At 34.6% G+C, this 60,948-nt stretch overlaps 2 protein-coding genes, 1 long non-coding RNA gene and 1 other non-coding gene across 6 annotated transcripts; 3 read left to right on the top strand and 1 right to left on the bottom strand.

Moving 5' to 3' along the window:
* Nucleotides 1–6,177: 6,177 nt before the first annotated feature.
* Nucleotides 6,178–11,678, top strand: LOC141453611 (uncharacterized). Of its 2 annotated transcripts, none has more exons than XM_074127037.1 (2): nucleotides 6,178–6,441; nucleotides 9,752–11,678. In XM_074127037.1, the coding sequence occupies exon 2, from the start codon at nucleotides 9,829–9,831 to the stop codon at nucleotides 10,630–10,632; it is 804 nt and encodes a 267-aa protein (XP_073983138.1). In that variant the 5' UTR covers nucleotides 6,178–6,441; nucleotides 9,752–9,828; the 3' UTR covers nucleotides 10,633–11,678. The 2 variants fall into 2 exon arrangements, with proteins under 2 accessions (XP_073983138.1, XP_073983137.1); XM_074127036.1 differs by having other exon boundaries at nucleotides 9,703–11,674.
* Nucleotides 11,679–17,712: 6,034 nt separating this feature from the next.
* On the top strand, nucleotides 17,713–22,481 carry LOC141453157 (uncharacterized). Its single transcript, XM_074125980.1, has 2 exons — nucleotides 17,713–18,531; nucleotides 20,233–22,481. The coding sequence occupies exons 1-2, from the start codon at nucleotides 18,472–18,474 to the stop codon at nucleotides 21,832–21,834; spliced, it is 1,662 nt and encodes a 553-aa protein (XP_073982081.1). The 5' UTR covers nucleotides 17,713–18,471; the 3' UTR covers nucleotides 21,835–22,481.
* A 464-nt stretch (nucleotides 22,482–22,945) lies between these two features.
* Nucleotides 22,946–30,381, bottom strand: LOC141453633 (uncharacterized). 2 transcript variants are annotated; one of them, XR_012458103.1, is made up of 4 exons: nucleotides 30,019–30,381; nucleotides 26,686–26,742; nucleotides 24,496–24,645; nucleotides 22,946–23,050 (listed from the first exon to the last, which is right to left on the bottom strand). It is a non-coding gene; the product is annotated as an uncharacterized lncRNA (long non-coding RNA). The 2 variants fall into 2 exon arrangements; XR_012458102.1 differs by lacking the exon at nucleotides 22,946–23,050 and having other exon boundaries at nucleotides 24,470–24,645; nucleotides 30,019–30,366.
* Nucleotides 24,138–24,244, top strand: LOC141453876 (U6 spliceosomal RNA). The gene has a single exon (XR_012458271.1). It is a non-coding gene; the product is annotated as a U6 spliceosomal RNA (small nuclear RNA).
* Nucleotides 30,382–60,948: the final 30,567 nt, after the last annotated feature.

The following is a 60,948-nucleotide window of genomic DNA, read 5'->3' as shown; positions in this document are numbered from 1 at the left end:
TTGATTCGATTAATTGTTCCCTGACAGTTTATGAAAATAATTAAAACTAATAATCTTTCCCCAAAATATGATAAAACAAAAAATAAACGCTTTTTTCAAAGTGCGCCACTTTTTTTGTGGAGCAGTTTGTGTTTTTTATTTTTTCGAAATTTCCCGCCGTTAAAAAAAAAAGTGGGTGGAGCATATAACTCTGGTCACACTGTATACGAGGGGTACCCAAAAAAAACGGGAATTATTTTTTAAAAGCTATTTATTTACAAATTTTTTACAGAACAACCTTATCCCCTTCAAAATACTCTCCATTACAACTAATACATTTGTCCCACCGGTGCTTCCACTGTTCGAAACATTTTTTGTAGTCATCTTTAGAAATGGCTGACAGCTCCTTCTTCGTTTTTTTCTTGACCTCTTCAATGTTGTCAAATCGGTGACCTTTCATGCCCTTTTTCATGCGTGGAAATAAGAAAAAGTCGCACGGAGCCAGGTCAGGCGAGTAAGGTTCGTGGGGCAGCGGAACCATGCCATTTTTAGCCAAAAACTGTGTAACAGAGATGGCTGTGTGTGCAGGTGCATTGTCGTGGTGGAAGAACCAGTCTCCTGTTTGCCACAAATCGGGTCTTTTTTGGCGAACACTATTGCGCAATCTTTTCAAAACTTCCAAATACAAGGTTTGATTGACGGTCTGACCTGGGGAGACAAACTCTGAATGGACTACGCCTTTGGCATCAAAAAAGCAAATCAGCATTGTTTTGATGTTTGACTTGACTTGACGACATTTTTTTGGTCGGGGTGAAGATGACGTCTTCCATTGGCTCGACTGTTGCTTTGTTTCTGGGTCATAACCATAGCACCATGACTCATCACCAGTAATGATCTTTGACAGAAAGTCTGGATCAGTTTCAAGCTGTTGTTTCAAAGCACGACATGTTTCAACTCGATGTTCTTTTTGATTGTCAGTCAGAACTCGAGGAACAAACTTGGCAGCAACCCTTTTAATCCCCAAATCTTCCGTTAAAATTCGCTGAACCGAGCTCCAAGATAACCCACTACTCTCTGACAGTTGATCAATTGTCTGTCGACGGTCTGTGAACACCAGCTCTCGAATTTTTTCAACATTTTCGTCGATTCGGGCAGTTGATGGACGTCCAGAACGAGGTTTGTCATCAATCGACATGTCACCATTTTTAAACCGAGTAAACCACTCGTATACTTGAGTTTTTCCCATAGCGTCATCTTTGTAAGCTGTTTTCAACATTAAAACACTTTCAGCAGCATTTTTGCCGAGTAGAAAACAAAATTTCAGAGCTGCACGTTGTTCAATTAAACTTGCCATCATAAAAAACGAAAAAGAACAAAACAGCGCTGGTAAAAACAATCACTTCAGATGAACAGAACAAGCCAGGCAGACAACACAGGCAGGACTGAACTGGCAAGGAATTGCGCTATACACGTCTAGCGGCAGAAATGCGTACTACATAAGCTCCATGCGCGGCAACGCAATTCCGGTTATTTTTGGGTACCCCCTCGTATAAAACATCTCAGTATTTTCGCAATTTATTGTATACTGTTGAGTAGTTTTTAGCAGTTTGTAATTTAATAGGTCGAAGTACCACCCTTTTCATCACAATTTTTTTTGTTTTAATTAACTAAGAGTTTGGAACGTCCACGGTCCATCTTCAATAAAAACTGCAATGAATGCTAAAACCATCATAATGATATGAGACACTTATGTTAATCGTATTTATTTAATTTATAACTATACTGTTCTATTAAATTGTGTTAGTATTCTGTAAATTTTCTTTAAGATATTTTATCACCTTGTGGATCCCTCCTTTCTTTAAAATTCTTTTACTTATCTCTCTCTCTAACTAAATTATTGTTTATTTATTTTTCTCTTCAAATAACAGGCAGTTACAGGTTACAGCTGAGTTTTGTGTTGGGAGGTTTCTTTCTAGCACCGAGAGAAGTGCCCGTGGTTCGAACAAGGCAAATATTTATTTATTGTGTTGATTTATTTTACATTTACACATATCAGCATTAGCTTGCTTTTTTTGTGCATGAAAGTTTTTTTTTTTTTTGGATAGTCTTTCTAAATCTGAGGGATCAGCTTCTCCGCAGCCTGCGAATTCTGATTGATTGGTCGAATTATTTCATAGAAAAATATCAATACGGATCATCAATTCGGATTTCGGAGACATCACTCAACTTCTCACCAGGTGCTTCGCGTTGTAGACACTATCGCTACCTCCCTCGAGCGAAAGCAGTATTGCCCGAGTGTTTTCCTTGACGTCGTTCAGGCGTTAGATAGGGTGTGGCACGAGGGACTACTGTTTAAGCTGAGGGAGATTCATCCTCATACATACTACCTCATCTTCAAATCCTACCTACAAGATCGATCTTTTAAAGTCAACTGTGGTGCAGCAGACTCTGATATCCATCTAGCTCGAGCTGGTGTTCCTCAGGGCAGTGTCCAAGGTCCTCTTCTTTACTCCTTGTATACAGCAGACATACCTCAACACCCAAATACTATTCTCTCCACCTTTGCTGACGATACTGCAATCTTATCTCCTCATTCCGAACATCTTATCGCTACACGAATTCTACAAACACACATCAACCACTTACAGGACTGGCTTTTCAAATGGAGAATCAAAACTAACGTTACGAAATCAAAGTTTATAGTATTTACTCTCAGACGGAAAATCCTACCTTCCATCTTCATCAGCCAAACTCCTATACCAACTGTGGACAAAGTACATACGTTACCTTGGACTGCACCTAGACAAACGGTTGACGTGGAATCCCCATACTAGACTGAAATGACAAGAAACTAACCAACGCTACAAACTTCTCGCCAGACTACTTGACAAACGTTCGAAACTTAACCTACATAACAATAGACTCTTATATTTACTGTTTCTGCGACCTATTTGGTCATACGACATCGAAGTACGGGGATCGACTAAACGTTCCAATTCTTGACCTATTCAGACTTTACAATCAAAAATTCTACGAAAACTTCTTAAAGCTCCGTTCTATGTATCTAACCTCACTATCCATAATGACCTCAAAATCCCTTTCATTACAGATCTTGCTAAAACTCGTTTTCTCAAATTTCATCCCTCTCTTCAGCAGCTCATCCTAACCCTCTCATAGAACACCTATCTTCCTCCACATTACCAGGTGGTAATCCTCTAAGGAGATTGAAGAGAAGATGGCCTCGTGATCTACTCTTATCGTGAGAGCAAAGCACGTTACTGGAGTGGCACCACTGGGTGCCTACTCCACTCATGATTTTCTTTATTTTTTTTATCAGGTACTATATTTGCTTGTTGCAACAACTGTTGCAGTGGTAAATTACAATAAAAGATTGAAAAAAAAAATATTGCTTTTTACTGATTTTTTCCTCCGTAGGATAAATGATCAGATTATATAATATAAATTCTGTATAAAAATATCTAGGCAATGTTTATCTTAATTTTGGTTAATGGAAAAAAAATTGATTACGTTTGTTGAATTCAAAAAAAAAAAGAAAAAAAGAGTAAAAAAATTCTTGCAGGAACGGGAACAAGATGAGTGGTGCATCGAGATTTCGCAAGGTAGTTAGGCGAAAGTGAATATAGGACCGAATGGGCTATGGTATTGGTCCGCGGGACATACAGATTATGAAAAGTGAAGAAAAATGGTAACGGGATCTCTTCGGGCCAATGCCCTTTACATGTGCCACGACACACCGTAATCAGGCCATCCGGAAGCCGAACGAATAACCGCTCGAATCAAGAAATGGTTTTACTGGTCCGGCCTGGACAAGGATGTAGAGGTGAATGTCAGGGAGTGTCGACTCTGCAACGAAATGATCGAACGGTTCCACAGGACAGTGGTGGATCATATATAATTTTTTGTGCGCAGAGATAGTCTGGATTGGGACACATAAATCCTTTATGCTCTAATGGCGTACCTATCGACTACACATTCGTCCACGAGGTAGTCCTCATTTCCTTTTGTATGGTAAGGAATGGCAACTTCCGTTGAGTTGCTCGCTCTCGCTAGCTAGCTTACCTACCAGGGTGGAAGAACATAAATATAAATGTAGATCATTTGCAAGCATTTCCTCTTGGGAGTATGAATATATCCAACAGACCGATTTTGACGTCTTTTGTGCAAAATTCTGATAAATGGTTAGTTATAAACGCTTTAGGGAGGCTGAAAGGAACCGGATTCGGAGTTCATCAGGACTTTTCTGAGAAAGTTAGGAAAAAGAGAGGCTTATTCTAGAAAATCTGAGGTTTGATTGGTGCGCAACTAAAGGTCTAATGCATGGTGCGGAAAGTGGAGTGAAGAGAATTAATGAGTTGCTTGGTGTACCTCTGACCACTTTCATTGCTGCGATCCAGTGTAATTCTCTACGAAAGGATTATTTTACATCTCAAAGAGTTCAGCCTTCTCCGATGGTATCTACGTTGACCCCTTCTTCACAGCTCCACAGCTGAGGAAACGCTGTCCACCAGCGGAAAGTTACATCAACTAGTTTTACTAATAGCATCACATTTATTTTTCATAATGTAGCTGGCCTTAAATCGAAATTATCTGATTGTAATTCTTTTATAAGTTTCCTTAAAAATTATGTTTTTGTTTTGTTAGAAACTTTCAATACAGAAGATAAATTTAATTATTATAGCAAGTTCTTTGATGGTTATTCTCTGTGTTGGTATGCTGCTGATTTATGGTCGTGCAATTGGTGGTACTTAGTTTGCAATTAATTCTAATCTTTCTCATAATTTTTCTTGGTTAGGGCAGTGGTGGTGTATATGTAACCGATTAACTTGTATGTATGATAATCTGTTGGGATTCCAGGGTTAAACTGAATGAAGCCATTGCGATGAGCGTATTATTGTATGGTGCCCATATATGGGGGCTCAGGTACAGCAACACGTTGGATGCATGTAGTCTAAATTTTTACAAGCGTTTGCTTGGATTACCACGTTGTACGCCCAACTTTGCCGTGCGTTTGGAATTTGGTGCGGTACACATTAGTTATCTTCTTCTCAAGTTTGCTGATAACTGGATTTATAAATTAAAAGCTATGTCGCCCAACAGATACCCGTTGCTGTGTTTTCTAAAGCTGTTGGAATTAAGTCGTAATGCAGTAAATACCAAGTATAATTGGGTTTAACAATTAAATTTCTTGTTCCCTTCTTTAAATCTATCAGATATTTTATTCAATGACAATATTTCCAGTTTGAAGAAGCAGTTGAAACAGTTTTTAGTTAGCTATAAAAAGTCGCTAAAAGAATCTGACCTTTGCAAATTGCACAGCTCCAATTTCAGTTTAATCTATTCTGCGTTAGTTTTTAATGATCAGGAGCCACAGAATTATTTGAATTTTCCTATTTCTTTTAAATTTATACGATTGCTCTCTCAGTTGCGTTTGTCCTCTAAATATGTATTGAAGATTAGTATTGGTAAAATTACATATACATTAAATCCGCCCAATTTGAAGATTTGTCCCATATTTTGTTAAATTGCCCAATATATTTACAATTTCGTTTAAAATATTTAGGTTTTTTACAAGAAGTTGATCAATTTAATTTTCCAATATTATTTCATAATATCAGTGCTGAAAATATAAAAAAATTATACTATTATGTGGAAAATGTGTTAAAACTGAGGGCATTTATTCTAAATGAATAATACAGTGTTTAACTAATAATATGAATTATTGATTTATATGAATATTTAATAACTCATTTATCGCAAGATGATTTTGATTTCTATTAATTATTACTTAAATTATAACCTGGTATTGTTTTCTTTTGTTTGCTATGGAAGTTTTTCTTTTTGTTTTTTGTATATGTACTGTTTTTTGTTTTTTGTAGCAACTCCTTTGTATAGGGCTATGCCCATGTAACAAATAAATAAATAATAATAATAATAACTTGTATGTATGAAGCTAAAGTATTAACTATGAATATTGTAAATAAACCTATTGCCATATAATAAGAAAAGTTGTGTCAAAAGCTCTTGTCTCCGTAACCGCTAGGTCGGTTACAATAAGGATATCTCTTTTTTAGAAATAAATTTAAATTTTCAGTAACTTAACTTAATTATATGAAGGAATCAGCACCAACAATTAATATTATCATTTGAATAGAATTTGTTTTTTTTTGTTCTTGTAACATTTATATTTTCGTTTCTTATGGCTGAAATTTTATTATTTATTGTATGTTATTTTATGTTTATTTTCCATTGTAGTTTTTATTGTCTAGCAGAGGCCAACTCTAGCGCTCTCTAGCTACAGAATGTATTCTCTATAAAGCATTATATTATAAATAAAATAAAAGAATTTTATTAATACTGGTGGCACATAGAAGGTACATTAAAATGATTGCCTACAAGTATTATTTGGTGTTGATAATTATACAATTATTAGAAATTTTTGCAGTAAGTATAAAAATTATTTTTAATAACCTATTTTCCTTTATTCTTGCTGGAGTGTTTCCCAATATTAGCTACATTTTTCTTGAGACTAAAAATGCTGGAAATCTTTCTGGCGTTTTTTCTTTAAATAGCTTCATTTTCTCTTGATCTGATAATCATCACCCACCACTTTTCTCTAATAAGATCCAAGATAAGCTCTCTGGTCTCTAGTAAGAGGTGTCTAACATTTTTTTAAAGGTTAAGAGGTTTAAATGTGATGGCCAAAAGTGTTAAGGACTTCTTTTATTCCATTTCAATCAGTTTATATAAATATATACAGGGTGACCAGAGTTATATGCTCCACCCACTTTTTTTTTAAACGGCGGGAAATTTCGAAAAAATAAAAAACATATCATTTTTAATCAACTTTATTTTTAGTGATTGACCCATTTTTTTAAGCCCCTGTATCTCGAGATACAGCATCCAACTTTGTTTTTTCAAATGGAACGTTATATTTTTGTTGTATATTTTTATAGTATTTGAGCTCCTAAAAAAAAAAAAAAAAAAATTGAAATCGGTTAGGTTTTTCAAAAGTTATGGAAATTTAAAATATGAAAAATAAATTTCAGTTTATTGTCAAAATTACGTTATTTTTTCTAAAGAATCTGTTCAAAATGGGCATGATCAACGGATAGGCAAGCCAAAACTCTTGACTCCCACGCTTTGCTTGTAGCAGCACTTATTGGCGAAGTCATGATCTAGGCAGGCTAGAGTTATTCGATGTTTCAGATCATCGACTGAAGCCACGGGATTAAGGTTACTGTAAACTTTATTTTTTAGATATCCTCACAAAAAAATAGTCCATTGGGGTTAAGTCCAGAGATCGAGGTGGCTACCGGATGGGACAATGAGTCCCTAAGCACTTTTCATGGAAATTTCTGTCCAGTTAACTTCGAACAACTCTCGCATTATGTGCCGGGCAAACATCTTGTTGAAAATACATATCTAGCCGACGTTGTAGAGGAACATCATCAAGCAGAACTGGCAAAATGTCTCTTAAAAAAAGTTAGATACCTTGCACCAGTTAAGTTCTCTCTGTAGAAGTATGAGCCGATTAGTTGATTTCCTAAAACTCCACACCAAACGTTTCTAGAAAAAACAACCTGAACGTCGAATAACTCTAGCCTGCCTAGATCTCGACTTCGCCACCATAAGTGCTGCTACAAGCAATGCGTGGAAATCCAGAGTATTGGCTTGCCTATCCGTTGATTGTGCCCAGTTTGAACAGATTCCATAGAAAAAATAACGTAATTTTGACTATAAACTGAAAGTTTTTCATATTTTAAATTACCATAACTTTTGAAAAACCTAACCGATTTCGATAATTTTTTTTGTTTTTTTTTTTTTTAGGAGCTCAAAAACTATAAAAATATGCAAAAAAAAATATAACGTTCCATTTGAAAAAACAAAGTTGGATGCTGTATCTCGAGTTACAGGGGTTTAAAAAAATGGATCAATCACTAAAAATAAACTAGACTAAAAATGATCAAATACGTGTATTTTATTTTTTCGTAATTTCCCGCCGTTTAAAGAAAAAGTGGGTGGAGCATATAACTCTGGTCACCCTGTATACTAAACTTTAATAGGTACCTAAAAAAACCAAAGTGTCTCTATCAATAACCACCTCTCTGAGACAAATAGGTTTTGAAGTTTCAAGAGTTAGGCGATAATGGTTTCACATGTTAATTCTCCCACAGAGAGAAAGACAAATTTTATTTACAAATGCTTTTTCTGGTTTACATTAATAAGTAGTTGGAAGGTCTAGGATGAAAAAAAAAACTGGTACAAGTAATGGGGGAATGGTGACATGTTGATGGGAAGAACACGGAGAGTAGAGAAATGTTGTGGAATTAAGTGATGAATAATATCACTTAATTACAACACATTAAGAGGGATAAAGAAAGAAAATTGCAATTACCAGTACCTTCCAATTAAAGAAAAAAAGATAAACTTCTAAAGAGGAGAAAGAAAAGTTATTTGCAATTACAGTTCTTCTCCGTAAACGGCAAGAGAATTTAAACTGCAAAAACGGCATAGTTGCAAATGCTTCCCCCTAGTAGGTGGTGTAAGAGCAGGATGATACTTAAATGTCACGTATTCTAAATTCTTCTTCTTGCCTAGTTTGGTCAAAGACGGGCGAAGATTTACGGAATTATTATTAATAACCGTTTAAAAGGGGCTTTATTTACATGGGACAAACTCCCCTCCTAAGTATACACTAACGAGACTCTAAAAAAAACCCGTATCTACCGTATCTAAAACTTCAAATTGAAAGACAATTCATTCATTAAAATCAGTTCTTATTTCGATAATATGAACGTTTGCAGAACTTCCCATTAGTAGGTGTAAGAGCATGATGGCACTTAAGAGTCACATAGGGAAGCTTTAAACACTTCTTCGTGCTACATTTTAGCAAAATCGGATTTAACGTTGTACTAGAAAGATTAGTAATAATATGTTAGTTATAGAGAGGGCCTGACCAGCATGGGGCAAACTCGTCTACTATGTTAAAGATACACAGCGTCGAAACCAATAAAAATGCAAATCTACATGACTTTTTGAACCTAATAACACTTCATTGAAGAAAATAGGTTCACGAAATGATAATTTTTAATATTGCGAAATTTCCCCTTAGTAGGTGTAAGAGCAGAACGTCGTTTTAATGGTACGTAGGGTTCTAAACGCTAACCCTCTCATCCTGCCAAATTTTATCGGGCTAAGATTTACAGAGTTATTAGTAATAACTCTGGAATTTTATCTTTTATAGAAAAAGAGAAAAAAATTATCAAAGTTGGTTGTCTTTCAACGTTACGCTTGTTCGAGCAGTTTTTGATGATCAACCTTTACACAACTGTCCTACCGGACAGTTTTATTATAAAGAAACAATTTAATTGCAGTCATTTTAAAAGAAAGTGAATTGTTGATGGTAATAGTTCAAGAAATTAAAATATTGAATTCCTGTAAACGCAAATTTAAAGCCCTGTGAGAAGTTACTTCTCTAATGCTGATGCAGCCCACTATTAATTATAAAATACAAATATTTAAGTTGCAATAGCCTCCACTCATTGCTAGCCCACTAACATATTGCTTATTTCCTCCAGCAAATAATTAATAGAAAGTAGGACACATACTAAGGGCCACTTCCACCTTGTAAGAACGTTGGGCTGTAGCTCTCGCTTTGTAAATAATTTTATACTTACATTAATTTATAATAAAATGTTTTAGGAAGGAACATTCAAAGAAAACTATAATAATTCGTCCCGCGTACTTACAGATGATTCAAAAAGATGGAATAACTTGCTCAAAACATTTACAGCGAAGGCACAAAAAAATCTCACCAAAAGCTTTAGCATGAAGTGGCCAAATGGTATAAAAGTTACTGTTTCAAATGAAACTTTAAATTTCATAAAAAATAATGGACCGTATAGTCTTCCAGGCATAGATAAATCAAAAATTAATAAAAGAGATTTGGATCAATTTGGTGGTGCACTTTCAAGCTACCCGTTAATCCAATTTTATCCAGATTCACAACTAATAGATACTATAACAAAGTCTCATCCAGAAAACGTAACGTCAGTTTTCTTCTATCCTTACATTGTACCAATTCCATACCAAGCTCCCTGCACAACACCCATAAATATTGGGTGTCAAACACATCCATGTAACCCGGCAATGAATGTTGCGTGTCATGACATTATAACTACAACTGTCCCAATTTCTACTACGCCGACTACTACAACTACGAGACGAGCAGCTACAGAGCAGGTAACTATGAGACCAACGAGTGCAAGGTGGGATAATCGATTGTGGCCATCTATAACTGCGATTCCTACTGCTACGAGTCCGACAATAAAATGGATAGCTACAACCACGATGCCAACTGCAAGGAGGACAAATCTATTAGAGATAACTCTATGGGGGACAAATACAAGGAAGATGCCTTCTCGACGTTTGAGAACTTCAACTACGATGCCAACTGCAAGGAGGACAAATCTAATAGAGACAACTCCATTGGGGACAAATACAAGGAAGATGCCTTCTCGACGGTGGAGAACTTCAACTACGATGCCAACTGCTACGAAGATGACTACAACACGGATAGCTTCACCTACAACTAGACCATGGTGGGATTATACAGAGGAGATATCTAGATAGTCTAGACTTTGATCTCCTAATGGGTACCCTTTAAAGAAATAATAAATAAAATAGTGGGTTGGTTTCAGGTTTTGGCTGGATAGATTTATGTAATAGTAATGGAATTTCTTCTTCTAGTTTAATTAATCAAGAAGTTAAAGAAAATGATGTTTTTAAATTAATACAATCTAATTTAACAGGAAGATTTAAGATGATGACATTAAATAGTCGATATCATGTCTGGTACAAACAGCTTGATTTAAATTCTAATTAACTTACATGAACAGCGATCTAGGTGGTGCAGTTATTAGCTACATACTGATCTAGCAAGGGGTCTCTTAGCAAGGGGTGAACGTCTTCACCTAAATAAACATTCTTTCACAAAAAAAAAAGAAAAATAAGTAAATAAATAAAATAAAATTCTCTTTGCAATAGATCGAAGACGAAAATGTATACCATTTATTGCTTTATGCCCCGTAATAATATATGTAATAATATTATTGCTTGTACTAACACAATAGAATATACAACAATAGAATAGAATTTATTAATTTTGCTGGAATCATTACAACTAAAATTATCTGCTTTCTTATTATTGTTATTATTTTCATATTAAAAAGTCTTTTTATTTTTTGTGTTTTCCTTTTTCTCTTTCTGATTTATAGTTTAATCATGCAACTCCTCAGACTGTCAATGACCATGGAATATTGACTTGTTCATAAGTTTTTAACATGCATAAGTGAAAATATAATTTATTATTGTAATCATGACTATTATTATTATAATATCAACCTATTCAAAGCGCCGTGGTCGGTGTGATTTTGGAGTCATTTTCATTCTACACTGCCGCTATAATTCAATATTTTGATTGACTTAAAAGGGACTTCTTTTCTGTAAAGTTCTCATCATAAACAATAATTCAAATAAGCACGGCCTAGCAAGGACATCGAAGTATATATCACCTTAACTTTGTTTGCCTCGCCTATAATCATTTGGCTATGTGGCGCCTACTTTATTTGATAGCAAATACCATATATTTCTTGTCAAGAAAATGACTAATTATAAAAACAATTAATAATTATAATTAAAGATAATTAAGTTAAAGATACAAGGGGCAAATATAATTGAATGAATATTTGAAATACATTTTTATTATTAAACAAAAAAACATATTCTTATGCTGACTGGCAAACTAATCTCTTGAGACCATCTGAGAGTGTTGTCGTTAATGTAATCAGTACTCTGCTTGATAATGAATTTTTGTATTATCTATTAGTGATCATAAAATATTATTATTATTATTTTTTTTTAAATTTATTTTGTTATTTACAATCTGTATACTGTATACAATAAGTAAATATGAAGACTGAATATGAAACTGGTGCGGGAGGAGAGAAGCTACCCAGTGGTAGCACTCTCTATAGGAGAGAGGAGAATATGAGAGGAGAATGTGAGGAGGAGATACGAGGAGGAGAGAGGAGAGTAATAATCTACGTCTTCAGCCTACAAGGAAGTCGCGTGGCCCTGGCAATTCAGTCGGCGAAGAGTGTTAGAGATGTCAGAAGTAGTGAGAGACAGTACAAGAGGATTAGAGCTAGTCGAGAGAGAAGTATGGAATTTTTGATATTTCGTCTTGGCGAGTTGGTGTGTAAAGGGAATGTTAAGGTCGTAATGAAGAGTACGGTCAGTCACCGTAGAAAGGAGCATCAGTTATCTGTCGGAGGAGTTTTGACTGAAATGTTTATACAGTCCGTATATTTGTTGGTTTGGCTGAACCCCACAGCTCTAATCCGTAGGTCCACATAGGTTGTGATTGCTCGCCCACATGATTGGGGAGGAATGATTTATCTGCTTGGATGATATTATCATCTTCTCGGCTAGTCTGGAGGAGCATTGTTCCCGAATGAGAAAGGTCCAGGAACGCTTGCGGGGTGCCAACTTGAAACTTCGGATGGAAAAATGTCATTTTGTACAGCCGGAAGTAAAGAATCTTAGACAGTTAGTTGCAGCAACCGGCTTAAAGCCTGATCCCGAGAAGGTAGAGGCTATGAAAGGATATAAAATTCCTTGCAATTGTAAAAAAGTTAAGGGATTCCTGTGACTGGCAGGATACTACCGCCGTTTCATTGCTAGCTTTTCGGACCTAGCGAAACAGCCGGAAGTAAAGAATCTTAGTCAGTTAGTTACAGCAACCGGCGTAAAGCCTGATCCCGAGAAGGTAGAGGCTATGAAAGGATATAAAATTCCTTGTAATTGTAAAGAAGTTAAGGGATTCCTGGGACTGGCAGGATACTACCGCCGATTCATTGCTAGCTTTTCGGACCTAGCGAAACCTCTTTGTTAAGAAAGGAAATAACGTTTCAGTGGAGAACAGAGCAGCAAAAAGCCTTTGATGTTTTCGCTCACGTTTCGCTCAGAAATGGTATTGATATATCCGGACTTTACAAACCCCTTCATACTTGCAACAGATGCTTCCAGTGTGGCGTTAAGGGCAGTTTTGGCTCAAAGGCACAATGGCGCAGAAACACCAATAGCCTATGCAAGTCGCCACTGGGTAAAGCTGAGCAAAACTATTCGAATACGGAGAGGGAAGTTCTAGCGGTTATCTGGGCCAACGCACAATTTAGGTGTTATTTATTGGGAAGACGGTTAACCCTGGTAACCAATCATGCGGCCCTGTAGTGGATACCTTCGGCGCGTTTGACTAAGTGGTCTCTACGGTTGATGGAGTATGACTATGAAGTCATCCATCGACCAGGAAATAAACACTTTTATGCGTATGCCCTTAGTCGAACAGTCGGTAGAATTGAGGCCAAACACAAATTTCCGAGCGAAAAAAAATTCTTGCAGGAGCGGGTACAAGATGAGTGGTGCATCGAGATTTCGCAAGGTAGTTAGGCGAAAGTGAAGAAAAGACCGAATGGGCTATGGTATTGGTCCGCGGGACATACAGATTAAGAAAAGTGAAGAAAAATGGTAACGGTATCTCTTCGGGCCAATGCCCTTTACATGTGCCACGACACACCGTAATCAGGCCATCCGGAAGACGAACGAACAACCGCTCGAATCAAGAAATGGTTTTACTGGCCCGGCCTGGACAAGGATGTAGAGGTGAATGTCAGGGAGTGTCGACTCCGCAACGAAATGATCGAACGGTTCCACAGGACAGTGGTGGATCATATATAATTTTTTGTGCGTAGAGATGGTCTGGATTGGGACGCATAGATCCCGTTTGCTCTATCGACTACACCTTCGTCCACGGGGTAGCTCTCATTTCCTTTTGTATGGTAAGGAATGGCAAGTTCCGTTGAGTTGCTCGCTCTCGCTAGCTAGCTTACCTTCCGGGGTGGAAGAACATATTCAGGCATTACAGTTGAAATCGACGGAAGCGCACCAGGGTGCGTGGGAGGCAACTATAAAGGCACGTAGGAAATGGACAGGACCGAGGGAAGAAAGAACGAGAATTTGCGGTGGGCCAACGCGTGCACATGCGCGAATCATCGGTTCCACCGGGGCACGCCCGGAAATTTAGGAGGCCCTGGACCGGTCCGCATATAGTGATGGCCCGGTCTTCTCCGTGGAACTATCAACTTTCCCTGAACAAAGTAGCGGTAGTTCATGCCAATCAGCTCAAAGAAGCCTTTGGTAGGGAAGGAGTCGAAGACGTTTCTGTAGAAAGTGCAAAAGTATAGGAGCCAAATACGAACGGTGCGGACAATTCGTTGATGAGTAGTGAGGAAAACAGTAATGACGAGGCGACCGCAGAACTAACAAGATTCAGAAGCCTTTCCCAAACAAATGCTGAAGCCATTCAGGCAACTGGTGACGAGCAACTGGGGGTCGAAGAACGGCAGAACTCCTCGGAGGAGGAGGAAAGTTGTAAGGATAGCACTTGGAGGCCCGATCCTAAGGAGATCACCGCCTGTCCGCTACAGTCTCGGTCACCCTATGAACTTAGGGGTACAGGAGAATACCGGCGAGGGGTTACTCCAAATTCGGGAGGCAAAAGTAGATAAAATCAAATACCCTGGAAGCGTCACCTTCTAATTTCAGTTTAACGCCACCTTAACCGTCAACATAGCTTATACAACTCTACTCTTGATTGGAAAAAAAGAAAACAAAGGTATTTAAATGAGTAAATCAGTTTCATTTTTAGTTTTATCTGATGTATAAGCAAGTATTATTATGTTTCTTGAATAATTATATTAATAAGTTCTGCTCTAAATATTTAAATAGGTAATTTCTTAACAAATAAATAATTTATAAAGTTATATAATTTTTTTTTTAAGTGATTTTTGTGCTAAGTTAGTAGTAGAAGCAGACGGGCATGCCAAAGACCATGCCAAAAACGCCCGCAGAATGGTGACGTCCTATTCAGCGGAGGAAAATTCGCGAACAATTAGGTTCCACTTCGCTTTAAGGGAGGAGTGATGTAGTGGTTATACGTGTGTAGCAGCAGCGCAGGCGCAGCGAGTGGAGGAATGATGGAGACACGCGCGTCTGGTGAGAGAGTGGGGACAGGTGACTGGTCAGAGAGGTCTAGGCCAGAGAGTTGTGATCACCTATATCAGTCCGTAGAGACTAGTTGATATACTAGAGCTGGTAGATTATCATAAAGTGACATAGTATTGCAATTAAAGGTCAAGTTCAGCTAACATCTGATTTAGGCCTGCATGTCAGCCTATTCCTCACTGAACGTACCTATTTTTCTGACTTCAAGTTACGTTTTGTAACATTCTTTACGTTTTTAAACCTTTATATTTTCAAAGTTTTATATGAACTTTCGTTAATTAAATCACAACTCATGCATACCTCCTAAATTAGTGCACTCTTCTTCTCTTGACTCTCCGCGTGACTTGTCAAGTTCTGGTAGTTTAAAGAGACCTAGAAGCTCTCCTGAAGTTGTTAATAAAATTAAAAAGTTTACTAACGAAATGGCTAGCCGCAAAGAGAGCAGTCAGTTACACATGGATCTCATAATGAAGCAGTTATCTAATTTACTTGATGATAAACTTGCTAATTTGGTCACCAAACAAGACTTTCTTAGCTTACATAATTCTTCATAAAGCTTCATTGAAAAATGAAAACCTACCTTTAAAAAAAGAGATTTGTGCTCTTAAAAATGAGAACGCAAAGACTGAATTGGATGAAATTGATAATAAATCCCGGCGTAATAATCTTATATTCAAGGGTTTATCTTACAATAATCAGGATAACTTTGGAAAAATTATTTCTGAGTTTTGCAATGAAGTTTTAAAAGTAAATATAAATGTAGATCATTTGCAAACATTTCCTCTTGGGAGTATGAATGTATGCAACAGACCGATTTTGACGTCAATTTTGTGCGGAATTCTGATAAATGGTTAGTTATAAACGCTTTAGGGAGGCTGAAAGGAACCGGATTCAGAATTCATCAGGACTTTTCTGAGAAAACTAGGAAAAAGAGAGGCTTATTCTAGAAAATCTGAGGTTTGATTGGTGCGCAACTAAAGGTCTAATGCATGGTGCGGAAAGTGGAGTGAAGAGAATTAATGAGTTGCTTGGTGTACCTCTGTCTATTTTCATTGCTGCGATCCAGTGTAATTCTCTACGAAAGGATTATTTTACATCTCAAAGAGTTTGCCTTCTCCGATGGTATCTACGATGACCCCTTCTACACAGCTCCACAGCTGAGGAAACGCTGTCCACCAGCGGAAAGTTACATCAACTAGTTTTACTAATAGTATCACGTTTATTTTTCATAATCTAGCTGGCCTTAAATCGAAATTATCTGATTCTAATTCTTTTATAAGTTTCCTTAAAAATTATGTTTTTGTTTTGTTAGAAACTTTCAATACAGAAGATAAATTTAATTTTTATAGCAAGTTCTTTGATGGTTATTCTCTGTGTTGGTATGCTGCAGATTTATGGTCGTGCAATTGGTGGTACTTAGTTTGCAATTAATTCTAATCTTTCTCATAATTTAGTTAAATTTATTAATATTGTAACGAAGTTGACCTGGCCAGAGAAGAAAGGCCTAGATTGTTCTAGGGGTTAAGCGACCAAAGTCGGTAACAGGACGACACTGTGTAAACAAAAGTCCGGTCTCTACCTGAGCCAGAGGAGAAAGGGCTAGATTGTTCCAGGAGTTTAGTGACCGTAGCCTGTAACGGACCACCGCTGTGTAAAAGCCAGCTAATAGAAAGGCCCTAGTTGGGGTGGTGGTAGTATGTGTTTTCCTCAGCCAGTGACCGGCCGGTGGGCGTGACACAGACGGAGTGGGGCAGTCGCAGTTAAAAGGAGGCAGACACAGCTGGAGAAATTAGTTTAGAGTTTATAGTCAAGTTTATGAGTTAGTTTTGAGAGAGTCAGTGTTGCGGAGTGCTTCAAAGTTAGCTAGTCAGGTGGTTAGTCAGTTAGTGAGTAGAGCTTTGTTTGTGTAGCAGAGACTAGTGCAATTCGGTGCAGTGCGGACCAGTGGTCAGTCGGGGAACAGTTTTTTGGCGTTACGTAGTGAGTAAGTAACAGTAAACTGTTGTGACTGTTGTAAATGGTAACTGTAATGAATAGCGTTAGTTGCTAGTAAATGTTAATGTTAGTAAAAGTAATGTGTTAATAAATCAGGTTATTACTTACAAATTTAGCGAGTTTTATTATTTAATCAAATCCACATATTAATTAATTAACTAGTGGCAGGCATTAGTTATAGCTAAAGTTATTTTTAGATAAAGATAGAAAAACTTTACAATATTGATGGTGTAGATGTGATATATCTTAAAAGTAAGTTCGAGTTGTTTATCTTGCCAGTATATTTAAACTATAATTCTTGGAATTCAGATTTTCAGAATTTATCTAATTTTCTTTCTGAAAATTCTCATTTAATGACGATCTTAGTCTTATTGTCTTCGAGGCTTGCGTGAATTTCTTTCAAATATATTAATTCCAATAGTATATCAAATTCTTTATATTTTCATTTTTGCCATCTTGTATTTCTCAGTTTTCTCATTTCTATTCTATTTATTTATGTATTTTTCTTTTCTTTTTTCAAAGTATGTCTAATTTTCTTTAGATTAGCAGCTATCAGTTATTCTGTTTTTATTTCCTGTTCATTTTTCATTTTTTTAATTTTTTTTTTTTTTATGCTGTTAATTTTTATTATTATTATTTATTTATTCTGTCTAATTTAATTTTTGTACTGTGTATTATGTAGTGCTTATTTTGCTTTATTAATTTTGCTTTAACCCTCCGGCAGACGGAACTTCCATGCCGTAGAATGTTTTTAATTTATTTATTTTTGAATGTAATTCTATTTACTTTCTTTTTTTTACAAATAAAACATTATTATTATTATTAGTCCGTAGAGCCAAAAAGAAAGATAACAATTAGAAAGAGAGGTCCCGCTCTGACAACCTACTTGAGGAGGCGTTGTTGGCCCGGTGGGTGAGATCTGTGTGGCGGGTTGGCGGAAGAGACTTGGACTTTTCGCGAGTTATTATACAGTTATTGTAGTTATTAGTTATTGTAATCCTCTAAGAGATTGATTAAAAGTATGTTGTGCTATTAAATATATTAGTTGTGTTAGTTAATACATATATTAACTCAATTATATGAAGGAATCAGCACCAACAATTAATATTATCATTTGAATAGAATTTGTTTTTTTTTTGTTCTTGTAACATTTATATGTTCGTTTCTTATGGCTGAAATTTTATTATTTATTGTATGTTATTTTATGTTTATTTTCCATTGTAGTTTTTATTGTCTAGCAGAGGCCAACTCTAGCGCTCTCTAGCTACAGAATGTATTCTCTATAAAGCATTATATTATAAATAAAATAAAAGAATTTTATTAATACTGGTGGCACATAGAAGGTACATTAAAATGATTGCCTACAAGTATTATTTGGTGTTGATAATTATACAATTATTAGAAATTTTTGCAGTAAGTATAAAAATTATTTTTAATAACCGATTTTCCTTTATTCTTGCTGGAGTGTTTCCCAATATTAGCTACATTTTTCTTGAGACCAAAAATGCTGGAAATCTTTCTGGCGTTTTTTCTTTAAATAGCTTCATTTTCTCTTGATCTGATAATCATCACCCACCACTTTTCTCTAATAAGATCCAAGATAAGCTCTCTGGTCTCTAGTAAGAGGTGTCTAACATTTTTTTAAAGGTTAAGAGGTTTAAATGTGATGGCCAAAAGTGTTAAGGACTTCTTTTATTCCATTTCAATCAGTTTATATAAATATATACAGGGTGATCAGAGTTATATGCTCCAACTTTTTTTTTAAACGGCGGGAAATTTCGAAAAAATAAAAAACACATATTTTATCATTTTTAATCTAGTTTATTTTTAGTGATTGTCCCATTTTTTTAAACCTCTGTATCTCGAGATACAGCATCCAACTTTGTTTTTTCAAATGGAACGTTATATTTTTGTAGCATATTTTTGTAGTATTTGAGCTCCTAGAAAAAAAAAAAAAAAAAATTGAAATCGGTTAGGTTTTTCAAAAGTTATGGAAATTTAAAATATGAAAAAGAAAATTCAGTTTATTGTCAAAATTACGTTATTTTTTCTAAAGAATCTGTTCAAAATAGGCATGATCAACGAATAGGCAAGCCAAAACTCTTTACTCCCACGCTTTGCTTGTAGCAGCACTTATTGGCGAAGTCATGATCTAGGCAGGCTAGAGTTATTCGATGTTTCAGGTTACTGTAAGCTTTATTTTTTAGATATCCCCACAAAAAATAGTCCATTGGGGTTAAGTCCAGAGATCGAGGTGGCTACTGGATGGGACAATGAATCCCTAAGCAGTTTTCATGGAAATTTCTGTCCAGTTAACTTCGAACAACTCTCGCATTATGTGCGGGGCAACCATCTTGTTGAAAATACATATCTAGCCTACGTTGTAGAGGAACATCATCAAGCAGAAGTGGCAAAATGTATCCTTAAAAAAGTTAGATACCTAGCACCAGTTAAGTTCTTTCTGTAGAAGTATGGGCCGATTAGTTGATTTCTTAAAACTCCACACCAAAAGTTTGTAGAAAAAACAACCTGAACGTCGAATAACTCTAGCCTGCCTAGATCTCGACTTCGCCACCATAAGTGCTGCTACAAGCAAAGCGTGGAAGTCCAGAGTTTTGGCTTGCCTATCCGTTGATGGAATTTTATCTTTTAATGAAAAAGAGAAAAAAATTATCAAAGTTGGGTGTCTTTCAACCTTACGCTTATTCGAGCAGTTTTTGATGATCAACCTTTATACAACTGTCCTGCCGGACAGTTTTATTATAAAGAAACAATTTAATTGCAGTCATTTTAAAAGAAAGTGAATTGTTGATGGTAATAGTTCAACAAAATAAATATATTGAATTCCTGTAAACGAAAATTTAGAGCCCTATGTGAAGTTACTTCTCTAATGCTGATGCAGCCTACTATTAATTATAAAATACTAATATTTAAGTTGCAATAGCCTCCATTCATTGCTAGCCCACTAACATATTGCTTATTTCCTCCAGCAAATAATTAATAGAAAGTAGGACACATACTAAGGGCCTCTTCCACCTTGTATGAACGTTGGGCTGTAGCTCACGCTTTGTAAATAACTTTATACTTACATTAATTTATAATAAAATGTTTTAGGAAGGAACATTCAAAGAAAACCATAATAATTCGTCCCGCGTACTTACAGATGATTCAAAAAGATGGAATAACTTGCTCAAAACATTTACAGCGAAGACACAAAAAATTCTCACCAAAAGCTTTAGCATGAAGTGGCCAAATGGTATAAAAGTTACTGATTCAAATGAAACTTTAAATTTCATAAAAAATTATGGACCGTATAGTCTTCTAGGCATATATAAATCAAAAATTAATAAAAGAGATTTGGATCAATTTGGTGGTGCACTTTCAAGCTACCCGTTAATCCAATTTTATCCAGATTCACAACTAATAGATACTATAACAATGTCTCATCCAGAAAACGTAACGTCAGTTTTCTTCTATCCTTACTTTGTACCAATTCCATACCAAGCTCCCTGTACTACTTCCATAAACATTGGATGTCCAACACATCCATGTAACCCGGCAATGAATGTTGCATGTCATGACATTATAACTACAACTGTCCCAATTTCTACTACGCCGACTACTACAACTTCGAGACGAGCAGCTACAGAGCAGGTAACTATGAGACCAACGAGTGCAAGGTGGGATAATCGATTGTGGCCATCTATAACTACGATTCCTACTGCTACGAGTCCGACTATAAAATGGATAGCTACAACTACGATGCCAACTGCAAGGAGGAGAAATCAAACAGAGACAACTCCATGGGGGACAAACACAAGGAAGATGCCTTCTCGACGGTGGAGAACTTCAACTACGATGCCAACTGCAAGGAGGACAAATCAAACAGAGACATTTCCATGGGGGACAAATACAAGTAAGATGCCTTCTCGACGGTGTAGAACTTCAACTACGAGGTCTCCTGCTACGAAGACGACCAAAAAATGTATAGCTGTAACTACGATGCCAACTGCAAGGAGGACAAATCAAACAGAGACAACTCCATGGGGGACAAATACAAGGAAGATGCCATCTCGACGTTGGAGAACTTCAACTACGATGCCAACTGCAAGGAGGACAAATCAAACAGAGACATTTCCATGGGGGACAAATACAAGTAAGATGCCTTCTCGACGGTGGAGAACTTCAACTACGAGGTCTCCTGCTACGGAGACGACCACGAAATGGATAGGTACAACTACGATGCCAACTGCAAAGAGGACAAATCAAACAGAGACATTTCCATGGGGGACAAATACAAGTAAGATGCCTTATCGACGGTGGAGAACTTCAACTACGAGGCCTCCTGCTACGGAGACGACCACGAAATGGATAGGTACAACTACGATGCCAACTGCAAGGAGGACAAATCAAACAGAGACAACTCCATGGGGGACAAATACAAGGAAGATGCCATCTCGAAGTTGGAGAACTTCAACTACGATGCCAACTGCAAGGAGGACAAATCAAACAGAGACAACTCCATGGGAGACAACTTCAACTACGATGCCAACTGTAAGGTGGAAAATTTCAACTTCAAGGCCTCTTGCTACGAGTCCGACTATAGAATGGATAGCTACCACTACGATGCCAACTGCTACGAAGATGACTACAAAACGGATAGCTTCAACTACAACTAGACCATGGTGGGAGTATACAGAGGAGATATCTAGATAGTCTAGACTTTGATCTCCTAATGGGTACCCTTTAAAGAAATAATAAATAAAATAGTGGGTTGGTTTCAGGTATTGGCTGGATAGATTTATGTAATAGTAATGGAATTTCTTCTTCTAGTTTAATTAATCAAGAAGTTAAAGAAAATGATGTTTTTAAATTAATACAATCTAATTTAACAGGAAGATTTAAGATGATGACATTAAATAGTCGATATCATGTCTGGTACAAACAGCTTGATTTAAATTCTAATTAACTTACATGAACAGCGATCTAGGTGGTGCAGTTATTAGCTAGATACTGATAACAAGGGGTGAACGTCTTCACCTAAATAAACATTCTTTCAAAAAAAGAAAAAGAAAAATAAGTAAATAAATAAAATAAAATTCTCTTTGCAATAGATGAAGACGAAAATGTATACCATTTATTGCTTTATGCCCCGTAATAATATTATTGCTTGTACTAACACAATAGAATATACAACAATAGAATAGAATTTATTAATTTTGCTGGAATCATTACAACTAAAATTATCTGCTTTCTTATTATTGTTATTATTTTTATATTAAAAAGTCTTTTTATTTTTTGTGTTTTCCTTTTTCTCTTTCTGATTTATAGTTTAATCATGCAACTCCTCAGACTGTCAATGACCATGGAATATTAACTTGTTCATAAGGTTTTAACATGCATAAGTGAAAATATAATTTATTTTTGTAATAATGACTATTATTATTATACCAACCTATTCAAAGCGCCGTGGTCGGTGTGATTTGGAGCCATTTTCATTCTACACTGCCGCTATAATTCAATATTTTGATTGACTTAAAAGGGACTTCTTTTCTATAAAGTTCTCATCATAAACAATAATTCAAATAAGCACGGCCTAGCAAGGACATCGAAGTATATATCACCTTAACTTTGTTTGCCTCGCTTATAATCATTTGGCTATGTGGCGCCTACGTTATTTGATAGCAAATACCATATATTTCTTGTCAAGAAAATGACTAAATATAAAAACAATTACTAATTATAATTAAAGATAATTAAGTTAAAGATACAAGGGGCAAATATAATTGAATGAATATTTGAAATACATTTTTATTATTAAACAAAAAAAACATATTCTTATGCTGACTGGCAAACTAATCTCTTGAGACCATCTGAGAGTGTTGTCGTTAATGTAATCAGTACTCTGCTTGATAATGAATTTTTGTATTATCTATTAGTGATCATAAAATCTTATTATTATAATTTTTTTTTATACAATAAGTAAATATGAAGACTGAATATGAAACTGGCGCGGGAGGAAAGAAGCTACCCAGTGGTAGCACTCTCTATAGGAGAGAGGAGAATATGAGAGGAGAATGTGAGGAGGAGATACGAGGAGGAGAGAGGAGAGTAATAATCTACGTCTTCAGCCTACAAGGAAGTCGCGGGGCCCTGACAATTCAGTCGGCGAGGAGTATTAGGGATGTCAGAGGAAGCGAGAGACTGTACAAGAGGATAGAGCTAGTTGAGAGAGTATTATGGAATTTTTGAAATTTAGTCTTGGCGAGTTGGTCTATAAAGGGAATGTTGAGGTCGTGTTGAAGAGTTAGGTTAGTCACGTAGAAAGGAGCGTCAGCTTTCTGTCGGAGGAGTTTTGACTGAAATGTCTGTACAGTCCGTATATTTGTTGGTTTGTCTGAACCCCACAGCTCTAATCCGTAGGTCCACATAGGCTTGAGGATAGTGTTGTTTGTTTAACGTTTGAGTTCTAAGGGCAATTTGGAGCGTCGTCCAAGTAATCTGAAAAGAAGTTTCGCACGTTTTGTCATTGCTTGTCTTTTAAGTCTAGTGTGTGGGTTCCACGTGAGTCGTTTGTCTATGTAGAGCCCAAGGTAGCGCACCAGATCTGTACAGGGAAGAGGATTGCTGTTGAAGAGGACAGGTGGACAGAAGCCCCGCCGGAGAGTAAACGTGGCATGCTGCAATTTCTGTGAGTTCATTTTAATCCTCCACTTCTTTGCCCAGGATTCTATTTTATGTGTGTCTGTAACTTTTATGAAGCTGATGAAGGATGTGTACTTGTAGCTAGTATGGCTGTGTCGTCTGCATATGTACAGAGTAGTGTAGAGGGTTGTACAGGTATGTCTGATGTGTATACTGTGTAGAGAACGGGGCCAAGTATACTCCCCTGCGGCACTGCCGCCCCCACTGTGGAGATAGAAGAGATTGCGGAGCCAGTACTCACTTGAAAGAATCTATCTGAAAAGATAGGAGCGCAGAATAAGTTAGTATGTTGAGGGAAGATGCTTTTTCAGTTTGTACTCGCTTCGGCGGTACATATACTAAAATTGGAACGATACAGAGAAGATTAGCATGGCCCTTGCGCAAGGATATTAATATTTAGAATTTAAATAGCGAGGATTCGGTCAAAATAAAAAAAAACAACAAGAATAACAACAACTACTCCGTCTTTACGCCAAGGATTCGACAATTTTATTGTCTTTCTCAGGCTGATAGATCCTACGTTTACTAGTTTCTGCAAAGAGTCCACAACAATTGATCGAATACGAAATTAGGCTTACAGGAGACCTAGAAGAAGCTGGATTGAGTACTGTTATAGCCAAAGATAAAAGAAGATATTAAAACGCTGTAAATTTTATTATGTATTAATAGAACCTTTGTCACAGATTCGCATTTATTTGTTGATTCATATTTTTTAAAGAAATTTATTTGTTTTATCTTCATAACAATACAGAGATCTTTTTTTATTTCTAACTGTGAAAATCAATGCTTTCTTCCATACCGTAGAAATGTTTATACGTATAGCTGAAATACAAGGTAATTTGTACAATATGGTATTAATAAGTTGAAAGTTTGTACAACCTAGTCTACGAGGGTCGTTTGAAAAGTCCGTGCAAAAATAAAAACTACTTAATTTTTTGGGGTAAACCTTTTTTATTTTTCAACATAGTCTCCTTTTAGGCTTATACACTTCGTCCAACGCTGCTCTAGTTTGTTGATCCCTTCCGAATAATAGGATTTGTCCAAGTCTGAAAAATAGCCATTCGTTTCTGCAATCACCTCCTCGTTTGAATAAAATCTTTTTCCCGCCAGCCATTTCTTCATATTGGGGAACAAATAGTAGTCCGAGGGAGCCAAGTCTGGAGAATAGGGGGGATGCGAAACGAGTTGGAACCCTATTTCCATTAATTTTGCGACCACATCTGCTGAGGTGTGAGCTGGTGCGTTGTCGTGATGGAAAAGGACTTTTTTTGGGGCCAATCGTGGGCGTTTTTCTTGCAGTTCGGTTTTCAAACGGTCCAATAACGATGAATAATAGGCACCAGTTATAGTTTTACCCTTTTCCAGATAGTCAATGAGGATTATTCCTTGCGAATCCCAAAAGACAGTCGCCATAAACTTTCCGGCCGAAGGAACGGTCTTCGCCTTTTTTGGCGCAGATTCCCCCTTGGTAACCCATTCTTTAGATTGTTCTTTGGTCTCAGGAGTGTAGTGATGTATCCATGTTTCATCCTCAGTGACGAAACGACGCTTAAAGTCCTGCGGATTCTTCTGGAACAGCTGCAAACCGTCCTTGCAACACTTCACACGATTTCGTTTTTGGTCAAGCGTGAGCAATCGCGGCACCCATCTTGCGGATAGCTTTGTCATGTCCAAATGTTGATGCAAAATATTATGTAGCCGTTCATTCGAGATGCCCACAGCACTAGCAATCTCACGCACCTTCACTCTTCTGTCATCCATCACCATATCATGGATTTTATCAATGATTTCTGGAGTAGTAACCTCAACAGGGCGTCCAGAACGTTCAGCGTCACTTGTGCCCATATGGCCACTCCGAAAATTTTGAAGCCACTTATAAACTGTTCTAATCGAAGGTGCAGAGTCACCATAATGTTTATCAAGCTTCTCTTTAGTCTCCTCAGGCGTTTTGCCTTTCATAAAGTAGTGTTTAATCAACACACGAAATTCTTTTTCGTCCATTTTTTGAAAATCACTCGACTTCCTCGATTCAAACGAATGCCAAACACAAAGAAATAGACCGATCTGGCTGAAACTTGGTGTGTGCTCTTCCAAGAGATGCTACTAACTAAACATAACCTCGATACGCGCCAGTAGTGCTATCTCTCTGACTTTGCACGGACTTTTCAAACGACCCTCGTATCTGATCAGGCGTTTTTAAAGTGATTGTAAAGTTAAGTTTATTGTCTATTTCTTTAGTAAGAATTGGTAAATTAAATATTCAGCTTCTAGATTAATATGATTTCTTAAACAGCTGTAAGAAAGGGTCATTTCAGGGTTGACACCAGATTTACTGCTTTACGTTTTTTTTGTAAAGGGCACAATAAACAAATCGTTTGCCTACAAAGTACATTCCTTCCCTAATCGCAAATTCTAACCCCAAGTGGAGTTTATGAACAAACCTGTTATATTGAACTTAAAAAAAAAAAGTGTCTAATATGTATAACTTTGTGCTTTTTATTACTTGAAAAACCCATAAATTTGGTATAGGTTCGAGTAGTTAGAATTGGGATGGGTAGTTTGGTTAATTTTGTTTATAAGAAAGCCCACGGTGTAAATATCCCCAGCAGAATTTTTCAGCATCGGTGGGGCGGCGTTTAATGGCTAATTAGGCATTAAGGGTAAAATTAGAACATACGGTGATATTAAGTTATTTTAAGAATAGATTTTTAATTTATTTTCTGTTTTTAAATAGACTCTATGTCTTGTTTTGGGACAGAAAAAAGGGATAAGTTAAAAACAAATACGTGTCCTTTATTAGACCATTGCAAGGAGCAGCGAACAAGAACTAGAAAACATAGTAGATGTGTCCTTAAAATTTACCTGAAACTAAACGGATCCTGGAGTGAAACAATTACGTCAAGTTCCATCATTAGGCCTCTATAAATTATTAAAAAAATTGTAAGAATAAAACATGGAAAATTGTAGAGTTTTAGTAGCAAAGATACTGGTTACCTACGTTAACCATGAAAGCCGTGTAAAAAATAAAACTAATTTAAATAAAAAAGCTTCTGCTTTTCTATTGAAAGAGATCTTACCTTGAAGATATTGAATCACAAATATTTTTGAAACAATAAATAAAAACGTATGGATTTTTCTTTTAAAGTACGGTAAAAAAAAGTAAAAGTTTGCTTTAATAATTAGCCTAATAATAGCCTGAAAATAATAAATTCTATTTCTGCGCGAAGCCGACAAATTAATTCGGAAAGATACATACGTAGTAATTTAGTTGTAAATTAATTTTTAATTGGATACTAATGTTTCTTACTATTACAAACCAGCTCTAGTTGTTGATAAAAACTACTTACGAGGGTCGTTTGAAAAGTCCGTGCAAAAATAAAAACTACTTAATTTTTTGGGGTAAACCTTTTTTATTTTTCAACATAGTCTCCTTTTAGGCTTATACACTTCGTCCAACGCTGCTCTAGTTTGTTGATCCCTTCCGAATAATAGGATTTGTCCAAGTCTGAAAAATAGCCATTCGTTTCTGCAATCACCTCCTCGTTTGAATAAAATCTTTTTCCCGCCAGCCATTTCTTCATATTGGGGAACAAATAGTAGTCCGAGGGAGCCAAGTCTGGAGAATAGGGGGGATGTGAAACGAGTTCGAACCCTATTTCCATTAATTTTGCGACCACAACTGCTGAGGTGTGAGCTGGTGCGTTGTCGTGATGGTAAAGGACTTTTTTGTGGGCCAATCGTGGGCGTTTTTCTTGCAGCTCGGTTTTCAAACGGTCCAATAACGATGAATAATATGCACCTGTAATAGTTTTACCCTTTTCCAGATAGTCGATGAGGATTATTCCTTGCGAATCCCAAAAGACAGTCGCCATAATCTTTCCGGCCGAAGGAACGGTCTTCGCCTTTTTTGGCGCAGATTCCCTCTTGGTAACCCCATTGTTTAGATTGTTCTTTGGTCTCAGGAGTGTAGTGATGTATCCATGTTTCATCCACAGTGACGAAACGACGCTTAAAGTCCTGCGGATTCTTCTGGAACAGCTGCAAACCGTCCTTGCAACACTTCACACGATTTCGTTTTTGGTCAAGCGTGAGCAATCGCGGCACCCATCTTGCGGATAGCTTTGTCATGTCCAAATGTTGATGCAAAATATTATGTACCCGTTCATTCGAGATGCCCACAGCACTAGCAATCTCACGCACCTTCACTCTTTTGTCATCCATCACCATATCATGGATTTTATCAATGATTTCTGGAGTAGTAACCTCAACAGGGCGTCCAGAACGTTCAGCGTCACTTGTGCCCATTTGACCACTCCGAAAATTTTGAAACCACTTATCAACTGTTCTAATCGAAGGTGCAGAGTCACCATAATGTTTATCAAGCTTCTCTTTAGTCTCCTGAGGCGTTTTGCCTTTCATAAAGTAGTGTTTAATCAACACACGAAATTCTTTTTCGTCCATTTTTTGAAAATCACTCGACTTCCCCGATTCAAACGAATGCCGAACACAAAGAAATAGACCGATCTGGCTGAAACTTGGTGTGTGTTCTTCCAAGAGATGCTACTAACTAAACATAACCTCGATACGCGCCAGTAGTGCTATCTCTCTGACTTTGCACGGACTTTTCAAACGACCCTCGTATTTTAAGAAGGCAGAACATAATATTAGGTTACAATGCAAGAAATAATGAATAATATACAGGGTGTTCATTTTAAGACGGCTCAAATGCATTTCATGTTTAAACCTTTAATCTGAGCAAAAAATGGTAGAGGAAAAAATTGTTACCCGTTACCTCTAGTTTCAGAATATGTGACTTGATTTTAGATTTCTGCCCGCATGCGCGGCTGACGCGCGATCAAATGTAAGGGTTCGCAGTTGACCCCCATTTTCATATACCCAGTATTAAAGAGTATACAATGTTATGAAAGAAACCGGAAACCGCAATTCGATATCTTCAAAATTAAAGGTGCTAGGCCATTTCAAAATCTGGTATTTATTAATCATATTTCAATTTTTTAACTTGAGAAAGAAGAGCACACGATTGGACATTTTTATGTATTTTTTCATCCCCTTTCTACTAAAAATATTGCCAAGGCAGTAGAGCTAGTATTTTTCTTAATATCGGGAAATAAGTAGTTTTCCGAGTGATTTTTCTAAGAAAAATCAAATAAGAGCTTTAGATGTTCTCAAGCATACACAAAATGGCTAAAAATTAATTTTACATCTGTTACAAACAAGAAGGTTTATTAATTATTTGGCAATTTTGGGAGAGTTGCGTTTAATTACCAAAAGAATTGGAAACCTCCTGACACATATTTAAGTGATCAATATTTTTTTTGTAAAGGATCAAACTTATTTCTTAATTTATCAAATAATGCACTTTACTCAACTTGTGAAGCATGTACCGTACCTTCAAAGGTGCCTCCTCTGGCTTGCAAGCCACGTTAGCCAGGAGGTTATCAACAGCTCTCTGTATCTTAGAAGACACCTTTGAACTAGCTTTACTACCTTGGCAATATTTTTAGTAGAAAGGGGATGAAAAAATACATAAAAATGACCAATCGCGTGCTCTTCTTTCTCTTTGAAAACAAGTTAAAAAATTGAAATATGATTAATAAATAGCAGATTTTGAAATGGCCTAGCACCTTTAATTTTGAAGATATCGAATTGCGGTTTCCGGTTTCTTTCATTACTTTTTATACTCTTTAAAACTGGGTATATGAAAATGGGGGTCAACTGCGAACCCTCACTTTTGGTCGCGCGTCAGCCGCGCATGCGAGCAGGAATCTAAAATCAAGTCCCATATTCTGAAACTAGAGGTGACGGGTAACAAATTTTTCCTCTACCATTTTTTGCTCAGATTAACCCTTTAAGCATAAAATGCATTTGAGCCGTCTTAAAATGGAACACCCTGTATAGTGCAAGGAACTTTTTTGACACCCATATTAGTGCCTTAAAATTATCGTTGCGTAATTAATAAGAACATAAATTTAGAGTCAAAACAATAAAAATTTATAAACAAAAAACTGTAACGAGAGAACACAGGACCCGGTAAGGCGCTACAAAAAGTCGGTCGGTAATGGCCACAGATATTGACGCAACTTAAAAAAAAAAAATCAGATTAAATCAAAAGTTCTTAGTTTAAAGATGATCCCATAAGACCCCTTAATGCCAGAAAATTATAAAGTAACTTACTAATAATCTGGAAGAAGAAGGGAATTCACAATATTTTCTTATAAAACTATCTCCCATCAAATTTATGTTCTGTATTCTCCACAAATGAATGGTACCAAAAATTAGTAATAAAAAAGATAATGCAATTTTGATTCCAATAATTATACATAAATGTGACAACGTATCCAACATTACTTTATCCATATCTACTAAAAATTTCTACAAAATTTGGATTAATAAAATTTTATAATAAGTCCCTGATAACATATGAAAAGGTTTGTTAGTAAGTTATACCACATGTTAACAGTTAGTAAGCAAAAACTATGGAGTTATCATTAATAACTTTCCTTCACTAAAATCGGACAGTAATAAAAATAAAATTAAATGAAATAATAGAACAAAAACCTAGAAAAATGCCAGCCAAATACGTAAACAAACAGAAATAAAGCGAACAATACACAGGGTGAACCAGTAAGTAATGTCCATAGGCCCACTGTGTGAAGTACATATAAAGTGGAGTTCAATGACGTATTGGCCAACTTCATATTTCCCACTGTTCTTCAGTGACGTCACTTAATTTTTTTTTTAAATCATTACTTTTTTGCAATAAAAATGTTATTACTCAGCAAGTTTTAGTCCGAATTCGATTCTGACGACACGGTTAGAAAAACAGATAAATTTTCTAAAAATTGACACCATTTCGAAGCATAAATTATTCTCCAAACAGCCTCAATCTTCCTCCGGAAACTGGGAAAATAAAAGTAATCGGAATTTTTAAGAAAACTCATTAGGCCCTTACGTGATCATTATCCGACCCAGGTGCTGGCATTTTTTTTTTATAAAAGTTTCCTTGTTTAATGGGCTTTCAAACGGTATATCATTTTCTAGGATTCCTTTTATCTTCGTATGAGAAATTTCGTTTGTTTTACATGAAAACGTGTTTACGAGCACTGAGGCTGTTTGGAGAATAACTTATGCTTCGAAATGGTGTCAATTTTTAAAAAATTTATCTGTCTTTCTAACCGTGTCTTCAGAATCGAATTCGGACTAAAACTTTCTGAGTAATAACATTTTTATTGCAAAAAAGTAATGATTTAAAAAAAAAATTTAAGTTACGTCACTCAAGAAGAGTGGAAAATATGAAGTTGGCCAATACGTCATTGAACTCCACTTTAGATGTACACAGTAGGCTTATGGACATTACTTACTGGTTTACCCTGTATAACACAGGTTACTGAAGAAGTGACTTCGTAGGATGCCTCTTTTTTTGTAATATGATCAAGGAAACGCCAGCCTTTAGTCTTCAGAAAGGGTAATTTGGGATTGCGTTAAGTTAAGTTGCGAGTCATAACTTACACGATTGAAGATATGAAGAGCGAAACGTTTTTCTAATACATAATATCACCTGAAATAAAAATAGTTCTTCAAGGTATTTTTTTAAAAAAAAAAAAAAAGAATTCATAAAGGTTGAGCGTTTATTTCGGACCAATTCTATTATTACAGAATCAACCTGTCAACACCAGATCTTTAAATTTTATTTATTTTTATACAACTGTAGGTACACTAGCCAGTGTTATAGGAGAGAACACGAAAAAAATCTTCTTGTACTGTTCACGTGGTATGCGCGTGACGAAAGTGAGTTGGTAGCTTGCTGAATGGGAGAATATTCTTTCGAGAATGTTATGTAGTTTGGGGTGGATAGCAGTTAGACGGGTTAAAGCTGGCTTCTGGGATATTACGTGGGCGTGCAGATGCAAGGAATCATTACAGGTCCTACAGTTTCCTGGCAACTACAGTGCTGCTAGTGGGATCCCTTATAAGCGGTGGCGACTCCTACATAGATATATCTAGAGAAGTTGATACATACTTTAGCTGACAAGAACTATGGCTGCCAATGAGTGTTAACCGATAGGGGCTTAGTATAGCCCCATTTCTGCAGTTAGAGCAAATTAATTGGCCTCTTCTAGTACATATATGTAATCTATTATAGGTAAACATTTAGATTAGAGAATAATGTTTAGGATACGGATAATATTTTTTTTTTTATTTATTTATTTACAAGTTATAGGTTATACCTTTAGCTGGGAGTTGCAATAAAAATGCACAAACAGTAAAAAATAAAAATAAAGTAAAATAAATAAACTAACATTTCATTAATACAGTATTAAAATAAATGAAACTATTCTTTATGAGGTAAAAAAAGTGGAAACTAAAAAATAACTCATTGACATACATTAGTGAAAAATAACTTCATTAGTTAAACATAAATTACTCAGTAGTTATCACTTTAAGAGCAAAGAACTTCTGAGCTTCAGAGCTTGGTTCATAAAACTATAAATATCATTAATCTGATGCACACTATTTATATCTAACAACTTGAGAAGGTTATCATTTTTAGATTCTTTTGAAGAATGGTACGAGTTGAGAAAATCACTTCTGATGGGTAACAGTGAGGTACATTCAAAGAGGAAATGTACAACTGAATCTGGAGAAAAAGAGTTACAAATGAGGCAAAGATTTGTTTTCATCAAATTCATAATAGGTGTCATTAATATAGAACCTTGCCTTGGACAAATTGCACAGCCTTAATTGCACTACCACTCTCAAATTTTTAATATTTACTTTCCAATCCAGATATGGCTCTGGCAATCCGATTGTAGCTAAAGATCTATATAAACAATTGTATCTGGAGTTGAGAATGAAATCAATATCCTCACTGACACATTTATTTTTAAATTTGTTAATGAGATTGTGAAATTCCTTTCTCAGTACAGCAGCACTTTGACAGTGAAAGACCCAGTTGATATCCTTACTAGAAAAAGACCTTACTTCTACAGTATCATTTCTGCAGTAAGTGGCCGATTGCAAATAATGTAAAATTTTGCGAATACAGACAATATAACATAGATTCTTGATTCTATGCGATGTAGTAGATCTAGGCCATTTTATTTAGTGTATGTACTTTTTGCGGTTAACACCTTATTATTATTACATTATCTCGAAATCGGAATATCAAAACGTGCCTTGAAGAATGGATAAGTTTGCTACAGTAACTGCTCTCAGTTCAGAGCAAAACCGCTAGATGTCAGGCTAGCTTGAATATTTTATTTTTCTATTTATTTACTTACAAGAATTGTAACCCAGTTATAAGTGTTATTTCAAATTATTTTTACCAAGTAATAGAATTATGAATATATAAAACAAAATATAAAAAAAATATTGTTAGGCTTACAAGTACTCACAAAGATATATGTACATCTCTTCACATACAACATGAATCTATATCATGTATTCTACATTCCAATATACTCATATTAGTTACATTATGTCGATTCTTAAGCTTATACAAGTATATATAGATATATAAAAATTATATTCTAGATATGTTTTCAAGATTAAATATATAATGTGAGTATGAATGTTTGTAGGATTGTAATTACAATCCACTCTGCAAATAAATTTGATAAAAATAGTTTAAATTTAATAAGCACAATAAAAATACCAAAAGTGTCAACACAATACAATCCAACCTACCACTCAGAACTAACAAATGATTTTTGTTATTTATTTAAAAACAGCATGTATTTATATATATTTATTTAAAAACAATTGCTGTAGCACCGTTAATTGCTAATGAATTACCACAGACTTGGCCAACCATCGAAATATACTCTGGCTGTTTTCTTACTTCCATCTTCTATTCTTCTAGTTCTGAAGGTGGACTTCAATTGCAGATTTTCTTCGCAATTCTTTATCTTTGGCTAACTATTTTCATTAGTGAATAATCTGAACTTATTTTGTGCAGCTTCTCTTCACTATTCCTTTCTTTGCAATACTGCCTTTTCATATTAGCATCTTTCTAAAACATTTTTCAATTCTGACTTTTATTACTTATTATTTACTATGTACTAATTTCAACTCTAATACATAAATTTGCTTTTCGTTGGTTTATTTTATCATCAACCTTATATACTCTATTAATTTCCATCCTTCATTTCCATCCTTGCTAACTTCTTCAGCTATTGACTCTTGGACTAGTTAATATTTTTTTAATCTTCTTTTTAGAATTTCAGCTTCTTTGTTGACTTCTTTATTTGTATCAGTGACTTCTGGTTCAGTATATTCAATAGAATATTTTAACTCGTTTTCACTTTTATTTTTCAATTTATTCACCTCTCCAACCTCATTTTTGGGAGACATGTTTCATCTATAAAATAATACTTCTATTCAGTTCGCACACTCTCTTTTTCGAGATTATTCTATTTATATTTATTGATTTAATTATTTTTTTAACTTCTTTGAATATGAACTTCTTTTTTATAATTTCTTCATCTGAATAGTATTTCTTTCTTCTTTTTAGACTTAGAAAAGTTTTAGCTTTAGATTAGATTAGATTAGGGTGGCCTCGAGGCCTACGCCACTGCAACCCCCTTTGGATCTATTGTGGCTCTCCAACTTTAGAGCTCGCCCTCCAGACCTGTCCGTATAATCAGACACTTAATATTGGAGAGCGGCTCCTGGATAAAGCTCCACAGGCCTTGGTTTTTCCACCCCGAGAAGTAACATCCTTAGCCCAGACAAGCCCCTCACACTGACACAACACGTGCAGTGCAGTGTCGATTGCATATTCCTGTATCTGGCTCCGTACATCCTGATTGTTAAGTAATTCTTTGAAAGTTTCAAACCATTTATCTACAGAAAAATTATTCTGCCCGATAAACATGCCAGTAATACTTCTATGTTACAATGCTTTATAATACTTTCTGTAGAATTTCATCATGATTCATATGTTTGCATTTCCAAGCCAATTGATGGGGTCGCAATTAAAATTCACGCAGTAACAATAAATATCACAAAACAGTGCAATCCAAGTTTCAATTCAGAATTGCAGTATGATTTTTCAGTTTAAAACCTAGACTACATGTCTTTGTCTTCAAGACTATACATAAATATATACATAATTTCGAAATTTTTCCACTTTTTTGAAAAACCGAAAACTAATTGTTAGCGACAGAGCCTAAGTTGATCGTAAGTTTCTAAGTTGATCTATTCAAGGTCAGACCGTGCCTACTTATTATTAATTCATTCACATTAAATACAACTAATTTAATCATTAAAGTCATGCTTAGTACCTTTAATTTGCAATCGAAGAATAGATAATAACCGATTATCACAATATTACACCTTTCCCCATGATCCTATATAGGCTACAATTTGAGTAACCATGTTTTCTAACTTAACTTTGTAAAAGCATTAAAAAAAAGTATGAATGAAACAAATAATTTTGATTACAACGATATGTTGTCCTTTGTTTGGACTATGAAGGGCAAACTAACTATCTAGCCCAATTTATTTGAAGGGGCGCACTTATTTAGGAAAATCATTTATCATCATGAACAACTATCCTTGTAGGGCAGAGAAACACTAAGAACATCCGTACATACGGACACCCTATCCTCTTGGACCAGTTGCACGCTCATGCCACTATTCCTATCCCCTTTAGTCATAACATTGAACAATCAGTCTTTAAGCACGTACATAACAAACGATATGTATATATACACAAATATAACCATTTAATTGCAATCATTGGATATCCTATTGATTGTACAATTAGGTCGTTCGTAAACATGCAAAGGAAATGTAATCTCAACCATCAATATATTATGTATAAATTATAGTAAGAAATAATACCTCATAAGCTTGGAACCAAAGTATCTTGTTGAATAACATTATTCGTAACAGATATTTATCAGTAAACACAACTAAAGTAAAATCTTAGGTGATGCTTTGCAAATATTTGAAGTGTAAGCAATGAAGTTCGAAGTCGTCATCTGTATACTGAACATAACCTGACAAGTAACCTGAAATTCATTTAAGTATTCTGTACGAGTTTTACGAACTACATTTGTTCAAAAACATAACTAGGTAACGAACGAGCTCTGGTAGAATCTTTTAAGATAAGTACAATGTATTGGGATTTGTGCGGAATGATTTTAATTCTGTATTTGGACACCTACGAATCGAATGATTGGAGTTGATTTTTGGAATAATGTCGAGCAATTATGGAGTCTTACTTAGGGTAAGTAGAAATGGTTGTGTGGGTTGTTTAGGGATATCAGCAGTGTTTATCTTTCTCTTGTACACCTTACCACAATATTGTTTTATCTCTCATAGGCTGTGGCGATGATCTCTACCACGCGGAGCTTCCGCTGGGTAGTGGAGTGATACCACTCCGAAAACCAAACTGTTTGGGATAATTTTAGTATTAATTCTAGAATTGGCAAAGAAGTTGAAAAAGTTCTTTTTCATAAATGGACGGTACTCTATCACTTTGCATTTTTTTTATCTGTGTAAAGTAAGTGATGTTTCTACACTCTGAATAATTCTTAGCTTTCGTTTTATGCTGCTTGAAATACAAATTAATAATTTCAAGGCTACAATAAAGTGTAGATTTAATAAGAAAATGCGTTGAATAAATGAGATTGGTAGAAGTAATAGCGATATGGCCATCTGAGTGTACAGTCACTATTGTTTTCCTGCCTTTGATTGATTTTGATTGGAACGCGAGAGTAGCCGAGACTAGTCGGGTCAATGCCAGCATTCTGTGACCTTGCCGAACTAACTCTGTCTCCGTCCAACTACCCAGTAGCGTCTGCCTCTCTACCATCCGAATGGAAAGAGTAACACCTCTGGCTACACGTGTACTCCAAACTCGCTGATTCTTACCCAGGTTTTTAACGCTAGTAACTTCATAATTATAATATTACCATCAAACTTTTCATTTAAAATGGATTATTTTTCTAGTGTTAATTATTATCTCGGAAAATCAAATTGAAATTTTCTTTTTACCAATAAACTTTGTTTATTTTTAAAAAAATAACCTTGAGATCTGTAATTGTAAAGGCAATTGCTTCTGCAATAGTAAATCTGCCGAGTAAATCGCTATAAAGTATCCAGGAAGTGGAGTTTATTAACACCGCATTGCCAATCCGGAGTGAATTTGACTCCTAAAAAATAGGAATGGTCTCTTGTTTCCCCACATCTCATAGCTATCCCGTAATGCTCTTAGATATGCTATCTCCACTCTCTCATCATTTGATAGTCACGAGCTGAAGACCGTGGAATTCTTAGTTTCTTTTTCTCAGATTAGTTTACTTGAATCATAAGAGTCATTTTGAATCCAGATTGGCATTACACGTAAATATATCGGAGTCATTTCGACTCCCGATTGGCAATATAAGTAGATTTTCTGTTATTATCTTGACTCCAGATTATTGTGCTTATTTGATAAATTTACCTAATTTTCATAGAATGTATCACGGCACAAAAAGCCTCTTTCTAGGAATTGTTTTTCTGTCCGAATTGCGGCAAAATTTGTAGGGAATGGGGTAATTTCCGATCCGTGTCAACAGCGCACAGTAATTGAAAAATAGTGAATGTAATTTTTTAAAAAAAATGAAAAAGCCCCAGATCAGAAAGCAGTCAATCAGTGTTTCAGAAAATACTGAAATTACTGCGATCCTAAGTTGAAGTTAATTCCTTCTGCGAGAAATGTTAAAGCCGATTTGTGGACAAAATTTGTTTTTTCGTCCTTAATTCCTATTCTTTCTCATCCTTTAATGCAAATTTTATTATTAAAATTGAAATCAATATAAAAAAAGATAAAAATAAATTATGGAGTCAATATGACTCCACATTGGGCAATAACTGACTAAGTTCGAGCATTGGCAATGCAGTGTTAAGTGCAATTCGAAAGCTGGCTCCATTATCTATTCATCTCATTTACTTCCCAGGACAGGCTACTGGCCAATGAAAGGAGTGTTAGCTCCATTCCTGGGCCAGATAATCAGCTTTCTCATTCCCTTCAATCCCTAGATGACCCGTCACCCATTCCAGCCGAACTTTGTAGTTCTAGGGCCTTTCTGCATTCCCAGACCAGGGAAGAAGTTATTCTGAAGGATACAAGAGCCTTCAGTGCAGCCTGGCTGTCCGAAAAGTCTCCCTATTTCTAGGTTCCATCCGCAGGTTTTTTTCACCACATATTTTAATCGCAGAGGAGAGCTTAAATTGGTTTTTCAGTGAGAAGTCCTCTGAAATATTCTTGGATGAAGTTTACACTAGAGTAATAGGCTAAGAGCGTTTATTCAGCAAAGTGCCACTTCTGTTCAATTATTTATCTTCAAATCGGTATTCTACTTACATACTGAAGTCCTAACAGAGTAATGCAAGTAATAAAAGTAAAGTAATCGCCTATTATTTCAGGCGGGGCTTAACGTCCAACTACCATTTACTAGGTGTCGTGGACGGAGGCGAACAGCAAACGTACTTTACTATTTCTCATTTAACCATTAAATAAAATCCAAGGCCAAGACCGGGAATCGAACCCAGTACCACAATGCATATTAGCTTTGCAGGTCTCGCCTCTTAACCCGCTCGGCTACCGTGGCGCCTATGCAAGTAATAAGGACGCAATGATTCTCTAAAAGGAAACAATCGACACGCCTGGAGTGAATAAAATTCGCATTATTGCAATATTTTTTTAAAATAAAAGATCTTACAACAATTTCAGTCAGTATCAGCAAAGAAAGAACTAATCATATTTGATAATTCATACTCTTAATAGTTGTTAGTTTTCATTCAATTAATGTTTACAAACAATTATTATTTAATAAACAATGAATTAAAAGAGAAATACTTATAAAAGATGAACATTTAACCCGGGGGTTCTATTTTTATTGTAAACTATTTTTCAATGCTTTGTAAACTTTTTGGCCAAGTGTTGTGTCTATTTATTCACTGAACAGTTGCCGCTGTGGTTTATATTTGGGTTAATTCTCTTTAAATATTTCAAAATATTAAATTGAATTTATTTTTTTTATGAAGTTAGAAACAAAAATAGATTTTATATATTTTTAACCAAATATTCAAAACAACCTGGTAAGCACTTGCTTTACGATTTTATACGAGAATCAAAATTTATTTAATTAATTGAAAAGAGTTCGATGTTGTTCTTTGGTAAGTAGAACGAAATTAAAATCAGTGACATTTCTATCTTAACCCTTAACTGGTATCCTCAAAATCTCAACTTCAACTGGAATCGTCGGGTCAGCTTTGACCCCAAAACTTTAAATGCACATTACTTTTAAAAGGTCATTGATATAATTAAAGTCGATTTAGTTTTTCTTAAAAAATTTATTTAGCAAACGAAAATGATGAATATTTGTTAAATTTGTTTCATAAGATTAAGAAAAAAAAAAAAAAGTTTAAAAATGCAAAAGTTGCATTTTTTTTTTTTTAAGTTACAAAAAAAGAAGAACAAAAACTAATATTTACTGAAAAACGTTATTTTCTTAAAGTTAGATGTTCATTCCAAGCAAAGAAAAGTCCTAAAGAAAAAAAAAATTATTTTTCCCCATAATTCTGCAAGTACCGAATTATCACGATGCGAGTATAACATACTTGTTTTGTTTTGGTTCAAAAAACCACCGTTTTGTTGCCAGTTAAGACAAACAATGAAGCTCCGACGGTAGTTTTTTTCTATTTGGAATTATATAAGAGGGGTTTTCTTTTTTATTTTTTCGTAATGTCCCCGAGTAAGACAAATTTAGCTTTCCTAACTTATCAACCAGCTTAACTGAACAGAACCAATTATCAGCAATAATATTAAATATTATTTTTCTGCAACCATGTAGGGAAGTTCTCATTACTCAATTAAAATCAGCTGTACCTTAAAATGCCCAACTTCCCACACAGTGGGGAAAAATTCCCATTAGTGTCACTTTCCTCACTGGTGAGTGGAAAAACTTTATTGTGCTTCCTTGATATAAGAAGTTTTGTTATTAACATAAATATTATCTGTAAAACTTTAATAAGCTTATTTAACGTAACTAAATAATTAAAAAACGAATATTAAAAAATAAAATAAAAATTTAAAGGAATATAGAAATAAAAATAATACTTTAATAAATAATTAGATATTTTTAATTATAACAGTTAAAAAGGTTATAGTGTTACCTTATAGAAATTTAAAATGGATTCTAGTGATTCCTGTTTAGAAAACACTCCTCCATCAATAAAAGAAACAGCAGAAAATGTAATAAGTAATGTAAATACGTAAGTAATGTAAATAATTGTAATATAACAATAAATGTTTATAATAAATAAATTACTTTTTGTAGACTGTAAAAATGAAATTTTTAATTTTATTAGTTAATAAATGGTTGCAGAAAAAATATAATATTTAACTCGAGTGTAAAGTATTTTCCTCAAACTCGGCATTTGCACTTGCACTCGCCTCGCTTCGCTCGCTCGTGCGTGCAAAACCTGCCTCGCGTGAGGAAAAGTACTACTTTCCACACTTGTTAAATAAATAACTATTAATGTTTACCATAATTTCAGCCATTTAGATACGTACGAAAAAACTGAATGTTTTATCTGAATTTGTTTTTAATTTTTTCCCATTTCTGTGAACTGAATTCTCTTAGTACCATTGGGGCTTTTCAACTTCGCCTTTGAACGATGTTTTCTTGAACCACTTTATTTGGTATTACAATTAAATTTTTTCTAATCAAATTAAATATAAAATAAGAACTTTGTAAGTTAAATATTTTTAATTTATTTGAGTATAATCTTTTAGTTTTTTCATTAATGAATTGGCTACTGAAAGATATTTTCATGAAGGGAAGAAGGCGGTCTAGTTACCGAGCATGTTCAGGAGAGCATGACACCTTTATCCATGTGCGACCTCGAGGAGTGAGCGAAAGGAAGAAAGATATTGGTTTCAATTAATTTAACCCCAGGATGAGGATAATAGCAAGGTAAAAAAAGTGATATGAACACTTTTTTTAAAAAAGGAAATTGTTAACTCGGAATAGGATAAGATAAAATATTAGCAGAAATATCCAAAGAGGCAGTTTGAATTCTGTGCGAATTCTGGAATGGTTACCCTGCGTTATTTTGGTCTTCAGAGAAAAGTAAGGGGGAAAAAAAAAGAAGGAAGGTCCTTGAGAGATTGGGAATCTCAATCTGGTCACTCAAGTGTTGCATACCATTTAATCACGATTTTCATCCGAAAAAACTGCAGCGCTATGAAAAATGCTTTAGAGACAAGTTCTGCAGCTCCTACAGCTTATACAGTTTATCTATGCTCCTGAATCAAACTAAAAGATTTATTAAGCTTCTTGGATAAGTGCTCTGCGTCTAACCGCTGGACCAACGTAGCGCCTTCAGTTTATAATTAAAGATAGTTAACCCTCAACTGGTATCGTCGGGTCAAATTTGACCCGCGCGATTTTCTTTTGTGTGGCATTTTGTAAAAAGTAACTATAAACATCTCCCCTTCTCTGAATCCTCCTCTTTCATCCACACCAACAATCGACCAGACAAATCAGTCGTTCTTGAGCAGTGCAAGGAAATAAAGTATAGGTTTTGGGTCAAATTTGACCCGACAATACCATTTACGTTATAACTTTTTTTCTAAATATTTTTTATTTTTATGTTTTGGAGTTTGTTTTCTGTTCTATTTTTTAATATTATTCCATAATATTAAATATTATATAGTAAATATTACATAATATTTAATATTATTGCTGATAACTGGTTCTGTTCAGTTAAGCTGGTCCATGAACGAGGAAAGCTAAATTTGTGTTACTCGGGGACATTACGAAAGAAATAAAAAAGAAAACCCCTCTTATATAATTCCAAACAAAAAAACTACCGTCGGAACTTCATTGTTTGTTTTTACTGGCAACAAAACGGTGGTGTTTTGTACCAAAACAAAACAAGTATGTTATACGAGTACTCGCATCATGATAATTCAGTACTTGCAGAATTATGGAAAAACAAATTTTTTTGTTCTTTAGGACTTTTCTTTGCTTGGAATGAACATCTAACTTTAAGAAAATAACGTTTTTCAGTAAATATTATTTTTTGTTCTTCTGTTTTTGTAATTTTAAAAAAAAGAAGCCATTTTTGAATTTTTTTAACTTTTTTTTGTTTTTTTTTAATCTTATAAAACAAATTTAACAAAATATTCATCATTTTCGTTTGCTAAATAAATTTTGTAAGAAAAACTAAATCGACTTTAATTATATCAATGACCTTTAAAAAGTAATGTGCATTTAAACTTCGGGTCAAAGCTGACCCGACGATTCCAGTTGAAACTGAGATTTTGAAGGTACCAGTTAAGGGTTAAACAAGATAAGTATGTGTTTTTTTCAAATTTTTAAAGAAAAAATGCGTTCAACTTAAAAAAAAAAACCTTTAATTTTTGTAACAACAGTCGAATACCATTTTTAATTATTTTAATTCAGCTATTTGACCAATACTGAATTGGGAGCTAACAGAATATAATTTTTTTTAAGGGTCAGCCACAGTTTTACAGTTAATGACCCCCTTGAGAACCATATAGAACCCAATCGATACACCACTGCATTTTGTAGCCAGCTGGGATGCTGAATATTAAGATAGCTCGTTCTGGGATAAAAACAAATATTTACAAATAGTTTGAGATATTCAATTAATTTAGTTATTTTTCTGATGCAAGCTATTTCCTGATTTATTATTATTATTATTTTATGGTGTGTTATTTGCGCTCCAACTGCCGGCCTCTGAACAGTGTTCTCTTGTATCAGGCAACACTTACCAGCATCCTTATTACTCGTATTGTTTGTATCAGTGGTGCACCAGAATTATTTCCTTACGTAGAAGCATAAATCATTTTACACACCCTCTAAGATAAGGTAAGGTTTCGATTTGAGAGTTAAATGCATTAGGGATTATTTACGAAGCCTGCATTTTGTTAAATTGGCAGAATTACTGATGCACTTCACAGTAAAAGACTTCCTCTTGAAATGTTTTTTTTTAAAAAACCATGAGGTTGTATTATAATTATACCGAAATTAAGTTTAACTTTATTATTGATCAACATTATAGCAATTGAGCTTTCGCAAAAAGAATCCGGCATTTGGGCAGTGTTCTTTCACATGTTCATCATCTGTTAAAAAGTCTTTGAGGCTCCTGAGAAGCCAGGACTTGAATACTGTGACCTTTGATTGCGAGTCTTTCAGAAGGATTTTTTGTTTTAAATTCTACGCTGAATAGTATTTGCTTATCTGCTGATAAGTTAATTTGTAGACCAAAATCTGGGAAAGAAAATGATGATAATTGTTGAATTAAAGGATGCTTCAAACTAGTACAACTGACATAATCTTTAGACTAAGGTGAAAAGTTGTTGCGAAAACAAAGATGTTCGCATTAAACGGAGTAGAAATATCTAGTTAATCAATATGTCATCCTCAGTGTGTTATTTTTTATTTTTTTAGTAACAGTTTTGATTGTTTGTAAAGAATAAGGTTTCATTGCATTCTATCAAAATAGTCTCGTTTCAACGAAAACCATTGTTTCCAGAAATTTCAAAATTAATTTTCTAAAAATAATAATTATTTTTTAACAAAATATAACTTTTTTCTGCAACCATGTAGGGAAGTTCTCATTACTCAATTAAAATCAGCTGTGTAATGCCCAACTTCCCACAGTAGTGGGGAAAAATTCCCATTAGTGTCACTTTCCTCGCTAGTGAGTGGAAAAACTTTATTGTGCTTCCTTGATATAAGAAGTTTTGTTATTAAATATTTTCTGTAAAACTTTAATAAGCTTATTTAACGTAACTAAATAATTAAAAAACGAATATTAAAAAAATAAAATAAAAATTGCAAGGAATATAGAAATAAAAATAATATTTTAATAAATAATTAGATATTTTTAATTATAACAGTTAAAAAGGTTATAATGTTTACCTTATAGAAATTTAAAATGGATTCTAGTGATAAACCAACGTTTTATTACTAATGCCTATAATTGTAATATAACAATAAATGTTTATAATAAATAAATTACTTTTTGTAGACTGTAAAAATGAAATTTTTAATTTTTTTAGTTAATAAATCTAATGGTTGCAGAAAAAATATAATATTTAATTCGAGTGTCAAGTATTTTCCTCACACTCGGCAATTTGCACTTGCACTCGCCTCGCTTTGCTCGCTCGTGCGTGCAAACCCTGCCTCGTGTGAGGAAAAGTACTACTTTCCACTCTTGTTAAATAAATAACTATTGCAAACCTTCTTTTCGTCTCCAAGAAAATTTCTTGTTCCATCAATTTGTTGCAGCAATAATTATCAAGAACTAGTACAATTTAATCACTAGATAAGTATTGATGTTCCTAAAAATTTGACAGTTTTTTTAATGAAGTTTGTAGAAAAGCATTTGTTCAGTAAAAATACAACTTTTTAACTCTAAAATTTCATAATAACAATTTTAAGTAAGCGTTATAAGTTTACGCTTCAAGTGGGAATATTAATTTTGGTACTTATTATCCGAAATAACATGAAATATTTTTTTGGCACTAATTAAGGTTTCCAAATATAAAAAACCGGACACCTGGATCACACATAGATCATCTCCATGCAAAGTATGGCTGAGGCAAGGCAATGTGTAAAAAAAAAAATATAAAAAAAGCTTTAATAACCTTCAATAAATACACATATTTACTTCTTAAAAATTATATTAATCTGAAAATTATATTCTCAGGACATGTTTAAAACAAAATATAATGATGGAAGTGTTTATGTTGCTAACTTTACATTAGGTAAATCCTACGTGATGAGCACCATCAGTTTGGTTTCTGAATTTGGTATCCTAAATACCGCAGTTCCAAAGGTTCTAACTCAGCACATAAAAACGTTAACTACTAGATTTGTTGTAAATGAACTCTGAAAAAGGAAAAATAAGAGACTTAACCGTTTGTTTGTGTTTTTAAATGATAATTCTCTGAACTCTTGAAAAATTAATCCAGTTCTTAACTTATACTGATTTCTCTTTCTACATATTGTAAAGTTTTTTTTGTCATTTTACTAAAAAAAATTTTAACTATAACTAGTGACTGCCACTAGTTATCAAATGATAGGTGTGGATTCGATAAATAATAAAACTCGCTAAACTTATAAGTAGTCTGATTTATTAACACATTAACTTTACTAGCAACTATCGCTATTCACATTACATCTACCATTTACAACAGTTTACTGTTACTTACTCGCTACGTAAATGCACCCCAAAACTGTTCCACGACTGACTACTGTTCCGCACTGCACTGAATTGCACTAGTCTCAGTTGCACTAACAAAGCTCTACTCACTAACTGACTAACTGCCCAACTGGCTAACTCTGAAGCACTCCGCAACACTGAATCTCTCGAACTGTCTCTGACTCCAACTGCCGCTCACTGCTTCACTCCAATTGCGACTGCCCCACTCCAACTCCGACTGTCTCACCCCCACCTGCGACTCACTGACTGGGAAAACACACACTGTCCCCACCCCAACTGGGGCCGCTCCCTTAGCTTGCTTTTACACACTGGTGGTCCGTTATAGGCTTCTGTCACTACACTCCCAGAACAATCTAGCCCTTTCTTCGCCGGCTCAGGAAAAGTCTGGCCTTTTGTGAACCGTTATAGACTTTGGTCACTCAACTCACAGAACAATCTAGGCCTTTCTTCACTGGCTCAGATCAACTTCGATACAATATTTTTGTTTAATTGTTTCTTATTTGCTTTTTCTTTTAAAAAAACAACATTCAAAGTGCATTACTTGTGATGACATTACATGAGGAAGGATTCAAATAAGAAAACATTGCTCACAGCAAATGAACTTAAGAGAACTACGAATAACTAGGCGCTTCTTACTGTCTCAAGAATTTTAGCTTGTAAAGGGGATATACTGGTGGCTATTTCCGATGCCTAGTTTCGGGCTGCCCTAAAAGAACAACCAAGGTAGACGAGACATATTCTGCTGAATGTCTTAAGGAAGAGGTTTATCAATAGAGAAGACCCGCTATTGGTCCTCTACTTTCCAAAACCTGTATACTCGCCAAACACTAAAAGGGGCTAAAAATGCAGAAACTAATATCTCCTCAAAATTGGAGTTTTGGTGGAGGTGAAATTATTATATGAGAAAGGTGTGAATTTCGACGGACGTACAGACCTGCACATTGTTATCACACTATATTAAATGCCCATAGGTATCTTCAGGAGATTATTCAGCAATATGATGGAGTCATTTGCCGGATGGGTCGTTGGTAATTTTTTATTTATGCTAGACAACACTAGGGGTTGCATTGTTCGAGTTGTCCTGCAGTATCTATAAGATGTTGCAATTATTCATTCATTTGGTTTCTCCATTGAGAAGTCCATACGTAAATCTTATTAAATCATTTAATAAGCATAAGTGAAATCCTTGTTTGGGTTTATTTCTTTTATAATCAATTATTGAAAAGTTGCAAAATGATTGAACAACGTAAGAACCTTCTTCTATGTTTACAGAGCTTTGAATTGAGGTAGGCATTCTATTTATGTCGTAATTCTATTGGCAATAGAAACTTTAAACCTCTCTTGCATCTTTAAAGCTCATTATTTAGCTGCTCATTGTTTTGATTAATTGCTAAATGTTAATTAACAGAAATAACATTATGGGATGGGTGTACCTAATTGGTTAGCGTACTGGACTCCCACGCGGAGATCCCGGGTTCAAATCCAGCAGCTGACCCTTAGATTTTCTCTTCCTAGGAACTTCTTACAGCTCACTGTCCGGTGATGGACAGAATTGACTGCAATGAGAGAAAAAAGAGCCCCCGTTGATGCGTCTTAAATTTAAGAAAAAGAAAATTCAAGAAACTCTGGTTTATATCATTTTCCTGGAGAAAACAGATTCACGGGTAGTTTTCTAAGTGGGCCATGGAGCTTTAGTACCGTAGCTAAATTTGGAATTCTCTCACCCCGGCGCTATTGATTTTAAGCAAACTGGGTTGAAACGTCAGTAAACTGGGAACAGCCTTAACGGCCACAAATTATTTAATTTGATGATTCAATTTAATTAATTTAGGGATCTAAGTTTAAGACTATATTAATCAAATATATATAAATCAAAAAAAGTTCCGACATATTTACTTTGATGCAAACAGAATGCTATTTCTTAGGATTAATTTTTTTCGTTCCTTTTTTCAAAATAAAGGAACAATAGTTATTTATTTAACAAGTGTGGAAAGTAGTACTTTTCCTCACGCGAGGCAGGGTTTGCACGCACGAGCGAGCGAAGCGAGGCGAGTGCAAGTGCAAATTGCCGAGTGTGAGGAAAATACTTGACACTCGAGTTAAATATTATATTTTTTCTGCAACCATTAGATTTATTAACTAAAAAAATTAAAAATTTCATTTTTACAGTCTACAAAAAGTAATTTATTTATTATAAACATTTATTGTTATATTACAATTATTTACTTTACTTACGTATTTACATTACTTATTACATTTTCTGCTGTTTCTTGGGAGGAGTGTTTTCTAAACAGGAATCACTAGAATCCATTTTAAATTTCCATAAGGTAACACTATAACCTTTTTAACTGTTATAATTAAAAATATCTAATTATTTATTAAAGTATTATTTTTATTTCTATATTCCTTTCAATTTTTATTTTATTTTTTAATATTCGTTTTTTAATTATTTAGTTACGTTAAATAAGTTTATTAAAGTTTTACAGAAAATATTTATGTTAATAACAAAACTTCTTATATCAAGGAAGCACAATAAAGTTTTTCCACTCACTAGTGAGGAAAGTGACACTAATGGGAATTTTTCCCCACTAGTGTGGGAAGTTGGGCATTACACAGCTGATTTTAATTGAGTAATGAGAACTTCCCTACATGGTTGCAGAAAAATAATATTTTTCCATAAATAACATAATTTTTTCAATTATTCCCAAATGGAATAAAAGATTTTATAGCCATTTTTAAGAGGTTAAATCAACAATAGAGCAGCCAGAATTGTGCAAACTAAGATATAGAAATTCTAACGAAGAACATAATTAAGAATTCAATGGCGTGACTGTTTTTAACAGACTGAAATCTAAACATACTAATTGGTGTAGCACGAATCAACAAATTAAGAATACACTTAATCAAGTTTAAATACTGACTGTTAAAAATAACTTCTTTTTTTTAAAAAAAGGCAAAATATATTCATCATTGTGCACGGTCGGCAAATTAAGAACAAAAATTTTGTATTCTTATTTTTGTTTACAAAATTTGTTAAAGCTAGCCAACAATGTTGGCGATCTAACAATTAATAATCAACTCAACCTGTAATTTGTGTAATTTTATTTGCTTAAAATATAAAATAAAGAAAGAAAGATTATTTCTAATTACAGTATTATAGTTTTTTTCCTGCCAAGCTTTTGACCTGCTTGGTTATCTTCCAGGGCTTATGCTTACACGCATGTTTAAAACACTGTATACTGTACGAGGTGTGGCTATTATGTTAAATAACGAGATAGATGCTGCTACAGAAGAACTATGCATGCGCCAAATCCTAACGACCGTCAAATGTCTAAGTAGATTTTCTGTATTAACTTGACTCCAGATTATTGCCTAAATGCTTATTTGATAAATTTACATAATTTTCGTAGAAAGTATCAAGGCACAAAAAAAGCCTCTTTCTAGAATTGATTTTATGTCCGAATTGCAGCAAAAACTTGCAGCGAATTGGGTCATTTCCGATCCGTGTCAACAGAGCACAATAATTGAAAAAATAGTGAGTGTAATTTAAAAAAATGAAAAAGCCCCTGATCAGAAGGCAGCCAATCAGGGTTCTAGAAATTACTGCGATCCTAAGTTGAAGTTAATCCCTTCTGCGTGAAATGTTAAAGCCGATTTGTGGACAAAATTTGTTTTTAGTTCTTAATTCCTATTCTTTCTGTTCCTTTAATGAAAATTTTATTATTAAAATTGAAATCAATATAAAGAAAGATAAAAATAAATTATGGAGTCAATATGGCTCCACATTGGGCAATAACTGACTAAGTTCGAGCATTGGCAATGCAGTGTTCTTCTCAGGAAAACTAAAACTTCTCGCTTAGAGAACTATAAAAAGACTGGTCATTTTAAGTAATGCCAAACTTTGGTATTTGGCAAAGTATCTGATGGATTTCCTTCGTACGAAGAGGGAGGTAGATTTATCTTCGGACCGTTTGTGAAGAACAGCCTTTCCAAGAGAAAGAAGAATGCAATGTAGGACAAAATAGAACTGTATAAAGAAGAATTTCTGGTAGCAGCGGGATGAGAATGACTGCGAAGATGAGGCTAAATTTGTGGACTAATTCGAAAAGGGTTAGTCCAACTTATAGAACTATTAACGTAGAAGAAAACGAAAGTGAATTAAATACGTTTGTTAGTAAGAATAAGAAGTGGTATCTATGAGAAATAACACTTAATTAAACTAACCTGACATTGTATAATAAGGGTTGAATAAGGGCCAGTTGTAGGGAAGATAACAATAAATAAAATCTTGAAAATATGAGCTTAAAAAAGATTTCATTTTATAGGTGTTACCTAAGATTAGAATGAAATGCAAGAAATGGGATAGGTTCAATGACTACTATAATCATCGCTATAGGGATATCCCAGTAACGTCAGTCGATCCAAAAATCTTTGTGGCTCAACAACTAAGAAACAATTAGCTCCCAGAACCTTTTACTCGGATACCCTGCTGCTCTTTAGAAACACTGTCCATATCAAGGAGTGTCAACAGCTGAGAGTTCATTGGATTTATTTTAGGTCAGACAGCTGGATTCGAACCGGCAATTTACCGTGTGGGAATCCAGTACTCTAGTCACTTTCTCTTTTTATCATTATTAGTAATATCTATAAAATTTCTCTTAGTCAATGATTATTTTTCCAGTTATTGTAATGGAGATGAGGTTATTGTTCGTCTAGGTGCTTATCACTAGAATATCACTCACTCTCCATTCTTACTTATAAATACATTCGCTTCACTCATTCATCCTTCTACTATTTACAACTATTTACATAAACTACAACTAATGGATGGATCAGTACTTTATATTTCTGCCATCCTTATAGCTTAACCGAAATTAAAATCACGTAATCCTTCTCTAATCATTTTATTCCATTCATTCTAATCGGCTATAACTTTTAAATACATTCATATTTCATTGCTAGCTCTGCTATAGATTTAAGCACGTAATATTGGTGGAGAATATTATGTCTTCGTAGCGAAATGGTGCATCTAAATACCTGTATATATCGTCAAACATTCGTTTCCTTTCTACCACATAACGTGGACATATCATTATTACATGTTTGAAATCCTCCTCCTCATTGCAATCTACGCAAAGAGGAGAGGACCTTTTGTTGATCCTGTGTAGATACGATCCGCACACCGCGTGGTTCGCTCTCAGCCTGCTTATTGTCGTAACAACCCATTTATTAGTGACAGTTCCCTTAAACCATGGTTGTCTAGGTAACTGATCTGCCTTAGTATTATAGAATCTCCCTTTATTACCATTACTGTAAACTGTCAGCCATTTTTGTAGTGCTGTTTTTGCAAATTGTACACTTGATATCAGTGTGTGTGGTAATTTATAATTAGCCATTTTTCCCCACTATTGGTGGCTTCCATTGCAAGTTTATCAACAATTTCATTTTCTTTTATACCACACAATGACCTCTTATCCACAACAAAATTAATGCAGACCCCCTCTTCTCTTTAAAAATGGCTATAATTTCTACCAATCTCTGAGGAGCCACGGTAGCCGAGTGGTTTAGAAGCGAGACCTGCAAAGCTTAATATGCATTGTGGTACTGGGTTCGATTCCCGGTCTTAGGCTTTGGATTTTATTTAATGGTTAATAAAAGAAATTTGCAGTAAAGTATGTTTGCTAGTAGCCTCCGTCCACGACACCTAATTGGTAGTTGGACGTTAAGTCCCACCTGAAAAAATAGGCGATTACTTTACTTTTTTACACTTCTTTTTTCTACACTCTCTGCGATAATATAGGTTTCATTCCTGCAGACTGGTTGTTATTGTTATTGCTTTAATAAAAATAAAATAAATCAAACACGTACCTATAATAAATTGAGATTTGAAAACAATTTTTAATCAAAGAAGAATAAGAATAAATTTGAAATTAAAATAAAGCAGAAATTTTCCTTCCTAAAATTAAGGAATGAAACACAGAAGTCTATACAAGTAAACTTCTCTACTTATTAAGATCCAATTAAGGTCGAGAGACAAAAGTTGAAAACTGGTTAAACTTAGTTAGGAAGGAATTAAGTTTGATTCATGCTAATTATAAATGACTTTATAATTCTTACTTAATTAGGTAATAAAGATTCCAGTATTTAGATTAACTTGCCCTCAATTAGAGAATATAGTACTTGAAATATTTTAACAAAAATCAATGTTCAAAAAGTATTTGCTTTAGAGAACAATTCATATAATAGACAAAATGTAGAAATATTAATAGTTTGACAGTTTTAAATGTTTTCTAATGTTTATAAATAGGTAAGTTTGGAACTATCGCTAAAGGAAGTGTCCTTGTGAATTCACATAGAGTTCAGTCATGCATGTCTAATTTTAATGACCCCCCGTTTAAAAATACAATGTATTATTTCATTAGCGTTCAGCTTTTGTACTTTGCGCTTCTTTACAATAATTATTCTAAAAAATCTGTCATACTTGACTGTACTAGATATTTTTTTCATGAAAGAAAGGGGACTATTTTAAAGCATTGAATTTACTATTTTTGTAGAATCTTGAATCTATTTAGTTATTTCAGCTCTTCACGCAATTCCACATCACACCACATGTTGCACTGGACATCGTAAACAGTCGCTACTTGAATAAATCCAGATTGTCCATATTAGTGGAATATACAAATAAATATCTATCGTTGCTCTCTTAAACCTTGCATCGGGCGCGACTGATCAAAATGATATGAAGCGCCTTTTTGTTAGCTCATGAAAAGACCTCAGCTGCCTTCGCCTCATTTTAGCTTTCTCTTTTTAGTAATATAAGATTATTTTGTTCTCATTGGTGCTTACACTGCAAAGATAATTTGACTTTTTCAATTTAGTATGTAGTAGTAAGTAATCACCTATTTTTTCAGGCGTGGCTTAAGGTCTATCAATTAGGTGCCGTGAACGGGGACGGAAGTTCATACTTTACTATAAACAATTTTTTACTAACAAATAAAAAGTAGTCATACGCGGGATTCGAACTGGGAATCTTCCACTCTCAAAGCCATTCTCTTGACCACTAGGCCAACAAACGCCCCGATTTATTAGTTTATTTAAATTCATTTATTCATTTTGTCACTCCGTTGGAAGAATTTACTGATACTGATGCCATGTTCTTTATGGATTGCCAGGCAGCCAGCAAGACCTAGTTGACTCCTAGTTAAATCCAGTTATAACTTTCCTTGATCCACACCATTCTTTGCGACCGATAAATGTACCGCCTTAGTTTTCTGGTCCCTGTTGGCACTGTGGAATTTTAGCGAGAATGCTTTATTAGTTACAATGACTCCTGAACTACAATTTTGTAAAATTCAATTGAATCAATAGATGTAAAAAGAGCGCCGGAAAAAGAGGAATCGTACAGATTCTCTTCACGCCAGGAATGCCATTGGAGTGGATTTTAGCAGATTCCGGAACCACAAGCTAGTGCAGGTTGACGTACCATCTTACTAAGTCACCAATTTGAACTAATAATAAAAATTACGCATCATTTTTTGGAAAAAGTTGGCACTTCTGCTAGAACCAGATTCGTTTTCTTGAACGAAGTTAATGGTTAAAGATCAAAATGTTCTATGAAAACTCAAAATCAAAAACTGTGATTTTAGAGAAAATTCCCTAAGTCAGAGACAAATCCGTTCCCTAAGCTCTTAATGAAACATTAACACTAAACATGTTCTATTAGTGTGTGACTGTAACCATAACTTGACAAATAAAACTTCCAGAATTCTATATTTCGTGTTGAAAGTATTAAAATTTTAATCTTACCTTCTAACCAATTCTAGTTTTTTGCTGTATAAGTTACGGCCCACATATTTCTATTTTAAATGATTAAGATGCTGTTAACCTCGCGACCTACTTCTATAATGTCAAAAGAATTTATTTAATCCTGGTTATCGTATTGTTTGCAAGATGAATTGAACTTCTGCTTCTGCATTTATGATGCAGATGTTCGTTCCGACCTTTTAACCTAATTAGTTAAGTGTATAACTCTCGAGCTCATTTAGTTATTTATAAAATTCATTTTTTATAAAAACTATTTATAAAACTAAAACTTAAAAGTGATTTAATGCTGAATTACGAAAACTATTTAATCTGCGTTGTTGCAAAAATATTACTCATATAAACAAGGTTATGCCTTTTAATTTAATAGAAAAATTTGGGAATTTTTAACTTCGATAGGAAAAGAGAAAAATGGGATTTTGTTTGTTTTTGTTTATTTGTTTGTTTTGGCCTGATAAAAGCAGTTGCAACATCAAAGTACAATAGTCTTCGGGGAAAAAAACAATTAATAACAAAAATAAGTTACTCAGAAAAAAATTAATTCATCTAAAGATAATTTTTAAACAAAGCTTAAAAATGCTATATCACTTGAAAGCAATTTATTTTACTCTTTACTCCAGATCAAATGGCCTTAAAAATAGAACAAAATCTGTTGATAACCAAATAACGATAAGAAAAATTAAAAATAGCATGTAGGTCAGTGCAATGAAAGTTATTAAACTGTTTGCCAACAGACAACCTAAGTCTCATTACAAATTTAGATAGAATCAAGATATAATATCGCTTTAAATCACATTCCCATCAATAAACCTCACTTACCACGATAACCAGTTACTCAGATCAATACCTGTTTAGCACTCTACGGTATAGAGACGGAAGAACATTGAGGGCGCTGCCTTACATGTATGTCGTGTTAAAAAAACGAACGCGCCCAACTTGGTTATCAGGTTTTAAACATTCTTTAAGCTTCTTGTTTTTGGTTTATCACTTCCGCAAAAAACAAACTTCTAGTTTGCTTCTGTATTTATTTTTTTATTTAAAGCATTTCAACATATAAGATCATTTATTTACACTTGGAGCTTTTTCCAGTGGCCTCAGCAAAGTGCTCACTCGTTAAAGGTAACATTTCCAATCACAGTGTGCTGTAATAAGCTTCTAGATAGAGAAAATCGATTTGAGATTAGCTCAGTGTATACACGTCAAACCAAATCTCTGTTACAGTGTGCTCGACGTGTATACTCGTGAAAAATATAAAATTGCCATAACTATAGATACTCGAAATTTTAATAAAATACAATAAGAATATATTTGGTGGGATGTTTCCTTTATCTTACCAATAGAACTGCGGTGGGAGTCAGCCAAATGATAAGTGGTTGGTACATGTTTGGTCACCGCATTAGAGATTGGGAATTACGCAGCTCTCAACCCTTGTGCAATGCCGTTTTTTACCTTAGACAGGGGTTCAGGACTTCAGTACGAGCATGATTTCATTTTGCACAGAATTCAAAGCTCTTTTCTTCCTTGTAAAAGCTCTTGCGTCCCTAGTTAACTAGAGCAATGCATACGTGAAGCGGTGCAAGATTTTGAATGAGCACAGAATGCTCTGGTAATCTCAAGCCCCAGAAATTGCTGAAAAAAAATGCTTGCAGTGACTATTACGACGTTGTAAACTTTAGGTTGTTTTGCCCTGCGTTCGACGTGTATACACGTCATTGTCTGATTTTAATTCCGCACACTGTGGGGGTGTTGTTTGAAACCAAATATTCCACGCTTAACTGGTAATGGATTACAATGCAGAGATCCCGGGTTCGATTCCAAGGGGATTGTCTCCAGATTTTCAGTTCCTAGGAGCTTCTCACAGCTCACGGACCGGTGATAGACAGTGTACAGTGATGTACAGTTAAGAGAGAATACTATCCGGAGGCTAGGCAGGGTACTGAAATTTGCATCTAAGGCTCCAATGGCCCTTGGATATTTGACGCACCTTAAATTAGAAAAAAATAAAGAGGGTAGTTGATAAAGAAAAGGATTGTACCAGGATACATTGTCATCTCTCATTCCATCTTGAACAGTATTCGATGACCAAAGAAAAGAAGAGGAGAATCATTTTGTCTAGAACACGACAGTTCCTCGCTTCTTTCCGATGGGAACCTGTAATGGACGCCACAAAGAGAAAAACTGACTCCATTCTGTACGTTGTACAAGAAAAGGTGACGCTAATGACCAATTTGTCAAGTCACCATGATAAAATAATAAATAATTATGTAAATCTGAGCTATATTATGATGAACTTCGGTTATTTAGGATGAGATTCATCAGTTCAAAGAGTATTGGTATAATTAATAATATGTAATTGTGAGTATAATTACTAAGTAATTTTGATTTTGAGTTATTTTGAGAAGTGAATGACTGTTTTTTCTTAAGAAAAAATGTGTTAATGTCGAGACAAGATGGTGGCATATTTCCTCTACAAATTAACGAAGGAAAATTCAGAATTTAATGGAACTAATACTTGCCTATTTGCGTAACAAACTCAGTACGTTATTGCTGAGACAACTCAGTTAAAAAGAAAGGAATAAGGACAGAAACATCCAACAATACAAAGAATAATTTCAAAGGACAATACGTCAGCTAACAATGCATTATGTGCGCTGAGTGATGACGTAAAACCGGACGGTCTCTAAACCAAGGTCATTATTTTATAGACACAACGTCTTTAACAGAGGAAACGGCAATTGATATTATTTTTAGTATGTTTTAACAGTTACCATAAATTATTGTTAATATTGTTCGCTGTATTGAAGCTATATGCTGAAATTACAATATCAGACCAGTCTTTACCAGCCAGAGGGGTTGCAACATGAAGTGGCAGAAACTCCATAATGGCATAAACTTTTATTTGATAAACCAATTTATCCTGATTCGTCCACAACCATTACGTTACATTCTTAAAATCTTCAATTATTATTATTTTTGTTAGGCTTTCGTTACGAGCGGTTAGAGGCGAGACCTGTAAAGCTAATATGTATTGTGGTACTGGGTTCGATTTCCGGTCTTAGGCCTTGGATTTTATTTAATGGTTAATAAAAGAAATTTACAGTGAAGTATGTTTGCTAGTCGCCACCGTCCACGACACGTAATTGGTAGTTGGACGTAAAGCCGGCCTGAAAAAATACTAAGTAATTACTTTATTTTACGTTACTTTATTATTACTTTTGTTCTCTGTGTCACAAATGACATTTTTCGTAGTCAGAGGACATCCCAAAACGTGTATTTCTGGTGGAAAATTAATATTGAAAACCGTTCACGAATAGATAAAATTGTAACTTTGATCTTAAATATCTCGACAAATATTATGGATATCGAAACGGAGTCAACGTCGTTTTTCACAGTTTTTTATGTAGTTTTCATAATCATAGTCAAAACCAGTGGTCCTTATGAAACCCCAATCGGGTTTTTAGCCGTAACTCCGCTAAAAATAAAGATATAGCATCGGGGGTGGAAAATTTGTAAACTATAACAAAAAAAAATATATAGTTTACTTCGTGGGTTTTTTCGAAATTCCGCTTTCCTAAAAAGTTATTAGCGATTGGTGTGTTTTAAATGGATCACCCTGTATATTTACCCTTACAATAGCAGCTTTGAGAAAAGAAAAAGCGGCTCGCGTCATGCAGGAGCTCACAGAAAAAGACTTCCAGCACTGTTTCGAAAAATGGTAAATTCGCATGGAGCGTTGTAGTGATAGGGGAGTGGTGTATATTGAAGGTGATAATAACCAAATATGTATAAATTTAAAATAAAATGTTTTACAGCAATAGTCTCGTTATTTAATAGCCACACCTCGTATTGTAGTACTGGGTTTATTTCACGGCCTAGAGGCCTTGAATTTTATTTAATGTTTAATAATAAGAGCTTATAGTAAAGTATGTTTGCGGAAAGCCTCCGTCCAATTGTTGTGTTTAAAGCCGTCTGAAAAAATAAGCTTTACTGTAGAACAAAGCAAAATTACTTAAAAATGATTCAATAAAAAAGGACAACATTCTACAAAATTATAAAATTCTATAAAAATAAATAGAACTAAATTGCTCACTGCCTTCTTAATAAGTTATCATCAGTTTTAATTTCATAATGACTTTATGGCTGGCGTGTAAGAATAACGGTTTGAAAATGGCATGAATTAAATATTGAGTAAATAATTAGATCTTAGAAATTAATAAAATGAAAGCTACTACTCCTCTTTTGAAAGAGTAATTAATTTTTAGTAAAAGCTCATTAAAGTTCATGCTATGATGATCATTGTTATAACTTATTACTTTTATCTCATTAACTTTAGGTTATTAGCATCTGCAACTTTTTTTAAAAAACTGTTCGGCCTCCAGACTTTGTTCTTTATAAGTTTTTATTTTTTAATTAATTTTTTCCTTTTCTGAGGGCCAATTCAATGCAAAGGCAACTGTTCTTCTATTAGACTTATCGCAATAGTTTTTCACTAGAATTATACGAGGTCTGTAAAGTAAGTAATGAGACTGATTTTTTAATTTTTTTTTTATCCAAAAAGAATTACAATTCTATATTGTCACCTTCAAAATAACTTCCTTCTGAAGCCACACAGCGCTGGAGACGTTTCTTCCACTCCTCATAGCAGTGCTCGAACTCCGATACTAGAATAGCCTTCAGCTGGTCGATTACAGCCGTTTGAATGTTTTCGACTGTTCCAAAATGAGTTCCCTTGAGGTGATTTTTCAACTTCGGGAAAAGAAAAAAGTCACAAGGACTCAAGTCAGGCGAATAAGGAGGCTGAGGAGCCACAGGAATGTTTTTACTGGCCAAAAACTCGTTTATTGAAACTGCTGTGTGACATGGAGCGTTATCGAAGTCGAAGATCAAATGCTTGCTGATTTGTTTTTTCGATATCCACGGAATCGTCCACAAAGAGTTTCTACCTCAAGGTCAAACGGTCAATCAACACTTTTACAGAGAGGTTCTTGAAAAACTTCGAAAAAGGGTCATTCGTATGAGACCAAACATCAAGAACAAGTGGGTGTTGCATCACGATAATGCTCCTTGTCACACAGCAATTTCAATAAACGAGTTTTTTGGCCAGTAAAAACATTCCTGTGGATCCTCAGCCTCCTTAATCGCCTGGACTTGAGTCCTTGTGACTTTTTTCTTTTCCCGAAGTTGAAAAATCACCTCAAGGGAACTCATTTTGGGACAGTCGAAAACATTCAAACGGCTGAAACCGACCAGCTGAAGGCTATTCCAGTATCGTAGTTCGAGCACTGCTATGAGGAGCGGAAGAACGTCTTCTGCGCTGTGTGGCTTCAGAAGGAAGTTATTTTGAAGGTGACAATATAGAATTGTAATTCTTTTTGAATAAAAAAATTTAAAAAAATCAGTCTCATTACTTAATTTACAGACCTCGTGCGTATAATAACCTAATTTACATCACGCTGCTTCTGACCAGAACACTCAGAGAACAATTTTTTGCTGATATTCTTTATATACAAGTTTTTTTCTCTTTTAATTAATAAATTAGAATCCCAATTCGCATATTCTCTTTTTAAAGATCAGCTCCCATAAGTGGTACTTTGACGGAATTATGTCCAGTTAAAAATCACCGCAGCACAATAAAAACCGGCTTAACCTTCAAAGACCGGTCTTATATCCGGGAACGTCTTCTGTTTAATTGCATGTTTTGATTTTAGTAACGTTTTTTGCCACGTCAATTTAGTCTTTTTTCTCCTTATTTTTTGCTTTTTATGTTGTAAATTTGCTAGTTAAATATTATCGAAGATAAAATGACTTCCAATTACTGTATTCTTAAAATGAGAACTGGATTTCAAACAACGTTTACTAAGAGTGTTGGGGGGTCTATAGGAAATTTGAGTTGTTTAGTCAGATTAGATAAGGTTTTATTGCCACGAGCCAAATAGGTTATCAAATACTTAGTGAGGTCGTGCGAGCAAAAAAAAAATTTTTTTGTATTACTTACTCTTTCCCCCTCCATAAATTGCTATCTTGCAATTTTTTATTTTGAATTTTGAACGCGAGTTTCCGTTTAGATGTCCCACGAGGTCAAGAAAGTAAAATTACTTAGAAAACAGGCTTTGAGAGTGCATTCAGAGGCGTACCAAGAATGTCTTATCTCCGGAGAAAATTATGCACATCTTGAAAATTGCAGAAAAAACATTGGAGGGCCCACAAAAGGTGGAAAACATCAATGATTTCATTCGTCCACTAAAACTACATCTTCAAATTTGACTACTACCTACATACCTGTCAGTCATGTTGTGATTACAGTACCTTCTTCATTATGTTTCTAGCTCGCATCGTAGATTATAGATTGAATTCGTTTCTTACTCGCATCGTAGCTTGTCGATCATTATTTAATATTATAGATTGACTAAGTTTCTTGCTCGCATCGTAGTTCGTCGATTATTTAATATTATAGACTGACTAAGTTTCTTGCTCGCATCGTAGATTATAGATTGAATACGTTTCTTGCTCGCATCGTAGCTTGCCGATTATCATTTAACATTATAGGTTGAATACGTTTCTTGCTCGCATCGTAGCTTGTCGATCATTATCTAATATTATAGATTGACTAAGTTTCTTGCTTGCATTGTAGCTTGTCGATTATCATTTAAGATTATAGATTGAATGCGTTTCTTGCTCGCATCGTAGCTTGCCGATTATCATTTAAGATTATTGGTTGAATACGTTTCTTGCTTGCTTCGTAGTTTGTCGATTATTTAATATTATAGACTGATTAATATTCTTGCTCGCATCATAGCTTGTCGATCATTATTTAATATTACAGATTGACTAAGTTTCTTGCTTGCATTGTAGCTTGTCGATTATCATTTAAGATTACAGATTGAATAAAGTGTATTTTAACGAAGCAAAATCTTTGAAAAAATTTATAATGGCTCGCCAATGTGTTTAGAATGCAGATAGTATTCGTAGAATGTATGTGGCAGTAAATTTAAGGCAATGTTTATAAAGAATGACTGAGTGATGGGAAATCCCCAAAAAATGCGCTTTTAAATTAATTAATTTTTCCAATTAACTAATGGATAAGAACACATTTTTTTAAAAATGAGATTGTTTAGAAAAATAAGTTTCCAAAATAATTTAAAAATGATGTCTTCATTGAAGTTATATAATAATTTGAAATTTACTGTTAATAATATAATTAAGAATTGTTATATATAAAAATTTTTACTATGTGAGATTCTCGGATAGCTCCAGAGTTGTATTGTCTTGGTAAGTCTTCGAGAAAGGGCTTTTCAGACAGTCGCATTATATTTGGGCTGGTGTGAATTTAAGAAAACGATTATCAATTCAAGAGTCATGGATTTCACAGACAGCTTTACTGGCTTTCATGTTCTTTGATATTAATTCAAGGAGTTGAGACTAAACGGTTTATCATTATAAGTATTGGTACACATGGCGAACGAAACGATCTTGGGAAAAAGGAAAATTCCGCAGTATTGTGTCTAACAAAGCCATTAGCCGCAGCAATTGGCGGAAAAAAATCTCAGGCGAGATGCTTTATAGTTAGGTTCTAACCATACAGCTAACTTTCTTTGCGAAATCTTAAATTAATTAATTTTTACGTTTTTTCAACTTTTCAGTCGTCTCATGAAGAAATATAAAGTCTTTTGGTTAATTTATTGGAAATCAAAAAGTTTTATTTTAAACTAATTATTCTTCTTAATTAATGGAGTGCAGCTTTGTTACGTATTAACCATTTAAACTCTTTACTGGATAATTTTCTTTAAGAACAATGCGTTTAATTAAGAAAATCAAGAGAATAAATTTAATAAATAAAGTTAATTTGTTATTTTCCCTTTTAAACAGAAATTAAAAGATTTATTAAAATTGCAATATAGACTCTTATGTTTTGATATCAAAATAGTGGTAGTTATCCGCACTACTCGTATATATTGGTTCAAAGGGATGTATTGCAGCGATTTTCATTTGTGAATCAGTTCTTATGTCTCCCAACTTTTTTTGGTG

Source organism: Rhodnius prolixus, unplaced genomic scaffold, assembly GCF_049639745.1.
Source record: "Rhodnius prolixus isolate KJV_2025 unplaced genomic scaffold, Rpr scaffold_3, whole genome shotgun sequence".
NCBI classification, from domain to species: Eukaryota; Metazoa; Arthropoda; class Insecta; order Hemiptera; family Reduviidae; genus Rhodnius; species Rhodnius prolixus.
Note: the sequence above shows the minus strand (reverse complement) of the source record. Positions and strands in the feature narration are given on the sequence as shown.

What these genes read in the sequence shown, in the direction of transcription:
- LOC141453611 (XM_074127036.1), top strand. Translation starts at nt 6,382, where the DNA reads ATGATTGCCTACAAGTATTATTTGGTGTTGATAATTATACAATTATTA. An exon ending in AATTATTAGAAATTTTTGCA is followed by an intron (nt 6,442 to 9,702) that starts GTAAGTATAAAA and finishes AAAATGTTTTAG; the next exon opens with GAAGGAACATTCAAAGAAAA.
- LOC141453157 (XM_074125980.1), top strand. Translation starts at nt 18,472, where the DNA reads ATGATTGCCTACAAGTATTATTTGGTGTTGATAATTATACAATTATTA. An exon ending in AATTATTAGAAATTTTTGCA is followed by an intron (nt 18,532 to 20,232) that starts GTAAGTATAAAA and finishes AAAATGTTTTAG; the next exon opens with GAAGGAACATTCAAAGAAAA.